Genomic DNA, 72089 nt, shown 5'->3' with positions numbered 1-72089 from the left:
TCAGTTTCCATGTAGTTGAGTGGTTTTGAGTGAGTTTCTTAATCCTGAGTTCTAGTTTGATTGCACTGTGGTCTGAGAGACAGTTTGTTATAATCTCTGTTCTTTTACATTTGCTGAGGAGAGCTTTACTTCCAAGTATGTGGTCAATTTTGGAATAGGTGTGGTGTGGTGCAGTGCTGAAAAAAATGTATATTCTGTTGATTTGGGGTGGAGAGTTCTGTAGATGTCTATTAGGTCTGCTTGGTGCAGAGCTGAGTTCAATTCCTGGATATCCTTGTTAACTTTCTGTCTCATTGATCTGTCTAATGTTGACAGTGGGGTGTTAAAGTCTCCCATTATTAATGTGTGGGAGTCTAAGTCTCTTTGTAGGTCACTCAGGACTTGCTTTATGAATGTGGGTGCTCCTGTATTGGGTGCATATATATTTTGGATAGTTAGCTCTTCTTGTTGAATTGATCCCTTTACCATTATGTATTGGCCTTCTTTGTCTCTTTTGATCTTTGTTGGTTTAAAATCTGTCTTATCAGAGACTAGGACTGCAACCCCTGCCTTTTTTTGTTTTCCATTTGCTTGGCAGATCTTCCTCCATCCTTTTATTTTGAGCCTATGTGTGTCTCTGCACATGAGATGGTTTTCCCGAATACAGCACACTGATGGGCCTTGACTCTTCATCCAATTTGCCAGTCTGTGTCTTTTAATTGGAGCATTTAGTCCATTTACATTTAAAGTTAATATGTTATGTGTGAATTTGATCCTGTCATTATGATGTTAGCTGGTTATTTTGCTCAATAGTTGATGCAGTTTCTTCCTAGCCTTGATGGTCTTTACAATTTGGCATGATTTTGCAGTGGCTGGTACCGGATATTCCTTTCCATGTTTAGTGCTTCCTTCAGGAGCTCTTTTAGGGCAGGCCTGGTGGTGACAAAATCTCTCAGCATTTCCTTGTCTGTAAAGTATTTTATTTCTCTTTCAGTTATGAGGCTTAGTTTGGCTGGATATGAAATTCTGGGTTGAAAATTCTTTTCTTTAAGAATGTTGAATATTGGCCCCCACCTCTCTTCTGGCTTGTAGAGTTTCTGCTGAGACATCCGCTGTTCGTCTGATGGGCTTCCCTTTGTGGGTAACCCAACCTTTCTCTCTGGCTGCCCTTAACATTTTTTCCTTCATTTCAACTTTGGTGAATCTGACAATTATATGTCTTGGAGTTGCTCCTCTCGAGGAGTATCTTTGTGGCGTTCTCTGTATTTCCTGAATATGAATGTTGGCCTGCCTTGCTAGATTGGGGAAGTTCTCCTGGATAATATCCTGCAGAGTGTTTTCCAACTTGGTTCCATTCTACCCGTCACTTTCAGGTACACCAATCAGACGTAGATTTGTCTTTTCACATAGTCCCATATTTCTTGGAGGCTTTGTTCATTTCTTTTTATTCTTTTTTCTCTAAACTTCCCTCCTCACTTCATTTCATTCATTTCATCTTCCATCACTGATACCCTTTCTTCCAGTTGATCCCATCAGCTCCTGAGGCTTCTGCATTCTTCACATAGTTCTTGAGCCTTGACTTTCATCTCCATCAGCTCCTTTAAGCACTTCTCTGTATTGGTTATTCTAGTTATGCATTCATCTAAATTTTTTTCAAAGTTTTCAACTTCTTTGCCTTTGGTTTGAATTTCCTCCTGTAGCTCAGAGTAGTTTGATCGTCTGAAGCCTTCTTCTCTCAATTCGTCAATGTCACTCTCTGTCCAGCTTTGTTCCGTTGGTGGTGAGGAACCACATTCCTTTGGAGGAGGAGAGGCGCTCTGCTTTTTAGATTTTCCAGTTTTTCTGCTCTGTTTTTTCCCCATCTTTGTGGTTTTTATCTACTTTTGGTCTTTGATGATGGTGATGTACAGATGGGTTTTTGGTGTGGATGTCCTTTCTGTTTGTTAGTTTTCTTTCTAACAGACAGGACCCTCAGCTGCAGGTCTGTTGGAGTTTGCTAGAGGTCCACTTCAGACCCTGTTTGCCTGGGTGTCAGCAGTGGTGGCTGCAGAACAGCGGATTTTTGTGAACCGCGAATGCTGCTGTCTGATCGTTTCTCTGGAAGTTTTGTCTCAGAGGAGTACCCGGCCGTGTGAGGTGTCAGTCTGCCCCTACTGGGGGGTGCCTCACAGTTAGGCTGCTCCGTGGTCAGGGGTCAGGGACCCACTTGAGGAGGCAGTCTGCCCGTTCTCAGATCTCCAGCTGTGTGCTGGGAGAAGCACTGCTCTCTTCAAAGCTATTTGTATAAATAAACCTGAGGCAAGAAAAAAAAACCCCAAATAAACACAAAGTTAATATTGAACATCCTAATTGATAAACTGGACAATTGATCAAATGTACAGTTCTTTGTAAAATTTGTGTATTCTTTGGCTCAAATAATTAGCAATTATTTTAGAGCCTACCTCGGCCTTTATTATTCAGGGATTTTATTTGTCATCACTCTTCAGCTGCTACTGCTGTGTTGTAATTGGAGTTACGGTTCTTTAGAAAAAGTTTTTGCTAGAATTTTTTGGTTATCTTTAACATATCTGTTATCTATACCTTTAATATATCTGTCACAATTACCCGGTATTGTGAAGGATTTCTGTATGTAGGCTCACCCAATAATGAGTCATTCATGCTTGAATTTAAAAGAAAGAGAAACGTGAAGATTCTGAGGTGCTGCTGTTTGGTGTGCAGATTTTTATGATGAAGTAATTGGGAAGTTGGGGGTTTAGAGCCAGTATAGATCTATCTGAAGTGATTCCTTCTTTGAAGAGTTCTTCACAGTACTATTTTCATTTCATAGAGCTTTCTTTTTGGCTCAGTATTTTTTTGCTGCATTTTCTAACAGTCTAAGAGTGACAGTGAACAATGCTATTTTTAAAAACTTACTTTGTATTTGGAAATAGTTTTACACTCATAGAAATGTTACAAGAATAAGACTAGTACAAAGAATACCTGATCATTTACCCGGACTCAACTATTGCTAACATTTTACTTCATGTGCTTTGAGTACTCTCACTGTCTTTCACTACCCTCCTATTATGTGCGTGTGTGTGTGTGTTTGTGTGTGTGTATTTGTCTGTGTGTGTACATACATACACACACATAATAATTTTTTCTTAACCATTTAAGAGTAAGTTACATCCTTCATGGTTCTTTTACCCTAAGTATTTCCATGTTATGTTTAAGAATAAAGATACTGTTTTTCATAAAAACAGTATAGCTGCTAACTTGAGGAAATTCACCATTAATGCAATACTCTTACATAACCTATCATCCACATTTCAAGTTTATCATTTGATCTAATAATGTCTTTCTAGCACTTTTCTCCTGGTACAGAATTCAGCTTAGGATCATTTATTGCATTGAGTTATCATGTTTTCTGTTAGGCTTTTTGTGTGTGTATGTGTAATCAGGTATGTTGTTATTTAAAAATATTTAATTGACAAGATACTGAATATATTCAAGGCATATGATGTGATTATTTCTTTTACATCTACATTGTGTAGTGATAACCAAAATCAAATTAATTAACACATCTATCACTACCTATGCTGCACATAGATCCCCAGAACTTGTTCATCTTATAGCAAAGTTTATATCCTTTGACCAACATGTCTCCATTTCTCTTACCTCCCAGCCTCTGGTAACCACTGTTCTACTTTCTACTTCTGAGTTCAATCTTTTTAGATTCCACACATAAGCGATATCATACAGTTTAAATCAAAACAGCCCTTGTCTTTTGTGACATTGACATTTTTGAATAATATAGTATTTTATAAAATAAAATGTTTCTCATTTTGGGCTTGTCTGAAGATTTCTTGTGATTGCATTCAGATTATGCATTCTTGGCTGGAAAACAGCATAAGTGATGTGGCATCATATTCAGGGCATTACATCCTGAGCTGAGGTGGGTGATGCCCATCAGCCTCATATTGGTGAGGTTAATTTTAAACCCAGTCAAAACATTGTCCAATTTTCTATTTTATAGACACCATTTTTTTCTTTGTAATTAACAAGCAACCTGGGAAGACACTTTAAGAACATCCAAATTTAATTTAAAAATTACCCTTAGATTTAGTGTCCATTGATGATGCTTGCCAGCACCAACTTTAATGTGATGTTTGCAAACTGATCATTTGCTACCTCCAAGCACTCCTTCTACATTTTCCAGTCTGCACTTGGCATTTTACGTAAGCAAGAACTCACTCCTCTTTCCCAGTTGTCTGTATATCCTTTTCTGTTTACTAGGTAAATGGGTTATGGATTTTAATTTTTTTCAAAGGTTTACAATTCATTACTATCCTTAATAATTTTGGTGCTCAAGTTATCACAAATATGACCAGTGGGAGCCACAGAGGGTTGACTCCCATGTCTTAGGACATGTGCCACCATTTTTTGACTACTTCCTTACATTTTGGAATAAGATATTCCAGGTTGTTCTCATAACCCACATTGACCAAGTTCTGGAGTCAGCCATTTCTCTGAGGAGCCCTGGTGTTTTTGTAGTGGAGAATGGTGTTAAAATCAAGATCTGGGTGCTAGGTGTGCTTATTGCTACTGGGGTGTCTTTGCTTCTAGTTTCTAGTGGACAAATTTAAATAATATATGCCTATATATACACATATACATACACACACCTAAATACATGCACATACATACATATATACACCAGCATGCATGTACACATATATAGGCATATACACATACATATGCAAATTTTAGAAGTCATAGATTTATACCAGTGCTGCTAATTTCAATTCCTCCCCTCAGGATTCTTTTTTGCTTTTTCTGATATTTTTATAGCCCTTCTTCACAGTGAGAACCTTGGCTCTCAAGCACATCAATATATTTATTCTCTTGTTCATTTCTATAATGCATCTCAGGTAGTTTCAGAATTGCTTACTCCACACTACTACAAAAAACAAACCTACAAAAATAGTTCAGAATTTGTGGTTCCTTCTTCTCCCATCCTATTCCTCCCAAGACTGAGAGTATATGGTAAAATACTGCAATCATAAATTACTTTTTAGTATTTTCTCTTAATCCCTTTAGGTGTGATTGTTATTCATTTGAAATATTAATCATCTCTTTCAGTTTGCTTTCAGTTTTAGGTTTTTTTACCCTTTCCCATTCTTGTTGATTTGTTTTTTTTTTTGACAGAGTCTCAATCTGTCTCCAGGCTGGAGTGCAGTGGCATGATGTCGGCTCACTGCAACCTCCAACTCCTGGGTTCAAGCGATTCTCCTGCCTCAGCCTCCTGAGTAGCTTGGACTATAGGCATGCCACCATGCCCAGCTAATTTTTGTATTTTTAGTAGAGATGCGGTTTTACCATGTTGGCCAGGATGGTTTCAATCTGTTGACCTTGTGATCCACCTGCTTTGGCCTCCCGAAGTGCTCGGATTACAGGCGTGAGCCACAATGCCTGGCCTGTTGATTTAAATTTTAAATATAAAAAATATTAACATTGTCCTGAAGGTCAAAACTATACAAAAAGGGCTTATCAGAGAAGTGTCTCTCTTTCCTGTATTCTTTTAACTTCATTCCTCTGCCTTTGTAGGTAACCAAGCTCTTTATAGTAGGCTAGATAATGGCCTCCCAAAAGACATCCATGTCCCAATCCCTTGAAAATGAATGTTACCTTATATGGCAAAAAGGTCTTCCAGTTGTGATTAACTTAAGGGTCTGCAGATAGGGAGATTACTGTAGATTATCCAGGAAATCTTAAGTGAAATCACTAGAGTTTTTATAAGACAGAGTCAAGAGGATAGTACACATACATGCAGAATATGAGAAGGCAATGTGGCAGAGGCAGAGACTGGAATGATGCAGCCACAAGCCAAGGAATACTAGCAGCCACCAGAAGTCAGAGGAGGCAAGGAACAAATTCTTCCCAAGAACCTCTGGAGGAAGTGCTAGTCCTTCCAGAACCTTGCTTTTTTGGCCCAGTGAAACTGATTTTAGATTTCTGGCCGCCAAATCTTAAGAGAATAAATGTGCATTGTTTTAAGCCAAAAAGTTGTGTTATTTTGTTACAGCAACCACAGAAAATGAATACAATTGTCTGCCGGCTTATCTTCACATCAAGAGGAGACTATAGGGGCTATCTTAATTCTGTTCTAGTCCCCGATTCTCAGCTCACTTCAGTAAGTACTGGTGGAATGTTCATTACATGTGAGGAATTGCTCAATGCTGGGCTCATAAATATATGTACAACATGGGCGTGTCTATTAAGTGTATAAAGTACCTGGTGGTATAAAGTACCTGGTGGTATGAAGGAGGATGTTAACTCTAGGTGGGGGCTGGGAAACTGTGGGAGGGGAATCCAGGGAGAAATCACAGAGGAAGCAGTTATCCTGCCAGGCATGATTTCTGCCTGCCTTCTGTAATGTTTAGGGGCTCAGCCCAGGTTTCTCTTCTTGTCCTGTCCCTAACGTGATATTGCTTTCCTTCCTGCCACTACACCTGGGATTTGATGCAGATTTTCCCCCTAAGCTACCAACCTGAAATCTTCTGGAATCTCATTCTTGCTGAGCTCCTCAGTGGTCATCCCCTCCTCTCTGTGTGACAGGCTCCTGAGCCCCTTAGATCCTGCCACCACTCTGAACTCAGGGAGTGTCTGCACCAGACTCATCTGAGCCTCAGGGTGAGGTTTCCTGTGAGGAATTCTTTCCTCTTATTGATACAGTGGTAGATAGTTTGTAGCCGCTCTGCTCCCAGACCTTGCCTTTTACCTTTGATAGCATTACATATTTTCTTACTCAAACTGATTAGTATGTCTTAAGAAAAGTTCGTGAGGTTTTTCATGTCTTCAAGAGAGTAAGCTTTCATGAACTTTTTGTTCTATACAGTATCTAGCATGATACTTTCCACAGAGTAACCCTTTGAAACAGTTTAGTACTTACTCAAGAAATAATTCCTTGCTGGAGAAGCACAGTTCATGATTAAGTGAAGTGATGGCTATATCCCCAGGTGGGCCCACGCCCCATCCCAGCTGTGTGGGGCAGAGCATGGTCCAGGCAGGATGAGGAAACATCTTTCAACTTGTAGGAAGGCAAGTTGCTGGGAATAAAGATTGAAAAACCAGTACTTTAGAGGTAAGAATCACTGGACTTTTTTTTTTTTTTTTAAGAAAAATAGCAATGTAGTGATGACTGATGGATATGCTGGTTTATTATTTATGATCTCTGTTTAAAAACTGATTTGCTTCTCTGGCTCTCCATTTCTTGGAGGGAGTCAAACCTATGATAGAAGAGTCTGTAGGTGGGAATTTCTGGCTTTTGAGCCAGAAATGGGTAACTACCTTCAAGAATCTGTGCCTAAAAAACAAAAGGAGAGCCAACTCAGGAAAGGTGCTGCCACCCACATGGTCACTTACATGAGCTCATACCTGAAACAAGAGCTTCTTTCTGTTTTCTCCAAAGGGCACACCTCAGAAAGAGCACTGGGAATGGCAAACTAAAAGGGGAGGAAGACATGAAAAGACCTGTATTTACTTGACATGGGAGAAAGAGTCCCGAATATTTTAAATATGATTAAAATTTTAAGTCCATAATTTTTCAGAGTGAAAGCCAATTTTCCAAACTCACGTTTTGTTTCTGGGTTCTGGGAGGGGATGGAATGCAGAGTGGGAAGAAGGTGCCCTCGGAAACTCATTCCTGTGTTTGTTGAGGCAGTAGTAATAAGCCCTCATCATCTTGTGGCTCTCAAACACATAAGCTTTATGCAACTTTTGTAATTTGGGAGAAAAGGAGTGAGGTAGCAACAGACTCAGGCCTTAGAAAATGGTCTAAATGCTGCTGTGCCCTCCCACGATATTTTCTTTCTCAGCAAATGCCAATTATTTTCTTCCAGATCTTCAGATAAAAAAACCTTGGAGTCATTCTTGACATTTCTCATACCCCATAGACAATCTATCTTTTTTTTTTTTTTTTTTTTTGAGACAGAGTCTCGCTCTGTCGCCCAGGCTGGAGTGCAGTGGCGCGATCTCGGCTCACTGCAAGCTCCGCCTCCCGGGTTCACGCCATTCTCCTGCCTCAGCCTCCCGCGTAGCTGGGACTACAGGCGCCCGCCACCACGCCCGGCTAATTTTTTGTATTTTTTAGTAGAGACGGGGTTTCACTGTGTTAGCCAGGATGGTCTCGATCTCCTGACCTCGTGATCCGCCCGCCTCGGCCTCCCAAAGTGCTGGGATTACAGGCGTGAGCCACCGCGCCCGGCCGACAATCTATCTTAAAAATATGTCTGGAATGTAATCACCACTCACTGATTTCACCACTATTACCCAGGGCCAGGCTGCCTTGATCTCTTGCCTGCGTTGTGCATTGTTAGCCTCTTTACTGGTCTCTCTGCTTCTAACCTTGCTCCTTTACAGTCTATTAAGACAGTAGCCAGAGGATGCTTGTAAAAGATAAGTCATCTCGTAACACTCCTCTGCTTGAAGCTCTGCGATGGCTTCCCATTTGACTCAGGGTAAAAGTTAATTTTCTTTAGTGGCCCCCAAGGCCTCCATGACCTGCCCCCCATTACCTAGTCCTACTTACCTCCTGCTGTTCCTTAAACCACCAAATATGTTGCTGCTTTAGAGGCTTTGCTGTTCCTTTTGTCTGTGACACTTGTCTCTTCCTTCAGGTACTTTTATTATACACTTCTCATGTCATGGCTGTATGGATTTGCATATCACCTTATCAATGAGGTACCTCTGGGCCACACTTTATCACCAAGTCCTTCCCTAGTGGCTCTCTTTCACTGCTTTATTTAACTCCAGAACACTTAGCATCTGGCACACTGCTTATTTGTTTTAATTGCCTGTTTCTCTTGTTAAATATAAGCTCCTTTATAACTCTTTGTTTGTTTTATTTATCATCATATCCCCAGTGCTTAAAAGAATGCATGGCATGTTTTCAGTACTCAGTTAAATAATTGAGTAAATAATTCCCCATGAAAATGATCAAGTTAGGGACCTGTAAGTCTAAATCCTAATAAGAAGAATTTATTCCTAAGGAATAAGGGAGAGAGAATTTCCTGTTAGTAAAAAATGTTCAATTAATAAAACCCTGCCATTAAATACCAAAGAATCTTTTTCTGCAGGTCTTTAAAAGAATGAATGATTATCTTTAAAGGTTCATGATTTACTATTTAGAAATTGTTCAAATATAACATTTTAATTCTAGAAATCTTAGTATGTTTTCTTCATAAATCTGGAATTCTTAGGTTATGATGAGTCCGGACCAGAGGATTGGGGATCGGGATCTCCATAATTAAATAAAGTGGATTCAAGTCTTTTTAAGTGGCAGTGACATTTTTGGTGATAAGTCTAGGAGGATCAAAGTTGATGACAAAACAGAGTGCACTAAAGGGGCTAAGGTGTACATCATCTCTGCAGCAGTTTAATGTTAAATCAAGGGCGAAGAGTACACCCATGGGGGCATGAGGGCTCTGTCCACATCAGTCAGTATGGCTAGAAAAGGAATCCTGGTTCTACTTATTTTTTGATATTTCCACTTTCTACGAGTTCCAGATCACAGATACCCGGATATAGGAGGTTAATCTGCATACAGTTTAGCAACCCTAAAATGTGTGCTTTAAAGAGTATTTTCTGTAGGTCCCACTGAAATGGTAGAGTTTAGAGTGACTATCTTACTCAAAGAACCCTCTATTTTTAAAATCTGAATTTCAGTGTGGAAATTTTCAAACATACAATTAGAATATTGTAATGAGCCACCATGAACTCACCATCCAGCTTCAACAATTACCACATGCTGCCATTCTCAAAACCCACTTAAGACTTCTACACTTTGCACTTAATATGACTTTGCATTTCTGTGTAAATAGTGGATGATTACATCCTTAATAAACAAAGACACCACAGCTGATTGAAAAGCCAACTGGCATAAAGAAATAATTACCTCACTTATTGTGACACACTGGCTTTCTTTATAAGGTTTTGCTAGTTATAAATAAATGACATATTAGGCATAGGTTCAGAGTCAAAGAGCTACAGCTTGGTGGCTTGTTTTGCTGAGTACAAGAAGAGAGGGTGGAAAATAAATACTTAGATGAAATGGATGTGGGAGAAGGAGAGACTAAGACACTTTAAAAAATCACTGCAGTTTTACATAAATGGATTATTTATGGTAACAAATGTATAAAATGTGGCCATTTCTAAGAGAAAAATGTGGGTTTATAAATGGGAACTAAAAGATTTACAGGATTTAAGAAGTTGTTCTGAACAGTTCTGGGTCAGAACATACTTTGTGTAACTCCCAACTGTGGGCTGAACAGCATGCATGTTTCCTTACACAGAGGGTTCTAGATGTGGGGCTGGTAGCATCAGAGAACATGAGTAAGTCAAAAGTCAAAGGTAGTGTGGTGGCCCCTAGAGAGCTGCTTTTGACGAACAGATCTTGGAGCAATTGGTTTTTGTGTTTGGTTTGCTCCACTTAGCATTTTTAAGGGGAAAAATCCACTTAGCATTTTTAAGGGGAAGTGTAGTAACTTGTGAAACATGTATAGAACTATTTGCTCTTAAATAAATCCAGGTGGTTGAATAGCTTTTCAGTATTTCCAGGCTTAGATAGTTAAAAAATAACTTTATTACTCTGTAACAATCAGCCAAGTTTTAATATGGGTTTATAGTATTATAAGTTGGCAATAAAAGCCAACCTATTTTCAGATAATGAGAAAGATACAATATTCATTTTATTAAGTCCTAATAGTTTGCACAGAACATGTATTATAAGATGTCATTTATATGATTAGGTAGTGATTTTTTTTTCTTTTTCCTTTTTTTTTTTTTCTTGAGACAGAGTTTGGCTCTATCACCCAAGCTAGAGTGCAGTGGCCCCATCACTGCTCACTGCAGCCTCAACTTCCTAGGCTCAAGTGATCCTCCCACCTCAGGGCCTCCATCCCCCCACCCCCAACCAGAGTGCCACAATGCCAGGCTAATATTTGTTTATTGTAGACACGGAATCTCTCTGTGTTGCCCAGGCTGGTATTGAACTTCCGGGCTCAAGCGATCCTCCTGACTTGGCCTCCCAAAATGCTGGGATTATAGGCATAAGCCACCATGCCCGGCTCCAATTATTATTTTTTTTTACTTGTAAAAAGTTCAAGGCCGAAGGGGAAAACATTTATCATAAAATATTCACATCTATTTGTAATATTTTTAGTAGAGAAGAAAATATGCACTAAAACATAATTCATCTGTTATAATGGGAGCATATGAAGCTGTGGTGAATATGGGAAATATATTAACAAAGGCTGAAATGTTAATCATTTCAAACAGTATAAGTTATATCTCAGTAAGATTTTTAAGCTATGAAACTGTATAAGGAACTTATTTATTGCAAGAAATATCACAGAATTATATTGGGAAAGGTTCTAATGGAACAAAAGTCCACCAAAAAGATCTCACTATTAAAATTATGGGCTGTAAGTAATTCTGAATTAATTCCTTTGTTGGGGTGGTAGGGTGGGAGTAGCACAGGATAATTTTCTTTTTTAAATTGGTAGAATAAAATAATAATAAGAGAAAGGAGGGCAGAAGGAGACATTTCTGGCAACAAATGTGGCCTTAGCACTTTGAAGGAAATGCATTTTTTTGAGCACTTGTTTAGTATCTTGGCCTGGGATAGGTGAACTTTTCTTTTAAAATCTGTTTTGCATTCATGTTATTAAAAAAACATAAGTGCTGATTCATCTAGAAGATATTTTTAACCATATTGGCACGCACTTTCTCACGTTGACATATATAGCATATTTTCTGGAAATGTGAACAAAGCACATTTTCTGCTGCATACAATAATACAATGCAGTGCAGTGTAATTCATGTCCCTGAGATAGTGTGAGGTACCAAAGGCAAACAAGCCACAATGTATGCATCTGGGGAGAATTTTATTACATAAAGGGGGCTCTTTATGTCCAGGAAAGTGATAGTGAGGGATAATACTTTTTCTGGTCCAATCATGTCTTACCAGTCATTGTCTGCTTCTACAGATGCCATGATATTCTTTACCCTGCAGTACTTCAGAGATTTTCCAGTAGGGAACCGAAGTTTAGTAATGATATAGTTTGCCTTTTTGTTCCCACCCAGATCTCACCTTGAATTGTAATAATCTCCATGCGTCAAGAGTGGGACCAGGTGGAGGTGATTGAATCATGGGGGTGGATTCCGCCATGCTTAAGTTCCCATGAGACTGAGTTAGTGCTCACAAGAGCCGATGGCATTACAAACGGCTTCCCCCTTCACTCAGTACTCATCCTTGCTCCTGCTGCCCTGTGAAGAGGTGCCTACCTCCATGATTGTAAGTTTCCTGAGGCCTCATCAATTATGCAGGACTGTGAGTCAATTAAATGTCTTTTCTTTATAAATTACCCAGTCTCAGGTATTTCTTTATAGCAGCATGAGAATGGACTAATACAGTAAATTGGTATAGCAGAGAGTGGGATGCTGCTACTCAGGTATCCAAAAATATGGAAGCGACTTTGGAACTGGGTAACAGGCAAAGGTTGGAAGAGTTTAGAGGGCTCAGAAGAGACAGGAAGATGTGGGAAAGTTTGGAATTTCCTAGAGACTTGATGAATGGTTTTGACCAAAATGCTGATTGATAGTGATATGGACCATGAAGTGCAGGATGAGGTGGTCTCAGATGGAGATGAGAAACTTGTTGGGAACTGGAAAAAAGGTGACTTTTGTTATGCTTTAGCAAAGAGACTGGTGGCATTTTTCCCCTGCCCTAAAGATCTATGAAACTTTGAACTTGAAAGAGACGATTTAGGGTATCTGATGGGAGAAATTTCTAAGCAGCAAAGCTTTTCAGATGTGGCTTGGGTCCTCTTAAAAGCATTCAATTTTATGCATTGACAAAGAGACTATGTGGAATTGGAAGTTGTGTTTAAAAGGGAAGCAGAGCATAAAAATTTGGAAAATTTGCACCCTGATGATGTGATAGTAAAGAAAAACCCATTTTGTGAGGAGAAATTCAAGCCAGCTGCAGAAATTTGCATAAGTAACAAGGAGCCAAATGTTAATTGCCAAGGCAGTGGGGAAAATGTCTCTGGGGCATGTCAGAGGTCTTCATGGCAGCCCCTACCATCACTGGCCCAGAGGTGTAGGAGGAAGAAATGGTTTCCTGGGCTGGGCCCAGCACCTTGCTGCTTTGTGCAGTCTCAGGACTTGGTGCCCTGCATCCCAGCCGTGGCTAAAAGGGGCCAGCCTACAGCTCAGACCATTGCTTCAGAGGGTGTGAGCCCCAAGCCTTGGTGGCTTACATATCGTGTTGGGCTTGTGGGTGTACAGAAGCCAAAAACTGAGCTTTAGGAACCTCCACCTAGATGTCAGAGGATGTATGGAAATGCATGGATGTCCAGGCAGAAATTTAATGCAGGGGTGGAGCCTTCATGGCAAACATCTGATAGGGCAGAGTGCAGGGAAATGTGAGGTTTGAGTCCCCACACAGAGTCCCTGCTGGGGCACTGCCTAGTGGAGCTTTGAGGAAAGGACCACTGTCCTCCAGGTCCCAGAATGGTAGATTCACTAACAGCATGCACCATGTGCCTGGAGAAGCCACAGACACTCAGCACCAGCCTGTGAAAGCACCTGCGAGGGAGACTGTACCCTGCAAAGCCACAGAGGTAGAGCTGCTCAAGACCATGGGAAGCCACCTCTTGCATCAGTGTTACCTGGATGTGAGACATGGAGTCAAGGGATATCATTTTGGAACTCTAAGATTTAATGACTGCCCTGTTGGATTTCCTACTTGCATGGGGCCTGTAGCCCCTTTGTTTTGGCCAATTTCTCCCATTTGGAATGGGTGTATTTACCCAATACCTGTACCCCCATTGTATCTAGGAAGTAACTAACTTGCTTTTGATTTTACAGGCTCATAGTGGAAGGAACTTGCCTTGTCTTAGATGAGACTTTGGACTTGGACTTTTGGGTTAATGCTGGAATGAGTTAAGACTTTGGGGGACTGTTGAGAAGGAATGACTGTGTTTTGAAATATGAGGACATGAGATTTGGGAGTGACCAGGGGTGGAATGATATGGTTTAGCTCTGTGTTCCCACCTAAATCTCACCTTGAATTGTAATAATCCCTGTGTGTCAAGGGTGGGACCAGGTGGAGATAATTGGATCATGGGAGCAGTTACCCCCATGCTATTCTCGTGATAGTAAGTTAGTTCTCATGAGATCTGATAGTTTTATAAGCGGCTTCCCCCTTCTTTTGGCACTCATTCTCTCTCCTGCTGCCCTTTGAAGAGGTGCCTTCTGCCATGATTGTAAGTTTCCTGAGGCCTCCCCAGCCATTAGAAACTGTGAATCAGTGAAGCCTCTTTTCTCTATAAACTACCCAGTCTTTGATATTTCTTAATAGCAGTATGAGAATGGAATAATACAAGTAATGAGGCTTATAATCCTTCCAGCAACACAGTTTTTTGACATGGGGAGTCTAGACTTACAGAAAGCTTGTAGTTGTGTGGTATTGTAGAAAACTTACTGGGCTGGAGTGAGCACATTTGGATTCTAGCACCTTCTCTGCAATTTATTGTGAGATCTTGGGTATAATTTGATTACATAAGATCTAAGGATTTAAAAAATTTTGTTTAGTTTATATGACATTTGAGACCACTCTCCAACAGAATTTTTCCTACTATGTTCTTCTTTGTTCCTTACCCCATACCCCTCACTTTTTGTCATGCCATCTGAATCTCACTACTTAGAGCCTTAATGAGAAGTTTTTGAGGGCTTAATAGCCTTTTGGCTGGGGACCTAGGATGTCCAATTCTGCTGTCTGAATCCCTCTTTTTCCTATGAATTTCTCAAAGGAAAATTATAAAAGGAAGCTACTTTAAAAAATTATCAATTATCAAAGATGCTTATTTCCCAAACCCTTATGTAGTGTTTTTAGGTTTCCTGGACAGGTTACATCACTTAAATCTGAGTCTTTTTCTTCACTTAAACCCAAATCTCAAGTCTAGGTCCAACTATGTACTTGAATATGAAACAATGAAAGTACCTAAGTGCTCCTGAGAAAAGGAGAAAAGAATGAAAGCAAAGTGGATTGGGTTTTCTATTTGGGGAGTTTGGCATTAACTCAGTTTAAATAGGCAGGGTGGCTTTTGAACACATAATGACCTGCTCACTAGTAAACACAGTCCAATCAGTGTTCCAAAATTTGACCCCATTGGATTAGAGTTCTTTCCTCTTGGAGAAGTTGAATGTGGTTCAGATAGCCTTGCATACTTTATCACAAATCCTACTGAAGTCCTGTGAAGGGTCATCAAGTAGAATTACACTGAAGTATAATCAGTAGTCTGTATGGTCAAGTAAGCTCCTACCAGACTGACCGTCCCACAGAAAACAACTGTAAACTCTGGAAAAAATACAAAGATCAACTACATGAAGGCACTGGAGATGAAACGAAGACAGATTTTGGAGGGAAGTTAGCATACGAGCAAAGTTAATGATACAATGAGAGTTTCCTGTATTTTATGAATTTTAGATTGGGGGCAGACTCCAGCCAGTGCTGTATGAGATGAATGAAACTCTTATAGAAAACTTGCAGTCCTGTTGCCCAGAAGATGAGTTTCAGGACAACCAAAGCCATTTGAAAGTGAGAGTAGAATTGCAGAAAGGAGAGAAGCAGAGAAAGGAAACACAAATTCTGTGTATAAACTCTACCCAAATCTCTGGCTAACCCCTGAATTACACATGTGCATGGTAAACTGCAGACAGCTCATTTAAGGATTAAAAAATTGAGCTAAGGTTGAGCTCCTTCTTAAGTGACAGAAATTACAGTTTTCATTCAGCCAAGTTAATTGAACTTCTAAAAAAAAAACACTCATCATAGGACTATAACAGAATTAGAACCTCTACAATTTAATACTCATGTCAGGCTGCAATTCAAAAGTTCTTGACAAAGACCAAAAAAAAAAAAAAAAAACTGTGACCCATTCTCAAAAGATGATAATCAATGGAAACTGACTCTGATATTGAAAATAACAAACAAGGATTTTAAAGTGGCTATTATAACCATCCTCAATGACATAATGGAACATATGCTTGAAATGTTTGAAGAAATAGAGATTTTCAGCAGAGAAAAGTTTTAAGAAAGAAAGAAATAAAAATTCCAAAACTGAAATATACACTTTCAGAATAAAAAATTACTTGGATAGGCTTAATAGTGAAATGGAGATGACATAAAAGTTAGTTAATTCAAAGATAAATCAGCAGACAGACCAGTGTTGTGTGTACCTGCTGGCTTACAGAATGTATTAGGAGTTTACATTTCTAAGTCATGACTCAAAAATCTTTGTGGAACAAATATTAGCTCCACTGCTTTAACTTTTTTTTTTTTTTTGAGACGGTTTCACTCTGTCACCAAGGCTGGAATGCAGTGGTGCAATCTTGGCTCACTCTAACCTCCGCCTCCCAGGTTTAAGTCACTGCTTTAAGAGAATGTGCCTTGTAATTCATTTGTAAAGATAACAATAGTGATCAAAAGAAACTTAGTGTGGCCATTATATGCTAGTTAACAAATATGGCAACTGGAAGTTGGTTTCTACATCTCTTTATTGTAAAATAATTTGAATTCTTTTTGGATTTTAATAATTAACTGCTTTAATTGTCCTGAGATATTAATAAAATCAAAGTATTTTTCAAAATTAAAATTTTATATAATACTTAATTTTTAGTTCTTAGAGCTTTTTATGGTAATGGTAATGAATACCCAGGTAATAATAATAGCTTAACTTTATTGAGCACTTTTGTACCTGGCACTGTACTTAGAATTTATATCATATACTCCTCAAAACAATCTTGAGATAGCTCGTAAATGGCTATGTCAAGATACAAACCCAGGCTCTTTGTAGCCAAAGGCCATGTACTTTATTTCACACTGCCTCTCAAGGTTTTATTCACTTGGTAATCAGGGCAATAACTAGACTCCGTATCATTCAATGCACATGAATTAATGTAGTGTGTTCTTAGTTGTAAATGATTCTAACATTTGCCAGTTATTTAAACTTAATCTATTCAAGTACCTTGCCCAAACTAAACATTTAATGAGGTGTGGCTGATGACTATAAAGAGTATTTGTTTTCATAATGTTTATATATTAAGTGTGAACTCTGCTTAGGATAAACAGTGATTCTTTTTTACTCTTTTAAATTTATTTTTAAAAATTATTTTTAATGGACACATAATTGTATATGTTTATGGGGTACAGAGTGATAGTTTAATAAATGTATACAATGTGTAATGATCAAATCAGGTTAATTGGCATATCCATAACCTCAAACTTTATCATTTCATGTTGGGAACATTCAGAATCCTCTCTTCTAGCTATTTGGAGTTATACAATAAATTATTGTTAACTATAGTCACCCCACAGTGCTACAGAACACTAGAACTTGTTCTTTTTGTCTAGTTGTAACTTTGTGTTTGTTAACCCACCTCTCCCTATACCCCTTTCCCCCTTACCATTCCCAGCCTCTAGTAACCACTATTCTACTCTCTTCTTCTATGAGATCAACTTTACATATGAGTAAGAACATGCAGCATTTATCTTTTTGTGTCTGCTTATTTCACTTAACATAATCCTCGAGGCTTATCCGTGTTGCTCTAAATGATGCTGAGAATGGCAGCATTCTGTTGTTTTTAAATGGCCGAATAGCATTCCATTGTGTGTATACACATTAAAAAATATCCACTCATCTGTTGACAGATACTTAGGTTGGTTCCATATTTTGGATATTGTGAATAGTGCTGCAATAAATATGGAAGTTCAGTTATTTCTTTAACATAGTCATTTTCTTTCCTTTGGATATAAAACCAGTAGTGAGATTGCTGGTTCATATGGTAGTTCTATTTTTAGCTTTTTGGGGAACCTTCATACTTAGAGATTCTTGAACACTTTATCATCAGTAAGTCACCCACAACAGTTCTTCATCTGGTTTAATGGCTACAAAATACATTAATTGTGATAATTATTCCAAAGTGTATTTTCAAAATACAATTAATAAGGATTTTATGTTGTATTAAATAAATCTAAATTAAACATAGGTAATGAGGCCCTTACATGCTCTTTTGAAAAGAACTCTCAGGCTTCTTTGGTTTATTCATTTAAAAGTATCTTTGTTTTCTTTTAAAGTAACCCATGGAATGTCTTAAAATGTTAAATATTCTTAAAAATGTAATAAATACCTACTACTGTATCCTGCCCTTTTCTTATCATTTCTCAGCCCACTTTCTAAAATGTAATCCCCTTAACTCTTGACTATTTTCCCTGGTATTTATCTCTATTTTTCTGAATATGAATGGATATTCTGCTATATTTTAATTTATTAAAAACATTGTCTATTACATTTATCTCATCAGTACAGAAGGGCTATTTGTATGTGACTGTGTGGAGAGACAGAATACATTTCTAAAAGGACTGATCATACATACTGAATTTGGCAAGGTGTGGAGGAATTGGAACTCTCACACAGCACTGGTGGGCATGTAAAATGGTACAACGGTGATCCCACCATTCCATGCCTAGGTATTTACTCAAGACAAGTGAGAGTGCATGTCTATACAAAGACTTGTACATGAGGTAAGAGAATGTGGAGGACATGTCAATAGGTGCAGCAAACCACCATGGCACACGCACACCTATGTAACAAACCTACATGTTCTACACGTGTATCCCAGAACTTAAAGTTAAAAAAAAAAAAAAACAGTTGCACATGAATGCTCCTGGCAGCTTTATGTGAAATAGTCCCAAACTGGAACCAATCTGCAAGTCTGTCAGTTGGTGAATAGAAACAAACTACTATGGCTACACGAAGAAATTGTACCTAGCAATAAAAAGCAATGCACTATTGAAACACCCTACAACATGGCTGACTCTCAAAACATTTTTATTGAGTGAGCAGACTCAGATAACAAAGAGAACATAGTTTAGCATTCCATTTATGTAGAATTCTAGGAAATGTAAACTAATTTATGGTGACAGAAAGCAGATCATTATATTATGCAGCCATAAAAAAGAACAAAATCATGTCCTTTGGAACAACATAGATGCAGCTGGAGGCCATTATCCTAGGCGAATTAATACAGAAACAGAAAACCAAATACTACCGGTTCTCACTTATAAGTGGGAGCCAAACATTGGATACTCATGGACATAATTATGGCAACAATAAACACCAGGACTACTAGACAAGCGAGGGAAGGCAGGGGGCCAGGGTCGAAGAACTAAGTGTTGGGTACTATGCTCAGTATGACAGGATCATCCATACCCCAAACATCAGCATCACACAATATACCCAGGTAACAAACCTGCACGTCCATCCCTTCAATCTGAAATAAAAGTTGAAATTATATAAAACATTGGTTGCCTGGGGATTAGGAGGAGGAGAGAGAGGGAAGAATTATGAAGGCACATGAGAAAATTTTGGGGGGTGAAGGATATGTTCACTACCTTAATTGTGGTGATGGTCTTGTAGGTGCAAACATATGTCAAATCTTAACAAATTATACACTTTACATATGTGCAATTTATTTTATGCCAATTATACCTTAATAAAGCTACTAAGAATAATTCCAAAAGCCACAAGTCTATCCCTAAGATAGCATGCAGCCTGAAAATTGTGCACTAGCTGTGTCCATCTGTAATTAGTAATTTTCACTTTTCCTGAACTTTCTCATCTCCTTCTTAGTCATTATCACACTTTCTGTAATGGCCATTAATTGTTCCATAAATGACTTGCATTCCTATCTCTAGATCCAGCTCAAAATCTCTCTGTCTGGAAATTCATCTCCACCCTGGTTTCTGATTCTCATCATTAGTAAGTTTTTTAAACCTAAGTCCATCCTCCTCTACGAAGCTTAGTCATACCACTCCCATAATTAATCTCTTTCTTCTTTGTGCTCACATGCCATCTATTATCGTAGTTAGGGTAGTCTGCCTAGTATTAGTGCCATTTATGTGCATATGTAAATTTCTCTACCCTCTCATGACATGAATTCCAGAGGGAGAGACTGTTTCTCATTACTCTTCATAGTTTCAACCAGTATTTGTACATGGAAACACTATATACACATTTGTTGAATTAAATTTCTATTTTTAATGCACTTTTCATAGTATCTATCTACTGCATTCTCCAAGGAACTTTTACCCTTTTAATACTGTGTCTTGTAAAATTTAAAGTAAAAAGCAAATTTTAAAATGTTGGGATATAATTCTTTTAGATTAGTTTTTTGATTTCACTTTCTGCTGTCTCCATTAAAAACAAAACAAAACAAAATGAAAACTAATCCCTGAATATGTGGGAAAGATTTCCACTTTTCCTGAACCGTAGCAGACTATGCTAACTACCATAATACTTTTCAAGTAAATTATTTCTTCAATCATCCTTTTGGGCAGTAGAAAGCCCCATAGCCCCAGACAATGCTTCTGTTTGCTGTAGTTGTATTTTCCAAAATTTTGTTCTCACATCAGATATTCTCAGTGTTAGCTCTCTTAAAATCAAGAGTTTATTAGGCTGTCCTTTCAACATTTTGGGGCAAGCTATTTCCTTTCAAATTCAGCTTTACCCCTGACCCTTGGGCTAGTTTTGCTATTCAAGAAAGATAATGGACTACAGGGAATAATAGGTGCCTCACATATTGTGGGAGCTGAGTAAATGTTTGTATCAGAAAGAATGAATAAGTGGTTTTTATGGGCAGAAAGCCATTACCATCTAGAAAAATTTAACTCACTGCCCATAATGTCAAGGTGAGAGAATCAAATAAAAATCAAGTCAAATAATGTTCTGGGGTATGTTTTTAGTTAGAATCCAGAATCAGAATCTATCTTCATGGATTCTAGCAGAATTTGCCATCTTACTCAGTTATTGTATCAGAAATGTGCCAATTTTCTGAGTTTTTTTTGGTTAGTTTTGAGAAGAGAATTAGAACAGAAATGAAAATGAATTTTTAGCCTCTTCTCTGCTAAGCTCCAGATATATACTATATCCAACTTCCTACTCACATATCCACTTCCATGTCTAAGAGACATCTCAGACTTTATATGTTCAAAACTGAACTCCTAATCTATCTGCCTCAATTGTGTGTTGCACCCACAATTTTCCCATCTCAGTTGATGGCAACTTCATCTTCGAGTTTCTCAGGCCTTGGAGTTATCCATGACTTGTCGTTTTATCTCACCCTCACGCCATCTCACCCTATTCATGTTACTGCCCATACTCAGGCTGTTGTGATATCTTGCCTGGATTATGGTTCTTGTCCCAAAAGGTCTTTCTGCTTGTCTTCCCAGCCCTCTATAATTTACTTTCATCACTGCAGAGAGTATGATCCTTTAAAAATGTAAGTTACATCAGAATACTTGTCTGCCAAAAATCCTCCAATGTCCCCCCATCTCACTCAGAGTAAAAGCCAAAGTCTTCCCCATGGCCCACAGGCTCTTCAGGTCTCACCTGCCCTCAGTTCTCCCCCGACCTCTTTGCCTATGACTTGCCTCAGTCTCTCTGTTCCAGCCACACTGGCCTCTTCACTTTTTCCTGAGAGAGTCAGGTCTGCATTGTCTCATTCATTCTCATTGCTAGAGGTAGACTGGAGCAGACTGAATGTGTTCCTGAGTCCCTAGGCCAGGACTATCATATAAGAATTACTAAAAGTGCCAGCAACATTTCTTCCATATCATGCAGTGGGGTCTATAACATACAGAAAATAAAAGTACACTTTCTGTGTTGAAATTCTATTATTTAATAATGTTGCAAATGTTTGGACACTATATAAAACATTTGAGAAACAACTTAGAAAAGGAAAGTCAAATACCACATGTTCTCACTTATAAGTGAGAGCAAATAATGTGCACCCATGGACATAGATTGTGAAATAATAGACACTGGAGACTCAAAAGGATGGGTAGATGGGAGGGGGTGAGGGATGAGACATTATTTAGTGGTTACAGTGTACATTATTTCACTGATGGTTACACTAAAAGCCTAGACTTCACCTCTATGCAATATACCATGTTAAAAAAAGCTGTACTTGTACTCTTCAATTTACACCAAAAATTGATATTTTTAATGCTAGATTTTAATAATCATTTTTGGTGAATTACCAAATGATCTCAGGGTAGCCAGTATTTGTTCTATATTTCTCAAGGTTTTATTAGTCACACCCCAGAAAAAATGTCCATGAATATATTCATTTAGAAAATACTCAATTTAGTTTAAATCTGTCAATTTGTTGCAAATTGTCTTAGAGTCCTAAAGGCCCTGATATGTGCAGGCAATTTTCAAAAGACTATAGATGACAAAATTTATTATACTTGCTTGATCAGATAGTCCCCATCCTTTAAAAAAGTAATTGGCAATGTAGTAATAGTGTTGAAAAGAGACTTTTTTTTTCTCATTATGAATGCTGTCTCCCTTTAAAAAAAGGACAGAAATATACTTCCAAGAAAAAATTTAAATAATTTTATAACCTTAGGGTGTTTATAATTGACATATATGTCATATCATACCATTTGTTTTTAAAGACTAATACTCTGAAGGAAATCTATATTGTAAAATAAGATTCAATAATCTCAATATTAATATAAGTAATAATAGTCCTGTATGTATGTGGTGGTTAGTAAGAAGGAATAGTATGCCCAAAATGTATGGGTAAACTGATGGGAAATTTTAAAGGGCTAGTATTTCTTGGGCCTCAGTTTGGGGAATAATTTATTAGGTAATTAATTTAAGATACTCAGGCCCTCCATTTCTTATTTGAAAGCAACTTTTTTGATGAGAAGGGATGATAGCAAAAAATCTAATGATTGACAGAGTCATTAATTAAATTTGATTAGCACTGACCAATCAGGATGGATACCACTCTTGTAGCATGTTCCCCTCATATTAACGCTGCTGTTCATCACTGATATTTCTGGAAAAAGAAATCTATGCCTGTGGTTTATTGATGTCTTACTTCAAAAACAAGTAAAAAGAAAATAAGCAAAAGGACTTCCAAACAATAGAAATTAATAGTGACTATGCTGTGAAGTGCAACATTGTAATGTAAACATCTTTTATGGTGTACTTAGTATTTAAGCACATGTGATACATGAGCATTTTGTTTTTCACATATGTAAATTAGGTGTGGTCATTTGATATGCAAAAGAATTGGCTTATCAAAGAATTCTAACAGTGTTCTTTTACACAATAACTGTCCCTAGTAGAGTCAACATATATGTCAATTTTTAAAAACCTGATTTCCACACCTTTTGTAACTAATCATCTGTGTAAATTGAAGAAAAGCCTTATCCAAAGACCTGAATTGTGAAGTAAGGAAAACAAAAGCATTAGATTAGTATAGCCATTAAGGAAAACAGTATCGAGATTCCTCACAAAACTAAAAATAGAACTACCATATGATCCAGCAATTCCACTAATGGGTATATATGCAAAAGATGTGCAATCAGTATGTCAAAGAGATATCTGCACTGCCATGTTTATTGCAGCTTTGTTTACAAAAGCCAAGATATGAAATCAATCTAAATGTCCATCAGTGGATGAATGGATTAAGAAAATGTGGCATATACACAATGAATACCATATTCAGCCATTAAAAAATGAAATTCTGTCATTTGTGACAAGATGGCTGTATCTAAATGACATTATATTAAGTGAAATAAGCCAGGCACAGAAAGATAAACACTGCATGATCTCATTCATGAGTGGAATCTAAAAAAGTCAATCTCATAGAAGTAGAGAGTACAGTAGTGGGTTATGAGAGGCTGGTGGTGAGGAGGGGGGTTAGTCCAAGTATACATAATTACAGGTAGATAGGAGGAATACATTCAAGAGATCTATTGTACAGCAGGGTAACCAAAGTTAATGATGATAAATTGTATTCTTGAAAAAGGAAAAGAGAGTGAATGTTGAATGTTCTCACCGCAAAAACGGTAACTGTGCGAGGTAATGTATTTGTTAATTAGCAAGAGTTAAGCATTCCAGGATGCATATATACCTTGAAACATCATGTCGTACATGATAAATACATACAGTATTATTTGTCAAATTAAAAATCAACAAGAAGAGCATTAGGGAGTGTTACAAAACTTACTGGGAAGAAAAACCTTTGGATGAGAGGCCAGTTTGCCAGGATGTTGTAGTTTGTGGACTATGGAAAATTGGACTGCTTTGGCTTCATAAAGCTTCAGAGGCAATAGTTCTGAGATTTTTGTGCAGCGTCTCTGGGGACCCCACTGTGAAAATGGCAGAACAATATGGGAGCTGGGAAGTTCAGGTAATCACAATGGGAAATAACAGAACCCAGCAGCTGGTAAAGGCTTTTAGATATTAAAGTAACGTATTCATTTGTCAACCAAAGCAGAATGGGAAATGAGAGAAGTTCCTTATTTACTGGCAGTCACTGAGTAACAGGTTGTACATTTCCAGCCACTCTGAGGAAGATGAGCCTGGCCAACACCAATGCGAGTACCTGCCAGATGGTAAGTAGCCACCAGGGAAAAGAAGAATGCAACTGAACAACCATCTCCCCATTTGTTGCAAAATACCTTTTCTACACTCAATCCCATTTGACAAAGCAAAGAGCAAGGGAGATGTGAGAAAGTACTACTGATGACAGTTCCTATAGCACTAACCTTTACTCTGGTCCTAAAATAGAAAAAATGAAAATAATTTCTTCAAATGTGATTTTCATAACTATGCATTTGTCAGAATTTCTTCAAACATGATTTTTATAACTATGCATTTGTCATTTTGTAGCTAAAAACAAAACATAGAAATTCAATTAATAACCTACCCTTTAATTTTGGATTTTTATGATCGAAAGAGCACCCACGAAAGCATGTCTAATCATAATGTGGTTTTTCTCTCGATTGGTGTTTGAAGGAGAGTCTAGGCTGAGAGGTATTTATTGCAAGAGGTGAATGTAGGTGAAAAATAAGTTCAAGTGTATTCACAATTAATATTAAGATCCAAAACTTTTTCTTGACTTATCAAAATGTAAATAATGCCAAGAAGCACACTGCATATGAATATTTACATAGAAGAAGATTTGGTTAAGAACAGTGATCAACCATAACATAAATGATGATAGTAAGAAAGTAAGTGCTAGGCAAATGAATTAGTTGCAAATGGACAAAGAATGGGAACTACATTTGTACCCTCCTTCAATGAGAAAGATCACTATTCCTCAATGAGATTTTTTTTGCTTTAATTTTTGAGGGCTCAGATGTTCCTTCATTTCATTCTCTCAATGAATCAATAGTAGCATTTCTACTTTTCCTGCTTAAAGCTTTTGTTTTCTTTTTGAGCTGGATTCACAGTATTCTCTTACGACATATATCTTTTGTCCAGCCTGCTACAGTCTCTCTGAGTTCTACTTTTTCTTATCTCTGGGGACTTTGTTTCAGAATCTGCTGGACTTTCTCATGTCCCTCATTTTTTCAAAGTTGTTTTTGTCTCACCATTTGAGTAGACATACTGGATCCTTCTATTTAGACAGATGCCCAGTCTGAAATTCAGAGTGATCAAGAATCTCATATTGTATTTAGTAAAAGACTTCATAGTGCAGAATTGGATGAAAAACAGGACAAGCTAATATACAATTACAAGCCAGGGAACTTTTTAATGACACTTTCATGACATTGTCTATGTTCACGTAACAAATGAAAGTAGTATTTATTTGAAGGTGATGGTGTGTTGGTAAATATTTAACAAGCAGCCTTAAAGTGGGGTGGGAGACTGAAAGTACACAGGGCAGGGACTAGTGTGAGGAACCTGAGTGTGAGTGCCTCCTGAATTTTGTGCCTTAGGTGCCTTGCTTGTCTTACTCTACTCCAGGTCCTGATGTGCATATCTCCCTGCATAAATTTATTATACATTTAACTGATATAAAGAATGTATAGCACACAATTTAATAAATTTACATAAATTACAAAATTTAAAGTTTCAGTCAAGCAAGATGAATAAGCTCTAGAGATCTACTGTACAACATTGTCCCTAAAGTCAACACCAATGTATGGTACACTCAATTTATTAAGAGGGTAGATTTTGTGTCAAATGTTCTTATCACAATAAAACAAAATTTAAGTTAATTTTTAAAAGAAGGGAAATAGGGCCGAGAAGGTCAGTTAGAGGCAACTGTGATTGGCAGCTCCCACCAAGTAGAATGAAAACGGTGAATGAATCCTACATCTTCAACTGAGGCATCCAGGTTCCCTCACTGGGACAGACTAGGCAGTTGGCATGACCCATGGAGAGCAAGGAAAAGCAGGGTGGAGCAACGGCCCATCCAGGAGCCACACGGGGCAAGGGGCCCTTCCACCCCAGCCAATTGAGGCGGTGAGTAATTGTGCTACCCCACCCGGGAAACCACACACTTTTTCCGTGGATCTGTGCAATATGTGGATCAAGAGATCCCCTCATAAGTCCCTGTCACCAGGGCCTTGGGTCCCAATTACAGAGCTGTGTAGACTCTTGGTGGCTGCTCCGGTTGTGACCAGCGGCAGCAGGCTGGAGACTGCCTAAGATGATGGAGTTCTGAGAGGAATGGGGACTGCCATCACTGTTGCTTCGGTCAGCCATTGTCCCCTGCCCCCTGAGACTGGGTGATTTGGATCAGTAGGAATTCCCCACAGCGCAGCACAGCAGCTGTGCAGATTGTGGCCAGACTGCTTCTTTAGGTGGGACCTGGATCCATCCCTCCTCACCACGTGGGACCTCCATGTAGGAATTTCAGCACTCCAGCCAGGGGTTTAGGGACAGAACTCTGATCTCCCTGGGATGGAGCTCCTGGGAAGAGGGGTGGCTGCGGTCTCCGCAGTTCAATGGACTTAGTCTTTCCTGCCTGCTGGCTTTGAAGAGTCCGGGCAGCCAAGATGAGGGCCAAGATGAGGGGTATTCCCCCCAGTGCAGCGCACCTGCTCCACCAGGGGGCAGCCATACTGATTTTTTAAGTGGATCACTGATCCTGTGCCTCCTCACTGGGTAAGACCTTACAACAGGGTATGCCAGACACCTTATACAGGAGCATTTTGGTGGGAATCAGGTCAGTGCCCCTCTGGGATGGAGCTCCCAGAGGAAGGAGCAGGCAGCTATTTTTGCTGTTCTTCAGGCTCCACTGGTGACACCTACAGGTTGGGGGGTGGGACCCAGGGGAATAGGGTCTGGAGTGGACCCCAGCAAACTGCAGCAGCCCTACAGAAGAGGGGCCTGACTGTTAACAGAAAAAGAAACAAACAAACAGAAAGCAACAACAACAACATCAACAAAAAAGAGCCTACAAAAACTGCATCCAAAGGTCAGCAGTGTCAAAGATCAAAGGTAGATAAATCCACAAAGATGAGAAAGATTCAATGCAAAAACACTGAAAACTCAATCAGCCAGACTGCCTTTTCTCCTCCAAATGATAGCAACACATCTGCAGCAAGGGCACAGAACTGGGTTGAGGCTGAGATGGATGAACTGATCACAGAAGAAGGCTTCAGAAGGTGGGTAATAATGAACTTGGCTGATCTAAAGGGGTATGTTCTAATGCAATACAGAGAAGCTAATAACCATGACAAAACATTACAGAAGGTGTTAACCAGAATAACCAGTTTAGAGAGGAACATAAATGACCTGGTGGAGCTGAAAAACACAACATGAGAACTTCAAAATGCCATCACAAGTATCAATATACTAAGTGGAGAAAAGAATTTCAGAGCTTGAAGACTATCTTGCTGAAATAAGACAGGCAGACAAGATTAGAGAAAAAAGAATGAAAAAGAAAGAAAAAAACTCCAAAAGCTATGGGATCATGTAAAAAGACCAAACCTATGACTGATTGAGGTACCTGAAAGAGATGGGGAGAATGAAACCAGGTTGGAAAACATACTTCAGGATATCTTCCAGGAGGACTTCCCCAACCTAGCAAGACAGGCCAACATTCAAATTCAGGAAATCCAGAGAAACTCAGTAAGATACTTCATGAGAAGATCAACCCAAGACACATAATCATCAGATTCTCCGAGGTAAAAATGAAATAAAAAAATGTTAAGTGCAGCCAGAGAGAAAGGCCAGGTCATCTATTAGGTTGGTGCAAAAGAAACTGCATTTTTTCCCATTTAAAAGTAGTGACATTTTAAAATTTGCCATTTTAAAGTAATGACATTACTTTTAAATAGCAAAAACTGCAGTTATTTTGCACTGACCTAATACAAAGGGAAGCCCATCAGACTAACAGTGGACCCCTCAGTGGTAACCCTACAAGCCAGAAGAGAATGGGGACCAATATTCAGCAATCTTAAAGAAAAGAATTTATAACCGAGAATTTTGTATCTGGCCAAACTAAACTTCATAAGTGAAAGAGAAATAAAATCCTTTTCAGACAAGCAAATGCTGAGGGAATTCATTACCAACAGGTCTGTCTTGCAAGAGCTCCTGAAGGAAGTATTAAATACTGAAAGGAAAAACTATTACCAGCCACTACAAAAACATACTGAAGTACAAAGACCACTGACACTATGAAGCAACTACAATAACGTGTCTACAAAATAACAAGCTAGTATTATGATGATGGGATCAAATTTACACTTAACAATATTAACCTTAATTGTAAAAAGGATAAATGCCCCAATTAAAAGACACAGAATGGCAAGCTGGATAGAGTCAAGACCCAATGGTGTGCTGTGTTCAAGAGATCCATCTCACGTGCAAAGACACAAAGGGATGGAGGAAAATTTACCAAGCAAATGGAAAGCAGAAAACACAGGGGGTAGCAATCCTAGTTTCTGACAAAACAGATTTTAAACCAACAAAGATCAAAAAAGACAAAGAAGGGAATTACATAATGGTAAAGTGTAAAATTCAACAAGAAGAGCTAACTATCCTAAACATACATGCACCCAATACAGGAGCACCCAGATTCATAAAGCAAGTTCTTAGAGATCTATAAAGAGGCTAGCCTCCCACACAATAAAAGTGAGAGACTTTAACACCCCACTGTCAATATTAGACCAATCATCAAGACATAAAATTATCAAAGATATTGAGGACCTGAACTCAGCTCTGGATCAAATGAACTTGATAGATATCTACAGAACTCTCCACCCAAAAACAACAGAATATACATTCTTCTTGGTGCCACATGGGACTTACTCCAAAATCAATCACACGGTTGAAAGTAAAACAATCCTGAGCAAATGCAAAAAGAATTGAAATCATAACAGTCTCTCAGACTACAGTGCAATCCAATTAGAACTCAAGATTAAGAAACTCACTCAAAATCACACAACTACATGGAAATTGAACAACCTGCTCCTGAATGACTCCTGGATAAGTAATGAAATTAAGGCAGAAAACAAGAAGTTTTTTTGAAACTAATGAGAACAAATGATGTACCAGAATCTCTGGGATGCAACTAAAGCAGTGTTAAGTGGGAAATTTATAGCACTAAAATGCCCACATCAAAAAGCAAGAAAGATCTCAAATCAACATCCTAACATCACAACTAAAAGAACTTAGATGGCCAAGAGCAAACAAACCCCAAAGCTAGCAGAAGGCAAGAAATAACCAAGATTAGAGTGGAACTGAAGAAGACAGAGACATGAAAAGCCCTGCAAAAAAAAAAAAAAAAAAAAATCAATGAATCCAGAAGCTGTTTTTTTTGAAAAAATTAATAAATAGACCTCTAGCTAGACTGACAAAGAAAAAAAGAGAGAAAAATCAAATAGACATAATAAAAAATTATAAAGGGGATAACATCACTGGCCCCACAAAAATACAAACAACCATCAGAGAATATTATAAACACTTCTATGCAAATAAACAGAAAATCTAGAAGAAATGGATAAATTCCTGGACACAGGAATAGCCTACCAAACAAAAAAAAGCCCAGGACAAGATGGATTTACAGCTGAATTCTGCCAGAGGTACAAAGTGGAGCTGGTGCCATTTCACTGAAACTATTCCAAACAGTTGGAAAGGAGGGACTTCTCCCTAATTAATTTGGTGAGGCCAGTGTCATCCTCTTACCAAAACCTGGTAGAGATACAACAGCAACAACAAAAAACTTCAGGCCAATATCCCTGATGAACACTGATGCAAAAATCCTCAATAAAATACTGGCAAACTGATTCCAGCAGCACATCAAAAAACTTATCCACCATGATCAAGTTGGCTTCAGCCCTGGGATGCAAGGCTGGTTCAACATACACAAATCAATAAATGTAATTCATCACATAATCAGAACTAAAGACAAAAACCACATGATTATCTCAATAGATGAAGAAAAGGCCTTCAATAAAATTCAACATCCCTTGATGTTAAAAACTGTTGATAAACAGTTTTAGGTATTAAAGGAGCATATCTCAAAAAAAAAAATAAGAGTTTTATATGACAAACCCACAGCCAACATCATACTGAGTGGGCAAAAGCTGGAAGCATTCCTCTTGAATACAGGCACCAGGATGACCTCTCTCTTCATTCTTATTCGACATAGTACTGGAAGTTCTGGCTAGGGCAATCAGAAAAGAGAAAGAAATAAAAAGTATTCAAATAGGAAGAGAGGAAGTCAAATTGTCTTTGTTTGCGGATGACATGATCCTATATCTAGAAAACACCATCGTCTCAGCCCAAAAGCTTCTTAAGCTGATAAACAACTTCAGCAAAGTCTCAGAATACAAAATCAACGTGCAAAAATTCCAAGCATCCCTACTCACCAACAACAGACAAGCAGAGAGCCAAATCATGAACGAAATCCCATTCACAATTGCTACAAAGAGAATAAAATATCTAAGAATACAGCTAACAAGGAAAGTGAAAGACCTCTTCAAGGAGAACTACGAACCACCGCTCAAAAGAACCAGAGAAGACACAAACAAATAGAAAAACATTCCATGCTCACTGATAAAAAGAATCAATATTGTGAAAATGACCATACTTCCCAAAGTAATTTATAGAACCAATGCTATTCCCACTAAACTACCATTGACATTCTTCACAGAATTACATGAAACAATTTTAAAATTCATATGAAATCAAAAAAGAGCTCATATAGCCATGACAATCCTAAGCAAAAAGAATAAAGCCAAAGGCATCATGCTACCCAACTTCAAACTATACTGTATACAGTAAGAAAAACAGCATGGTCCTGGTACAAAAACAGACACATAAACCAATGGAACAGAATAGAGAACTCAGAAATAAGACCATATATCTACAACCATCTGATTTTGAGAAACCTGACAAAAACAAGCAATGGGGAAAGGATTTGCTATGTAATAAATGGTGCTGGGAGAACTGGCTAGCCATATGCAGAAAATCGAACCTGGGCCCCTTCATTATAGCTTATAGAAAAGTTAATTCAAGATGGATTAAAGACTTCAATGTAAAGCCCTAAACAATAAAAACCCTAGAAGAAAATCTAAGCAGTACCGTTCAGGACATAGGCATGGACAAAAATTTCATGATGAAAATGTTAAAAACAATTGTAACAAAAGTGAAAATTGACAAATATGACCTAATTAAACTAAAGAGTTTCTGCATGGCAAAAGAAACTATCATCAGAGAGAACAGACAACCTAGAGAAAGGGAGAAAATTTTTGCAATCTATCCATCTGACAAATGTCTAATATCCAGTGTTTACAAGGAAATTAAACAAAGTTACAAGAAAAAAACCAAACAATCCCATTAAAATGAGTAAAGGACATGAATAGCCACTTCTCAAAAGAAGCCATTTATGTGGCAACAAACATATGAAAGAAAGCTCAACATCACTGATCACTCGAAAAATACATATCAAAACCACAATGAAATACCATCTCATGCCAGTCAGAATGGCAATTATTAAAAAGTCAAGAAACAACAGATGCTGCAAGGCTATGAAGAAATAGGAACACTTTTACACTGTTGGGGGGAATGTAAATTAGCTCACCCATTGTGGAAGACAGTGTGGCAATTCATCAAAGACCTAGAGGCAGAAATACCATTTGATCCAGCAATTTCATTACTGGGCATATCTTAAAAATATATAAATCATTTTATTACAAAGATACATGCAAGCATATGTTCACTGCAGCACGATTCACAATAGCGAAGACATGGAATCAACCCAAATGCCCATCAATGATAGACTGTATAAAGAAAATGTGGTACATGAACACCATGGAATACTATGCAGCCATAAAAAGGAACGAGATCATATCCTTTGCAGCAACATGGTTGGAGCAGGAAGTCATTGTCCTCAGCAAACTAACACAGGAACAGAAAACCAAACACTGCCTGTTCTCACTTATAAGTGGGAGATGAACAATGAGAACATATGAACACAGGGAGAAAAACAGCACATGCTAGAGCCTGTTGGGGAGGCTGGGAGAGGGAGAGCACCAGGAAAAATAATGAATACATGCTGGGCTTAATACTTAGGTGATGGGTTGATAGATGCAGGAAACCACCATGGCACAAGTTTAACTATGCAACAAACCTGCCCATTCTGCACATATACACTGTAACTTAAAATAAAATTAAAAAACATTTTCAAAAAAAAATTTAAAGAAGAATGATACTTTCCACAAAGTCCTTATAGGCTCCAAAGACAATAAAAATTGAAGACAGAGCGGTGTGGGTGAACGTGGTGTCATTTTGGGGTGGATCCTTTTAACTATTTCTGGCCAGTGAGTTCTGACTGACAATGACCTATGTCAATTCTATAATGAGCAACCAGTAGGTCTGAGATGATGGATACTTTGTCAGCCTGGGTTTTCGAGTGCTATAGATGAACAGTACACTTCTGACCTACTGTAGACATGTAGTATGAAAAAGAAAGGTACCTTTGTTAAACACGGATATTTTGGGTGTTGTTTATTACCAAAGTATATTCTAGCCTATCTTTATAAAAGGGCTAACATTAAATTTTAGTGCAAAATATGAAAGTAGCATAAATATAAAGATGATCACAGGCAAATGGTGTATTTTAAAATTTCTTGTTACAGTGGCAATTCTGTCAATCAGTTCCACTCAAATGGTCAAGGATCCACCATAACTGTAAACAAGCAAATGGTTAAAATTAGCCTTAAGGATGGGGGTGCATAGGGTATGGTGAGTTTCTAGAAGAAATATTCAGTAGTTGGAGCAAATCTTATCTTAGTCTGACTCTCCTGCAAGCTGATAAAATTGTATAGGCAGAAGAGCTTTAGAGAATTGGAGCAAATGGTTGAGGACCAAGAAGCTCTGAGGAAATTGAAAATCCCTTCTCTGTCAGCACCACCGTTCTTTATAAAGCTCCTTATGGGTATGAAGCCAGGTGATGCTATCAGTGTGCCAAGACAGAGGCAAACACATACTCATTTTTTTTCCAACATGTATCTCATCACATTCAACTTATTTATAATTGTGGACAGCAGCCTATGTAGGGATGATAATCAGGGCCTCCTTCTACATGAACTCCCACTAAATCCCCAATATTCCCTTATTTATAGGCAACCACATAAATTATTGGCAAACGGGAGCAATTAAGAGTGAAAGAAGGTGCGATAATTATGCTGGTAAAACAGGTGTCAACCAGGAGGTATACAGTCATCCTGTTAATAACTCCTGGGCCTTTAAGTATAATACTGCCATTAAAAGACAGTTTTGATAATTTATCTAACAATTGTTCACTTTGTATTTGTTTCCAAATGTGTTAGTATAGAGTTGTTCATAGGATTTTTATCATGTCATTTATATTTACTATTTTCAAAAAGATTCCAAACAGCGTTTCTTTGTACCATGTCTTTTCTTTCTTGACCAGTCTTGCCAGAGCTTTTTCTATTTAAATGCTTTTCAAAGAATCACTTTTGACTTTATTAATCTTTTCTATTATATTATTGTTTTTATTATATTATTTTCTCATTTGTATTTTTTTCTCCTTCTTAGAATTACCTTTGTTGTGTTTTGATTTTTGTCTTTTTTTTTTGAGTTGAAGACTTAAAATTTTCAACCTCTCTTCTTTGTAATATAAGAATTTAAAGCTATGTATAGTTCTTTAGGCACATTCCATAAGTTTAAAATGTCATCCTTTCCTCCCCAGGTTCTGCCTACAAAGAATAATTCTGTTATTGATATTTTTGTTTGTTCTTTTGGTATACATATGTACTCATTTCTGTTGGGTATATACGTACATTTGGAATTACTGAATTCTAGGATGAACATAAGTTCAGCTTTAGTACCATTTCCCCAAATAAGTTACATCAATTTATACCTTCACCAGTAGTATATGATAGTTTCATGTTTTGTCAGCTCTTGGTACTACCAAATATTTTCACTTTAGCATGTGAAGCTTGTGTACTGGTACCTGATTAGTACCAGTATTTTGATTTATATTTTTCTGATGACTAATGAACACTAGCACTCTCATATGCATTTATTACTTTTGGATAATGTTTTCTGTGAAGGGTGTATTATTTTTATTTTTACTGTTTTTATATTTACTGAATTGTTTGTTTTTATTTTTATTGATTTATAGGAGTTTCTAAAACATGTAATGATTTTTAAATATAAGAATTGGAAATATCTTCTCTTATGCTGTAATTTGCTTTTTATTCCACTAATAATGTGTTTTAATGATGCTGCCAATGACACAAACATAATTTATTGATATTAATGTAATCAATGAATTAATCTTTTTGTTTAAACTCAGTGATTCTTGTGTTTAAGAAATCTTTATCAACCCAAGTCAGATAGGTCATATAGGTCCATAATATAGGATATCAACCCAATATCTTATATTAACATCTAGAAACTTTATTGCTTTAACATTTAAGTATATAATCCATCTGTAATTAATTTTTTTGTGTATAGTATGAGGAAGTACTGCATAACCATTTTTTTCATGTGGTTAATCAATTGATCCAGTGCTATTTATTGGAAAAGTCTTCCTTCTTAACCATTGCAATGCACTGGCAATGTTGTTACCAAGTGACCATATATGTATAGATTTGTTTCTTGAGTCTGTTTTGTAATATTTCTTTACTTATCTATTCATACACAAATGTCACTTGGCTGTAATTGCTGTCATTTTGTTATAAATATTGATATCTGATAGTATAAGTCTTCCAACATTTCTCAAGATACTTTGGTTATTCTTGGTCATTTGGAATTGTATCTTATTTTAGAATCAACTTGTCAAATTTCTAAAACAAAAAAAACCCCACAAAATCTGCTTGGATTCTGATTTACATTTTACTATTACTATAGATCCATTTGGAGGAATTAATTTTTTGCAACTGTGAATCTTCCAGTTCATGAACATGACATATCACTCCTTTTATTTAGGTATTTAATTTTGTTTAGTAATATATTTTTAGTTTCCTATGTAGATATCTTACACATTCTTAATTAGATTTAAACCTAGGTATTTACTTTTTGGCTACTTGTAAAAAATATATTAAAAAAAATCTCATTTCCAAACATTCGTTCTAAACATTCAGGCATGCAATTGATTTTTATATATTTATCTAAAGATATTGCTAAATTTTGTTTATCCATAGATTCCTTTGAATTTTCACTATAAGCATAATGTCATGTGTGAGTAATAACAGTTTTATTTCTTCTTTTATAATCCTTATTATTTCATTTTTTTCTGACCTCATTGCACTGGCTAGGACTTCCAGTACAATACTGAAAAGAAGTGGTGATAATAGACATTATCTCATGCTAAATCTCAGGAGATGAGCTTTTAACATTTTAACATTTATTGAAGGGGATTTTGTTGACTTTGGTTTGTTTATTTTTTAGGCTTCTATTTCTCTTGGCTAATAGTTTTTTTTTTTAAATGAGTGAGTTTTTGTCAAATGCTTTTCCTGCATCTAATTTGATGATTATATGATTTTTCTCTTTTATTCTGTTAATTCGAATAATTTTTTATTAATTTCTCTTTGAGCCTATAACATAAATTATGTTGATTTTTAAATACTTTATTGAAGAATAATTTACACATGATAAAATGCACTCATTTTAAATGTACATTTTAATAAATTATGCAAAATTTATACACTTGTATAATCCACAAAACAATTAAGATACAAATGTAGAACATTTTCCAAACTTATCTTCCCTGTCAATTTCCCTTGGCCTTAGCCCCAAACAGTCACTGATCTAGTTTTTGTCACCACAGAGTAGATTTATCTTTTCTAGAGTTTCATATAATGGAGTTATATAGTTTGTATTCTTTTGTGTCTGGCATCTTTTGCTCAGCATAATGTTTTTGAGAGTCATCCGTGTTGCCTATTACAACAGTTCATTTTCTTCTTGTTGTGGGATAATTGTCCATTATATAAACGTATCACAATTTGTTTATTCATTCGCCTGTTGATGACAAGTTTTGAGCAATTGTGAACGATAGATAGAAAAGATTTAGAGAAATTATGGCTTTCAAAGCAACAGTACCCCAACCTTCCTATGCTAATAGAAATAATAATAATATAAAATGGGTACATATATATAATAGAAGTAATTACTCTAGAATTATTTCTTAAATTTAACTTTTATTTTAAGTTCAGGGGTACATGTTCAGGTTTGTTACATAGGTAAGCTTGTGTCATGGGGGTTTGTTGTACAGATTGTTTTGTCACCCAGGTATTAAGCCTAGCATCCCTTAGTTATTTTTCCTGATGGTCTTCCTTCTCCCACCATCCATGCTCTGAAAGGCCTCAGGGTATGTTCTTCTCTTCTATGTGTCCATGTATTCCCATTATTTCGCTCCCACTTATGAGTCAGAACATGCGGTATTTGGTTTTCTGTTCCTGTGTTAGTTTGCTAAGGATAGTGGCCTCCAGCTCTGTCCGTGTTCTTGCAAAGGACATGATCTAGATTGGTTACCACCGGAATATAAATTCCATGAAAACAGTCTGTCCTGTTTACGAATATATCTTAACTACCTATTATAACATAGTTCATGCCCATTAAATATTGAATGAATTAATGAAATACCGTTGAAGATTTTTTAATTTGTTTTCTCATCTCAGATTTATACTCTGTCTCAAAGTTAAATTAGTACGTTGTATTTTATAGTTTTAAAAGACAAAGTATAAAAGGGAGAGTGTTTAGATTTGGCTGTATAATGAAAACTAGCCACCCTACCCTAAACATTTTATTTCTTATTTTGTGGGTTTAAAAAAATCATGAGTGGGTTTAAATTATGAGGACCAGGGATGAGAACTTTAATTTCAATATTTCTAGGTTAAAACTTTATATTATTAATAAAATTTCTGAATATCATCGATTTACTGAAAGCAATATTATTCTTTATTGTTGTCAGTACAACTTTTCTAGAGTTGGAACATGGGAATAAACTCCCATGATATTTATTTTCCTAGGCATTCCATCTTCTACTATTATGCATTTTGTCAAGTTGAGCATATATCAGAAGTCTCTGCTTACAGCAAACATACTCAGAGTTTCCAAAGATATAAAGGTAAAAATCAGGAACAGAAATAGAAAGAAGAGACAGAGTCTAATCAATTTATTTTTAAGCCATTATGTAACGTATTTATAACTCCTAGGTTCTGGGTATATGAAGTTACAGTTTTAAACATATATGCCTATATGAGATACAATAATTTTCCTCAGGTGATATAAATTGATCAGAAATGTGGTGTAACATACATTTCATGATATGGGCATAAATGTGCAAGTGTCGTGTGTTGTGGCCTTAGGAAAATGGCTAAATAGTATTTCTTTTATTAGATTGGATTCAATTAAATGAACAAATTTCATTGACATTTTTAATTAAAATTTTTATTTTGAGATAATTATAAATCCACATGTGGTTGAAAGAAATAGTAAAGAGATATGCTGCATACTAAATTTTCCTCAATAGTAACATCTTACAAAAACATAGCACCATATCTCCACCCGGATATTGACATTGATACATTAAAGATGTAACATAGTTCCATAACAATCAGATTCTTGATATCACCTTTTTATAGCCACATCTGCTTCCCTCCTTAATGCTGGCAACCAGAAATTTGTTCTCCATTTCTCTAATTGTGTTACTTTTACTAAATAAATAAATAAATAAAAGTATCTCTACTTATAGATGAAATTTTTTTTCTATAGAAAATCTCGGGGTGGAGCCAAGATGGCTAAATAGGAACAGCTCCAGTCTACAGCTTCCAGGGTGAGCGACACAGAAGATGGTTGATTTCTGCATTACCAACTGAGGTACCAGATTCATCTCACTGGGGAGTGTCAGAAAGTGGGTGCAGGACAGTGGGTGCAGCGCACTGAGTGTGAGCCAAAGCAGGGCGAGGCATCACCTCACCTGGGAAGCACAAGCGGTCAGGGAATTCCCTTTCCTAGTCAAAGACAGGGGTGACAGATGGCACCTGGAAAATTGGGTCACTCCCACCCTAATACTGTGCTTTCCAAAGGTTTTAGCAAACTGCACACCAGGAGATTATATCCTGTGCCTAGCTCAGAGGGTCCTACACCCATGGAGCCTTGTTCATTGCTAGCACAGCAGTCTGAGATCAAACTGCATGGTGGCAGCAAGGCTGGGGGAGGGGTGCCCGCCATTGCCGAGGCTTGAGTAGGTAAAAAAAGAAGCCTGGAGGCTCAAACTGGGTGGAGCCCACCGCAGCTCAAAGAGGCCCGCCTGCCACCTCTGGGGGCAGGGCATAGCCAAACAAAAGGCAGCAGAATCCTCTGCAGACTTAAATGTCCCTGTCTGACAGCTTTGAAGAGAGTAGTGGTTCTCCCAGCACATAGCTGGAGATCTGAGAATGGACAGACTGTCTCCTCAAGTGTATCCCTGACCCCCGAGTACCCTAACTGGGAGGCACCCCCAAGTAGGGGCAGACTGACACCTCACACGGCAGGGTACTCCACTGAGACAAAACTTCCAGGGGAATAATCAGGCAGCAACATTTGCTGCTCACCAATATCCGCTGTTCTGCAGCCTCCACTGCTGATACCCAGGCAAACAGGGTCTGGAGTGGACCTCCAGCAAACTTCAACAGATCTGCAGCTGAGGGTCCTGATTGTTAGAAGCAAAACTATCAAAGAGGAAGGACAGCCACACCAAAACCCCATCTGTACGTCAACATCATCAAAGACCAAAGGTAGATAAAACCACAAAGACGGGAAAAAACAGAGCAGAAAAACTGGAAACTCTAAAAATCAGGGCACCTCTCCTCCTCCAAAGGAATGCAGCTCTTCACCAGCAATGGAACAAAGCTGGATGGAGAATGACTTTGATGAGTTGAGGGAAGAAGGCTTCAGACAATCAAACTACTCTGAGCTAAAGAAGGAAGTTCGAACCCATGGCAAAGAAGTTAAAAACCTTGAAAAAAAATTAGACTAATGGCTAACTAGAATAACCAATGCAGAGAAGTCCTTAAAGGACCTGATGGAGCTGAAAACCAAGGCAAAAGAACTATGTGATGAATGCACAAGCCTCAATAGCTGATATGATCAACTGGAAGAAAGGGTATCAGTGATGGAAGATCAAATGAATGAAATGAAGTGAGAAGAAAAGTTTAGAGAAAAAAGAATAAAAAGAAACAAAATCTCCAAGAAATATGGGACTACGTGAAAAGACCAAATCTACATCTGATTGGTGTAACTGAAAGTGACAGGGAGAATGGAACCAAGTTGGAAAACACTCTGTAGGATATTATCCAGGAGAACTTCCCCAATCTAGCAAGGCAGGCCAACATTCAAATTCAGGAAATAAAGAGAACGCCACAAAGATACTCCTCGAGAAGAGCAACTCCAAGACACATAATTGTCAGATTCACCAAAGTTGAAATGAAGGAAAAAATGTTAAGGGCAGCCAGAGGGAAAGGTTGGGTTGCCCACAAAGGGAAGCCCATCAGACTAACTGCTGGTCTCTCAGCAGAAACTCTACAAGCCAGAAGAGAGTGAGGGCCAATATTCAACATTCTTAAAGAAAAGAATTTTCAACCCAGAATTTCATATCCAGCCAAACTAAGCTTCATAAGTGAAGGAGAAATAAAATCCTTTACAGACAAGGAAATGCTGAGAGATTTTGTCACCACCAGGCCTGCCCTAAAAGAGCTCCTGAAGGAAGCACTAAACATGGAAAGGAACAACTGGTACCAGCCACTGCAAAAACATGCCAAATTGTAAAGACCGTCAAGGCTAGGAAGAAACTGCATCAACTAATGAGCAAAATAACCAGCTAACATCATAATGACAGGATCAAATTCACACATAATATTAACCTTAAATGAAAATGGGCTAAATGCTCCAATTAAAAGATGCAGACTGGCAAATTGGATAAAGAGTCAAGATCCATCAGTGTGCTGTATTCAGGAAACCCATCTCACGTGCAGAGACACACATAGGCTCAAAATAAAGGGATGGAGGAAGATCTGTCAAGCAAATGGAAAACAAAAAAAGGCAGGAGTTGCAATCCTAGTCTCTGATAAGACAGATTTTAAACCAACAAAGATCAAAAGAGACAAAAAAGGCCATTACACAATGGTAAAGGGATCAATTCAACAAGAAGAGCTAACTATCCTAAACATATATGCACCCAATACAGGAGCACCCAGATTCATAAAGCAAGTCCTTAGAGACATACAAAGAGACTTATACTCCCCCACAATAATAATGGGAGAGTTTAACACCCCACTGTCAACATTAGACAGATCAACAAGACAGAAAGTTAGCAAGGATATCCAGGAATTGAACTCAGCTCTGCACCAAGCGGACCTAATAGACATCTAGAGAACTCTCCACCCCAAATCAACAGAATTTACATTCTTCTCAGCACCACACTGCACTTATTCGAAAATTGACCACATAGTTGGGAGTAAAGCACTCCCCAGGAAATGTAAAAGAACAGAAATTATAACAAACTGTCTCTCAGATCACAGTGCAATCAAACTAGAACTCAGGATTAAGAAACTCACTCAAAACCGCTCAACTACATGGAAACTGAACAACCTGCTCCTGAATGACTACTGGGTACATAATGAAATGAAGGCAGAAATAAACATGTTCTTTGAAACCAACGAGAACAAAGACACAACATACCAGAATCTCTGGGACACATTCAAAGCAGTGTGTGGAGGGAAATTTATAGCACTAAATGCCCACAAGAGAAAGCAGGCAAGATCTAAAATTGACACCCTAACATCACAATTAAAAGAACTAGAGAAGCAAGAGCAAACACATTCAAAAGCTAGCAGAAGGCAATAAATAACTAAGATCAGAGCAGAACTGAAGGAAATAGAGACACAAAAAACCGTTCAAAAAATCAGTGAATCCGGAAGGTGTTTTTTTGAAAAGATCAACAAAATTGATAGACTGCTAGCAAGACAAATAAAGAAGAAAAGAGAGAAGAATCAAATAGATGCAATAAAAAATGATAAAGGGGATATCACCACTGATCCCACAGAAATACAAACTACCATCAGAGAATACTGCAAACACCTCTATGCAAATAAACTAGAAAGTCTAGAAGAAATGGATAAATTCCTCGAAACATACACCCTCCCAAGACTAAACCAGGAAGAAGTTGAATCTCTGAATAGACCAATAACAGGCTCTGAAATTGAGGCAATAATTAATCACTTACCAACCAAGAAAAGTCCAGGACCAGATGGATTCACAGCTGAATTCTACCAGAGGTACAAGGAGGAGCTGGTACCATTTCTTCTGAAACTATTCCAATCAATAGAAAAAGAGGGAATCCTCCCTAACTCATTTTATGAGGCCAGCATCATCCTGATACCAAAGCCTGGCAGAGACACAAAAAAAGATAATTTTAGACCAATATCCCTGATGAACATTGATGCAAAAATCCTCAATGAGATACTGGCAAACCGAATCCAGCAGCACATCAAAAAGCTTATCCACCATGATCAAGTGGGCTTCATCCCTGGAATGCAAGGCTGGTTTAACATATGCAAATCAATAAATGTAATCCAGCATATAAACAGAACCAATGACAAAAACCGTATGATTATCTCAGTAGATGCAGAAAAGGCCTTTGACAAAATTCAACAATGCTTCATGCTAAAAACTCTCAATAAATGAGGTATTGATGGGACATATCTCAAAATAATAAGAGCTATCTATGACAAACCCACAGCCAATATCATACTGAATTGGCAAAAACTGGAAACATTCCCTTTGAAAACTGGCACAAGACAGGGATGCCCTCTCTCACTACTCCTGTTCAACATAGTGTTGGAAGTTCTGGCCAGGGCAATCAGGCAGGAGAAGGAAATAAAGGGTATTCAATTAGGAAAAGAAGTCAAATTGTCCTTGTTTGCAGATGACATGATTGTATATCTAGAAAACCCCTTCATCTCAGCCCAAAATCTCCTTAAGCTGATAAGCAACTTCAGCAAAGTCTCAGGATACAAAATCAATGTACAAAAATCACAAGCATTCTTATACACCAATAACAAACAGAGAGCCAAATCATGAGTGAACTCCCATTCACAATTGCTTCAAAGAGAATAAAATACCTAGGAATCCAACTTACAAGGGATGTGAAGGAGCTCTTCAAGGAGAACTACAAACCATTGCTCAGTGAAATAAAAGAGGAGACAAACAAATGGAAGAACATTCCATGCTCATGGGTAGGAAGAATCAATATCGTGAAAATGGCCATACTGCCCAAGGTAATTTATAGATTCAATGCCATCCCCATCAAGCTACCAATGACTTTCTTCACAGAATTGGAAAAAACTACTTTAAACTTCATATGGAACCAAAAAAGGGCCCACATCACCAAGTCAATCCTAAGCCAAAAGAACAAAGCTGGAGGCATCATGCTACCTGACTTCAAACTATACTACAAGGCTACAGTAACTAAAACAGTATGGTACTGGTACCAAAACAGAGATATAGACCAATGGAACAGAGCAGAGCCCTCAGAAATAATGCTGCATATCTACCACCATCTGATCTTTGACAAACCTGAGAAAAACAAGCAACGGGGAAAGGATTCCCTATTTAATAAATGGTGCTGGGTAAACTGGCTAGTCATATGTAGAAAGCTGAAATTGGATTCTTTCCTTACACCTTATAAAAAATTAATTCAAGATGGATTAAAGACTTAAACGTTATACCTAAAACCATAAAAACCTAGAAGAAAACACAGGCAGTGCCTTTCAGGACATAGGCATGGGCAAGGACTTCATGTCTAAAACACCAAAAGCAATGGCAACAAAAGCCAAAATTGACAAATGGGATCTAATTAAACTAAACAGCTTCTGCACAGTGAAAGAATCTACCACCAGAGTGAACAGGCAACCTACAGAATGGGAGAAAATTTTTGCAATCTGGTCATCTGACAAAGGGCTAATATCCAGAATCTACAATGAACCCAAACAAATTTACACGAAATAAACAAACAATCCCATCAAAAAGTGGGTGAAGGATATGAACAGACATTTCTCAAAAGAAGACATTTATGCAGCCAAATACACATGAAAAAATGCTCATCATCACTGGCCATTAGAGAAATGCAAATCAAAACCACAATGAAATACCATCTCACACCAGTTCGAATGGTGATCATTAAAAAGTCAGGAAACAACAGGTGCTGGAGAGGATGTGGAAAATGGGAACACTTTTACACTGTTGGTGGGACTGTAAACTAGTTTAACCATTGTGGAAGTCAGTGTGGTGATTCCTCAAGGATCTAGAACTAGAAATACTATTTGACCTAGCCATCCCATTACTGGGTATATACCCAAAGGACTATAAATCATGCTGCTATAAAGACACATGCACATGTATTTTTATTGTGGCACTATTTACAATAGCAAAGACTTGGAACCAAGCCAAATGTCCAACAATGATAGACTGGATTAAGAAAATGTGGCACATATACACCATGGAATACTATGCAGCCATAAAATATGATGAGTTCATGTCCTTTGTAGGGACATGGATGAAGCTGGAAACCATCATTCTCAGCAAACTATCACAAGGACAAAAAACCAAACACCACATGTTCTCACTCATAGGTGGGAATTGAACAATGAGACCACATGGACACAGGAAGGGGAACATCACACACTGTGGCCTGTCATGAGGTTGGGGGAGGGGGGAGGGATAGCATTAGGAGACATACCTAATGTTAAAGGATGAGTTAATGGGTGCAGCACACCAACATGGCACATGTATACATATGTAACTAACCTGCACATTGTGTACATGTACCCTAAAACTTAAAGTATAATTAAAAAAAAAAGAACATGTAAAGGGGGGAAAAAAAAGAAAGAAAACCTCAAGGAATCTAGACAAAACCTCCTAGAATTAATAGGTTCAGCAAGGCTGTAGGATAGAGATCAATATGCAAATATTAATAGCATTTCTATATACTAGTAATGAAAATCTAGGCACTGATATTGAAAATACAATACCATTAATATTTGCTCCAAAAAACTAAGAAAGAAAATAAACAGGTATGTTTCTGTTATGGGAATCAATGGGCTAAAGTGTTATAGAGCATCCTGCTCTGGGGTGGTTGGGGGAGGGAGCAAGGCCCAGAATATTTCAGGCATTCTTTTCCTATCTCAAAATGTTGCATTCTCTGTGCATTCTACAGTTATTCTGAGAACCATGGGCAAGAAAAGGAAGGCTGGGTTAGCCAAGGCCATCTGAGGACTGTCCTGTAGCTTTCATAGTTTTTGGTAAGAAATCTATTTGACGTTCAAATTGCCCTTTTTGTATAGTTAAGGTGTTGTTTTCCTCTGGTTACTTTCAATATTTTTTTTGTCTTCAGTTTTGAGCAGTTTAATTATGATAGTTTTTGAAAGTGATTTATTTGAGTTTAACCTATTGATATTTCCTCAGCTTCTTGAATTTGTAGGTCTGTATATGTTGTCAAATTTTCGAAAATTTAGCAATTATTTTTTCCAATATTTTTTGTAGTTCCCTCCTCTTCTCTTGTTATGGGTCTCTAGAATCACAAATATTATATCTTTTGTTATATGCCTAAAGCTATCTTAGATGCCTAAAGCTATGTTCCTTTTTTCAGTCTATTTTTTCTCTGTAGTTCGAATTGAGTAATTCTGTTTTTCTAATTTCTAATTCATTAATATTCTTCTCTCTACTCTTCAAAGGGCATCTGCCACTGAGCCAATCTGCTGCATTCACTGCATTTTAAATTTTAGTTATTGTACTTTAAATGCTAAGATTTCCATTTGACTCTTCTTGGTGTCTTCTTTCTTTACTAAGACTTTCTGTATCCTTGTGTAAGCTTTCTATTTTTAAAAACATTGTTTCAATTGTGTTTATAATTGCTCCTTGAAGCACTTTTATCATGGCTGCTGTAAAGTCTTTGTCAGATAATTGTAACATCTCTTTATCACAATGTTGGCATCTATTGGTTGTCTTTTTAAATTTAATTTGAAGTCTTTTTTGTTCTGATATGACGACTGAGTTTTTTTTTATTGAAACCTGTACTGTTGGGGAATTATGTTTTAAGAGTCTAGATCTTAATTAAACCTCTTTTAGTTGTTTTATTGTATGGCTCTGACAGGGGAGCTGACATCAATCAGAAAGGTCAGTAGGATTTGCAGAGCAATGGTGTTTAAGCCCTCAGGGAAGATAGGAGGAGTTTCTCCCAAGAATTGACTGACCCCTACCTCAAGTCTGTAGAGGGAATGGGTTGATTGCCTCAGGTGGCAGGAGGTACAGCATATAAAGAATGTCTGCTGCCTCTTGCCACCCTCAGGTACTGTAGACAAGAGGTAGCACTGCTGTTGGAACATGAACAAGCAATAGCCAACACATGGGTCCACACACGTGGCTCAATCTCAGGGTTAGTAGTGGACTTTTTATGGACCAAAGACCTGAACTCATTCTCTGTCCAGTGTGAGTGAAAGTTACACAAATCCTTATGCCAGTATCATTCTATCTGCTTGCTTTCCCATTATCCTACAAAAGAAGAAGCATGCTGGCCAATGAGAGCAATCTCTTAACAGACTTCCCCACTGGAACCTAATGTGGGCCCAGTACAACACCACAGTCTCAAGTCCCAGAGCTCCTCAGGGCTTCTGCCTAACCCCATGTATAGGTTAGAGTCTTGGAAAAGAGAAAGAATGATGGAGCCCAGGTGGTTGCCAGTCCAGGGTTATATACCCTTTCTGGGGGGCATAATTGATCAGTCCCAGGCACTAGAGGAGACTTCAAACATTTTGAAGAAGGCACTCCAAAGAGTGGAGACCACCTGAGGTATTTGCCTACATCTATGGGTAGAACAGATCCTAGGTTTTAGTCCTACTTCACTCCTGACAAGCTGTATGCCTTTGGATAAGTCATTTAATATCTCTGGGTCTCCATTTCATCATCTGTAAAGTAAAGTGATTGACTCAATGATCAGTCATATAGTAAATTGAAAAATCTCAACCTTCTTGGTATGTAGTAATCAAATTGAGTCTCACTTGAATTAGTTAGTTTTGTCTTCAGCCCCTCACCCGTGGGCTGGGTGAAAGTGAGGGCAAGGTTGTCATGAGAACCTGTGGAATAAGCACTCTAGGTACTGGGTTCAGGAGATTCCTTCCCTCCACAGACAAGGCTGTACACAGACAGGGCTTACTTTGGGCATATTATGCCCAAAACCTTCTTGCTCAATTTTAAGGTCAAAGAGAAGTCCCCGGACTTACTTGGAATTCACCTGAAGTAAGAGAATAAAAACTTTAGCCTTAAATTATAAAGCCCCTAGAGAGAGAATGAAATTTAAGTATTCTGGTTTCCATAGGAAACATCATCCCTACGGTGAGGCGGATAATTTGGACTGCATTAGTCTGCTGCCTTAAGTTCATATAACACACTTTATTTGGACTCCAGGTTCAGAAGCAACTTTCTGATTAGGATTTGGTCTCCTCTATAGATCTGCCCTGAGGGCAGGCTCTGTGACAGCATATTTCTCATTGTAATTTAACAAATTGGCTTTCTAGTTCTATGCTTTGATCTCAGAGAACTTGGATAATGTGTGGCAGCCCCTGAGGGACAGTATTACATTAGGAATGCTGACAGATTCCCCTTACAAACCTATTAACCTAAAGCTCCATGCACTATGCCTGAATCATAGTAAATTCATCAAGTTTACATATACCAACAAATGCAGTCTCTCAGAACCAGCTTGCCAGCCTCGTCCAGCAAGCAGTTACCTTCTCTGCATTGCTAGAGGATCCAGCTGTTCTATTTTGGTGCTAATTTATATACTGGCCAGCTACATTTTGATGCTACTAACCTTAGCCCCCAAATGTGTAACTCTCGAGTAAGATATTTCCAAGAAGGATGTAAAAGAGTAAATATCAAAAGAGAAACATCAAACGTTTCTAACCCTTACAACTTTGTGATCCTAGACTCACAAGCACTAACATTGGAGAGGAGCCATTGCAAGACTCAGGTGGCTGAGAATCTGGTCTTTTTCATGAGCAGAAAGCATGGCCTATGAGCTCTGGCCTATGAATCTTGAGATCTATCTTTGCCATTTAGCTAATGATGCCATCTTGGAGAAATCACTTATCTTCTAGGTCTCATTTTCCTCACTTGTAAAATAAAGAGATGAAGGCAGATGGTCTTATCAGGTATTTATACCAGTAAGTTTCTATTAATCTCCATTAAACTCATTAACAGAAGGAAGAAAAAAGGAAATGCACATGCTTGTATTTCTAGGGTATTATTATTATTGGCATTCATACAGTCTTGGACAAAAGGAGCAGTTGCATTGTGTCTTTAAATTTTGTTTTTCTATATGCTTCTGCTGTATGACTTCTTTTTCCCAGTTATGTGGATAAGCTTTAGACAGTCTGAGAGTCTCTTTATTTTGGCTGGTAAGTTTTGAGTGTATGTATGCATGTTTTCTCTGAAGAGTGCTGGTAGTTTTTATCCCCCTTATCCACAGGGGATATGTTTCAAGACCCCCAGTGGATGCCTAAAACCGCAGATAGTACTGAACCCTACATATACCATATTTTTTCCTAGACATACATACTTATGATAAAGTTTAATTTACACATTAAGCACAATAAGAGATTAACAACTAATAAAATAAGACAATTATAACAATATGCCAGCATCATTACCCTTGTGCTTTGGAGCCATTATTAAGTAAAATAAGAGTGACTTGAACACAAGCACTGTGATATCACAGTAGTCGATCTAATAACTGAGATGGCTGTAATGTGACTAATGGGTAGGTAGCATGTGCAGAGTGGACATGCTAGACAAAGAGATAATTCATGTCCTAGGCAGAATGAGTCAGAACAGCACAAGATTTTATCATGCTATTCAGAATAGCATGCAATTTAAAACTTATAAATTGTTTATTTCCAGAATTTTCTATAAAATATTTTTGGACCATGGTTCACAACGGGTAAGTGAAATGAGACCATCGATAAGTGGGACTACTGTAATTTATCAAAGGGACCTGCAGACTTCAAAAGGCTTAAAGCCACTGATCTCAGTTCATTTGTGCTGTAATAACAACATAACACAGACTGGGTAATTTATAAAAAACAAATTTATTTTTCACAGTTCTAAAGGCTGACAAGTTCAAGGTCAAGGCACTGGCATTCTGTGTCTGGTGAGAGCCTTCTTGCTGCATCCTTTCATGGTAGAAAGTGGAAGGATAAAAAGAGCCTAGTTATTTCCCTGCAGCCCTTTCATGAGGCACTAATCCCATCCATGAGGGTAGAGCCCTTATGGACTAATCATCTTCTGAAGGCCCCACCTCTTAATACTTTTACATTAGAGATTAAGTTTCAACATAAATTTTGAAAAAGACACAAATATTCAAACCATAGCACCCTGCATATCCAAAGTTTATTAAAGGTATGATAGAAACTAATTCCCTGGATTGAATTGCATCGAATTGATGTTCCCATTAATTTTTAAATCTTTAGACACAAATAATTCCAATTAGGAGGCAGCAGTTTTATGCCTAATTGAATCATCTTCCCATCTAGGCATAGAAGAAAACAATTGTCATGATAAGTCTGATATAATTATATTATCATTAATAAGTGTTAAGCCATTATTAAGCTAATTTTTCATTTCACTAAAAGTCTGTATAAAGAAAGCCATCAAATAGAAACAGTCATTTCATGTGAGTTTATAATATTTGTTTTTGAATAGCGAGAAATAAAAGTAACAATGAAAGAATTTTCTTTGCAAAATATTACATTTCACAAAATAATTTCTAAGCAGATGAATTCAAATCAGCTGAGACATACAGAACAAAGGAACACAGATCTAAAGAAAAGAAATGATTACAAAATAATTAATCACCCAGTTATTCACTTCCCATAAAATATTTTGCTTCGTATGATGAAAATCTCTATTATTTGAAACAAACTTTAGCATAACAGATGACAAATTTTAAAACATCAATTTTATTTCAAGAGACATGAACTGTATCTGTAGTTAAGAAATGAAAGTTGATTGGGGATAATTCTGGATCAATGTAAGATTGTAACGTGTTGAATCTGAGTTTCAGAGAAGCATTGTCCATCAAGCATGAATTAATGGAACATTAAATTAGAACAATTAACTTTGTAGTCCATTATTATTTTGGGGCCAAGCATAAGGCCCTAGGATTCAGATTATTGAACTTGCTATTCATATCATATTCATATAAAGGAAGGACATTTCTTTACAGTAATTTTAGTCAAGCAACAGATCTTAATAGCACTAATTTCATCAATATAATAAAAAATGTCTAACATCTATTGTACTAATTGAAAAAACATATTTTTAATCAGAGTTTTAAAAATTAGATAAAATACTTGAAGTAGCTGCCTCTGGTATGTGACCTTTTCAATATATGTTAGCTGACCTCCCTTTGTTACCCAGTGTAATGCCTTCATGACTTAGCTGAATTTCTGCCCTGCCTTAACTCTGCTTCTCTGCTTATCTTTAAGAAACAGGAGGCCTGCCATCAGAAGATACCCCTCATAATTAAACCAGCTGAAGCTCATGGGGGAATCCAAGATGGCAGCTCATTTGACCTTTGAAGAACTCCAAAATTAATTATAATCTAATTTCCATGTTAAATGACACTCTCAGCAGTGTCATGACAGTTAACAATCACCATGACAATGATTGGAAGAAACCATAAAGGGACAAAAAGGAAGGTGGCACACCAGTTCTGAGAAGTTCTCCATTCATTCCAAGAAAAGATATGAATATTCCTCCCCTTGCTTTCAATGCCCAATTCTTTTATTAAATATGCCCTATATCTGTGGCTTCCAAGCTCTTACAAGTTGAATGGTTGATTTGTGAGCCACACTCCCACTTCTCAATTCTATGGTAATCAAATAAAAACCTGTACTGCTTGACACTCACTTTCAGTTTTGCTTATCAGCGTTGTGGCAAAGAACAGAAAAGAACCCATCGTTTGGGTGAACAGATTTGTCAGTAACATCCTCAGAGAATATGTCTAACTGGGGCAACTAAACACCTCTATGATGCAAGTTAAAACCAACTGATAAACACATAAATCACATTGTCTAAACTGAATATTTAAAAGCAAATTACAAAAAAAAAATGGTGGATAGGAGGCAGAGCTAATTTGCAGCTTCCACTCAGACACACAGAGGAGTATGTGGAGGCCCACATCATGAACCTTTGCTCCAAGAACTATGGAAGAACATACCAGGAAAGCCAAAAGAACACAGAGATCCTTTGAAGGGAAGCAGCTTGCTTTTCAGTGAGACAGCCAAAAAACTGAGTGCCTGAAGTGTGAGAGGGGAAACCTTTGCCTCCAAACACACATCCTCACTGGGGAAACTGAAGGCCCAGATCACGGGAGAAGGATCTGAGCTTATGTGGAACTGAGACAACTTTAGAGAGCTGACCAAAATATAGAGATAGAGGAAGCAGCAGGAAGAGCCCTGTGAGGCTCTTCCTCATCAGGAATCAGCACGATCTTCTGTCCTTAGGAAAGCCATTCCTAACTTTGTTTTGCAGGGGTCTGTGGGGAAGGCTGCCAGTGGAACCAGGGAAAGACCACAGGGAGAATAGAACTTACAGCTGAACTTGGTAACAATTTCCACCAAATGCTAAGTATCTTGGACGGAATCTGGGGGAGGAGTGAACAGAGAGTGCAGATATTGGCACAGACACCACAGCAGGTGGGGAGGCACAAACTCTGAAAGCCCTGCTTGCTTTCTCAGTGGTGAGGCTTGTAGCCTGGGGCAAGTTCTCAGCCCTGCTCATCTACTGCCTGGAAATAAATTTGGTGCTGTTGCGGGGACATGGTGGGAATGAGACTGGCCTTTCAGTCTACCTGGGGGCTGGGTGAGGCCTGTCACTGCTGGCTTTCCCCCACTTCCCTGGTGACCGGTATGATGCCTCTGATCTCAGTTCATTTGTGCTGTGATAACAAAATAACACAGACTGGATAACTTCTAAAGAACAGAAATAAATAACATAACTCCATCAGCCTGAGAATCACACCCCCATCTCCCACAGCAGCTGCAGCAAGCCTCACCCAAGGAGAATCTGAGCTCAGACATGCTTAACCCTGCCCAACCTGATAGTCTTTCTCTACCCACCTTGGTAACTAAAGACAAAGGACATATCTCTTGGGAGTTCTACATTCCTGCTCACTCCTTGAGAAACCCAAATACTTATCCAGGCAACCCTAGGATAAGCTTGTATCCTCCCTATACTACCACAGCTGATGTTCTTTTGAAAGTGCCACCTACTGGCTAGAGGCCAACCAACAAAAAACCAGTGCACTAAACAAAACTACAACCAAAGACCCTCACAGAGTCCACTCCCCTGCTACCTCCATCAGAGCAGGTGCTGATATTCATGGCTGAGAGACCTGAAGATGGATCATATCACAGGACTCTCTGAAGACACTCCCCAGTACCATCCTGGAGCCTGGTAACTCCACTGGGTGGCTAGACCCAGAAAAGAAATATCAATCACTGAAGTCTGTCTCTCAGGAAGCCCCATAACTAGGGGAAGGTGAAGAGCACTACATCAAAGGAGCACCCTATGGGATAAAAGAATCTGAACAACAGCCCTTGAGCCCCAAATCTTCCCTCTGACATAGTCTACCCAAATGAGAAGAAACCAGAAAAACAATTTTGGTAATATAGAGGTGAAGCCAGCTGGGCTTCTGGGTCGGGTGGAGACTTGGAGAACTTTTCTGTCTAGCTAAAGGATTGTAAACACACCAATCGGCACTCTGTGTCTAGCTAAAAGTTTGTAAACACACCAATCAGCACTCTGTAAAAATGCACCAATCAGCACTCTGTGTCTAGCTAAAGATTTGTAAATGCACCAATCAGCACTCTGTAAAATGGACCAATCAGCGCTCTGTAAAATGGACCAATCAGCAGGATGTGGGTGGGGCCTAATAAGGGAATAAAAGCTGGCCACCTGAGCCAGCAGCAGCAACCCTCTTGGGTCCCCTTCCATGCTGTGGAAGCTTTGTTCTTTTGCTCTTCACAATAAATCTTGCTGCTGCTCACTCTTTAGGTCCTCACTACCTTTATGAGCTGTAACACTCACTGTGAAGGTCTGCAGCTTCACTCCTGAAGTTAGTGAGATCACAAATCCACTGGGAGGAATGAACAACTCTGGATGCACTACCTATAAGAGCTGTAACACTCACTGCGAAGGTCTGTGGCTTCACTCCGGAAGTCAGTGAGACCACGAACCCACTAGGAGGAAGAAACTCTGGAGACATCTGAACATTTGAAGGAATGAACTCTGGACACACCATCTTTAAGAACTGTAATACTCACCGTGAGGGTCTGAGGCTTCATTCTTGAAATCAGTGAGACCAAGAACCCACCAGAAGGAACGAATTCTGGACACATTTTGGCAACCCAGATGGGACAATCACCAAGTGGTGAGTAGCATTGGACCCCTTTTGCTTGCTATTCTGTCCTATTTTTCCTTAGAATTTGGGGGCTAAATACCAGGAACCTGTTGGCCAGTGTAAAGTGACTAGTGTGGCTGTTGGGTGTCAGGCTTCCTGGGAAAGGGCTCTCTAACAACCCCCGACTTTACAGAGTTAGGAGTGTTGGTTTGCCTGGAACCAGCTTCCACTTTTCCTGCACTTCTGGGCTGAACCAAGCATTGACAGGAAAGTCATTCAGCTCTGGGGTCCCGACAACAAGTTGGTTGATCCTGCGGCCATGAGTGGAGCTCTCAAAATCAGGTTGCCCAAGTGAGACTCGCCCATCTATCCTATCTATCCTGACCCTTGCCTCCTGGGTTCTAATGCCTGTCAGACAAACTTCCTCTCGCCTCTCTTCTCCGAGGCTAGTCCTGCTTCTAAAAACCACTCCCTGTCTCTGGTGCTTTTCTAGTTTCTCCTGTAAGAATGATTTCTAATATAAACTTCAGGACTCTGTTACCTTCTTTAGTCACATGGGCTCACCAATCAGAAAGACATAATTTTTGCCCAAAGCCCCATTGGGGTGGGGGACTATTTGGAATTTTAGGATCCCTCCTCAGACAAGCAGGCCTAACAAAAGCTATTCCTGAAACTAGGATGTGGAGAGCCTCAGAAATGATATCCTCCACATAAGTGAGGACAAAAGGCATCGCTCTTCCAACTCTGGAGATCCCTTCCCTCCCTCAGAGTATGGCCCTCCACTTCATTTTTGGGGCATAACATCTTTATAGGACAGTGGTAAAGTCCCAGTGCTAACAGGACAATGCTTAGGACTCTAACAGGTTTTCGAGAATGCATTGATAAGGGCTACTAATCTGACATTCCTTGGTCCTCCTTGTGGTCTAGGAGCAAAACTAGTTTTTCTGCTGCTGCATTGATGAGCGCAACTATTCTGATCAGTAGGGTCCAGGGACCATTGTGGGTTCTTGGGCAAGAGGTGTTTCTGCTGCTGCATCAGTGAGCACAACTATTCTGATCAGCAGGGTCCAGGGACCATTACTGGTTCTTGGGCAGGGGGAGAAACAAACAAACCAAAACTGTGGGCAGTTTTATCTTTCAGATAGGAAACACTCAGGCATCAACAGACTCACCCTTGAAATGCATCCTAAGCCATTGCAACCAATTTGACCTGCAAACCCTGAAAAAGAGGCAGTTCATTTTTTTCCGCACTATGGCTTGGCCCCAATATTCTCTCTCTGATGGGGGAAAATGGCCACCTGAGGGAAGTATAAATTACAATACCATCCTGCAGCTTCACCTTTTCTGTAAGGGGGAAGGCAAATGGAGTGAAATACCTTAAGTCCAAGCTTTCCTTTCATTGAAGGAGAATCCACAACTATGCAAAACTTACAATTTACATCCCACAGGAGGACCTCTCAGCTTACCCCCATATCCTAGCCTCCCTATAGCTCTCCTTCCTATTAATGATAAGCCTCCTCTAATCTCCCTTGCCCAGAAGGAAACAAGCAAAGAAATCTCCAAAGGACCACAAACCCCCCCAGGCTATCGTTTATGTCCCCTTCAAGCTGTAGGGGGAGGGGAATTTGGCCCAACCCGGGTACATGTCCCCTTCTCCCTCTCTGATTTAAAGCAGATCAAGGCAGACCTGGGGAAGTTTTCAGATGATCCTGATAGGTACATGGATGTTCTACAGGGTCTAGGGAAAACCTTCAATCTCACTTGGAGAGATGTCATGCTATTGTTAGATCAAACCCTGACCTTTAATGAGAAGAATGTGGCTTTAGCTGCAGCCTGAGAGTTTGGAGATACCTGGTATCTTAGTCAAGTAAATGACAGAATGACAGCTGAAGAAAGGGCAAATTCCCTAATGATCAGCAAGCCATCCCCAGTGTGGATCCCCATTGGGACCTTGACTCAGATCATGGGGACTAGAGTTGTAAACATCTGTTGACCTGTGTTATAGAAGGACTAAGGAAAATTAGGAAAAGCCCATGAATTATTCAATGATGTCCACCATAACTCAGGGAAAGGAAGAAAATCCTTCTGCCTTCCTCGAGCAGCTATGGGAGGCCTTAAGAAAATATACTCTCCTGTCACCTGACTCACTAGAGGGTCAATTGATCCTAAAAGATACGTTTGTTACCCAATCAGCCACAGATATCAGGAGAAAACCCCAAAAGTGAGCCCTTGGCCCCGAACAAAATCTGGAGGCATTATTAAATGTGGCAACCTCAGTATTCTATAATAGGGACCAAGAGGAACAGGCCCAAAACGAAAAGCGAGATCAGAGAAAGGCTGCAGCCTTAGTCATGGCCCTCAGACAAACAAACCTGGGTGGTCCAGAGAGGACAGAAAATGGAGCAGGCCAATCACCCAGTAGGGCTTGTTATCAGTGTGGTTTACAAGGACACTTTATAAAAGATTGTCCAATGAGAAACAAGCTGCCCACTTGTCCATGTCTGCTATACCGAGGCAATCACTGGAAGGCACACTGCCCAGAGTTCAATGGTTCTCTGGGCCAGAAGCCCCCAATGAGATGATCCAACAACAGGACTGAGGGTGTCCAGGGCAAGCGCCAACTCGTGTCATCACCCTCACTGAGCCCTGGCTATGCTTAACCATTGAGGGCCAGGAAATTGACTTCCTCCTGGACACTGGTGCAGCCTTCTCAGTGTTAATCTCCTGTCCTGGACGACTGTCCTCAAGGTCCGTTACCATCTGAGGAATGCTGGGACAGCCTGTAACCAGGTATTTCTCCCACCTCCTCAGTTGTAATTGGGAGATTTTGCTCTTTTCACATGCCTTTCTTGTTATGCCTGAAAGTCCCACACCCTTATTAGGGAGGGATATATTAGCCAAAGGTGGAGCTATTATTTACACGAATATGGGGAACAAGTTACCCATTTGTTGTCCCCTACTTGAGGAGGGAATCAACACTGAAGTCTGGGCATTGGAAGGACAATTTGGAAGGGAAAAAACTGCCCAACCAGTCCAAATCAGGCTAAAAGATCCCACCACTTTTCCTTATCAAAGGCAATATCCCTTAAGGCCTGAAGCTCATAAAGGATTACGGGATATTGTTAAACATTTAAAAGCTCAAGGCTTAGTAAGGAAATGCAGCAGTCCCTGCAACACCCCAATTCTAGGAGTCCAAAACTGAATGGTCAGTGGAGACTAGTGCAAGATCTTAGACTCATTGATGAGGCAGTAATTCCTCTATATCTAGTTGTACCCAACCCCTATATTCTGCTCTCTCAAATACCAGAGGAAGCGGAATGGTTCACTGTTCTGGGCCTCAAGGATGCCTTCTTCTATATTCCCCTGCACTCTGACTCCCAGTTTCTCTTTGCCTTTGAGGATCCCACAGACCACATGTCCCAACTTACATGGATGGTCTTGCCCCAAGGGTTTAGGGATAGCCCTCATCTGTTTGGTCAGGCACTGGCCTAAGATCTAGACCACTTCTCAAGTCCAGGTACTCTGGTCCTTCAGTATGTGGATGATTTACTTTTGGCTACCAGTTTGGAAGCCTCATGTCAGCAGGCTACTCTGGATCTCTTGAACTTTCTAGCTAATCAAGAGTACAAGGTGTCTAAGTTGAAGGCCCAGCTTTGCCTACAGGAGGTCAAATATCTAGGCCTAATCTTAGCCAGAGGGACCAGGGCCCTCAGCAAGGAATGAATACAGCCTATCCTGGCTTATCCTCACCCTAAGACATTAAAACAGTTGTGGGCATTCCTTGGAATCACCGGCTTTTGCCGACTATGGATCCCTGGATACAGCGAGATAGGCAGGCCCCTCTATACTCTAATCAAGGAGACCCAGAGGGCAAATACTCATCTAGTAGAATGGGAACCAGGGGTGGAAACAGCCTTCAAAACCTTAAAGCAGGCCCTAGTACAGCCTCCAGCTTTAAGCCTCCCAACAGGACAAAACTTCTCTTTATGCATTACAGAGAGCAGGGATAGCTCTTGGAGTCCTTACCCAGACTCGTGGGACAACCCCACAACCAGTGGCATACCTAAGTAAGGAAAATGATGTAGTAGCAAAAGGCTGGCCTCACTGTTTAAGGGTAGTTTTGGTTGTGGCCTTCTTAGTGTCAGAGGCTATCAAAATAATACAAGGAAAAGATCTCACTGTCTGGACTACTCATGATGTAAATGGCATATTAGGTGCCAAAGGAAGTTTATGGCTATCAGACAACCATCTACTTAGATACCAGGCACTACTCCTTGAGAGACTGTTGCTTCAAATACATAGATGCATGGCCCTCCACCCTGCCACTTTTCTTTCAGAGGATGGGGAATCAATCGAGCATGACTGCTAACAAATTACAGTCCAGACTTATGCTGCCTGAGATGATCTTTTAGAAGTCCCCTTAGCTAATCCAGACCTTAACTTATATACCAATGGAAGTTCATTTGTGGAGAATTGGATATGAAGGGCAGGTTATGCTATAGTTAGTGATGTAACTGTACTTGAAAGTAAGCCTCTTCCCCCAGGGACCAGCACCCAGTTAGCAGAACTAGGGGCACTTACCCGAGCCTTAGAACTGTGAAAGGGAAAAAGAATAAATGGGAAAGGGAAAAAGAATAAATGTTTATACAGATAGCAAGTAGGCTTATCTAATCCTACATGCCATGCTGCAACATGGAAAGAAAGGGAGTTCCTAATCTTTGGGGTAACCCCCATTAGATACCACAGGAAATTACGGAGTTATTGCACACAGTGCAAAAACCCAAGGAGGTGGCAGTCTTACACTGACAAAGCCATCAGAAAGGTGAAGGAGAAAACGCAGAAGGAAATTGTCAGGCAGATGCTGAGGCCAAAATTGCTGCCAGGCAGAATCTCCCATTAGAAATACCTGCAGAAGGACTGTTGGTATGGAACAACCCCCTCCAAGAGATTAAGCCCCAGTATTCCCTGACTGAAACAGAATAGGGAGTTTCACAGGGACATTGTTTTTTCCCCTTGGGGTGGTTAAGGACAGAAGAAGGAAAGGTACTTATACCCAAAACCAGCCAGTGGAAAATACTTAAAACCCTCCATCAAACTTTTCATATGGGTATTGAAAACACTCATCATATGGGCAAATCCCTATTTACAGGGCCAAATCTCCTCCAGACCATCTGACAGGTAGTCAAAGCCTGTGAGGTGTGCCAAAGGAATAATCGCTTGGTCCATCATAAGGCCCCTTTGGGGGAACAAAGAATAGGTCACTATCCTGGAGAGGACTGGCAGTTAGACTTCACCCATATGCCTAAGTCAAAGGGATTTCAATACTTGTTGGTCTTTGTTTGTACCTTTGCAAATTGGATAGAAGCTTTCCCCTGCAAGACAGAGAAGGCTCAGGAACTGACTAAGTCCTAATTCATGAAATAATTTCTAGATTTGGGCTTTCCCAAAGCTTACAGAGTGACAATGGTCCAGCTTTTAAAGCCACAATAACTCAGGGAATTTGCAGGGCATTAGGGATACAATATGATCTTCACTGTGCCTGGAGGCCACAATCCTCAGAGAATGTCAAGAAGGCAAATGAAACACTCAAGAGACACCTAAGGAAACTAACAGAAGAAACTCATCTCCTATGGCCTACTCTCTTGCCCATGGCCTTATTAAGAATCTGAAATTCTCCTCACAAAATAGGGCCCAGTCCATATGAAATGCTGTACGAACGACCTTTTCTCACAAATGACCTCCTACTTGATCAGGAAATGGCCAACTTGGTCAAAGATATAACTTCTTCAGCAAAATATCAACAAAACCTTAAAAACCTACCTGAAGGATGTTGTAGAGAAAAGGGAACAGAGTTGTTTCAACCAGGAGATCTAGTGCTGGTCAAATCTCTCCCTTCTACCTCCCCATCTATGGACTCTTTGTGGGAAGGACCATACTGTAATCCTCTCTTCTCCCACTGCAGTTAAGGTGGCAGGAGTGGAATCTTGGATTTACCACATCCGAGATAAATTTTGGACACCCCCTGAGGAGCCTGTGGGACTGTCAGCTCAGGAGTCCCAAGATCAGCCAGACCAGCCTCAATACACCTACGACCTGTTGGAGGACTTGCATCTCCTATTTCAGAAGGAAACATCCCAGACTAAAAAGGCTCCTACCACTGATCCTGAAGAAAAACTCCTTCCTCCTTAAAAAAGATAAGTGAAAACCTATATAATCTTTATTTTTAACACCTCTCCTTGCCCCTTTAATGGAATTCTTTTACTATTTCATCATATTATTAAGTAGCATACTAACCATACTCTTTGCGATAGGACTATATACTGTAGCTCCTGCTGGGAAGAAAATCCAAATCATATCAACCTTCTTTCTATCTTCCTTCCTTCTGACAGCAATTTACTTCTACCTTTAACTCAGACTGGATAAGATGATCTCATCTTCCAGAGCACCCTCTTTACCTTCCTATTTACTCTTTGCCTATCTATCCCTGCTGCTTCCTTGGATATCTCATACAATCACCCCTCCCCTTCCACTAGGTCCTAATTACCTCTACAAGACTCTCAACTTAACCCACTCTCTGTTAAACCAGTCCAATCCTTCCCTGGCAAATTACTGTTGGCTTTGTATCTCTCTATCAACTTCTGCTTACGTTGCCACTCCCATTCCTGCCAAAAAATTGGGTTTTTATCAACTTAACCTACCACCCTCATTATGAAGGAAAAGACCCTTTCTGACTTCTAAATATGCAATCATTAGCTGACTTCCCCATCTCTGATAGGACCAAGAATACCCTAACAGGACGTGCAATCCAACTTTTATGTTCTTACATTTCCAACCTCACCTATTACACAAGCAATGAAAAGCCCATACACGGCCCTATAACTATGAATACCATCCTAATTTTCCAAGCCCCTTTATGCATCCAACACAACCTATTATCAGGCCTGCCCCTGGGGCATCTACTACCCCATCAGTGTAATTACACCCTACAACTTCAAGCCCCAACTGATCATAGTAACTTCCGAGTCACCCAAACAATTCCATTCAGATGGCTTGTCTGCTTCTCAGGGCCCCCCAAAATCATCAACTCCTCCCTGCTTAACAAACAGTCCAGGTTTTGTAATGGCAAACATACTCCCTGTATGACCATTCACCCCTGGACCTCCTACAGAAGCACCCCCACCACTAGTGAATGCCTTCTCATCCCCTCTTTCAATCACACTCTCAAATGGTTCCTAGTAGGTACAAAATGGTTTTTTCTCCAATAGGAAAATAGAACATAGGGAGCCACTCCCTATGTTTGCTCCCAACACCCCTTTCCAGCCATTCACTGGAGCTACCTTGGCAAGTACTCTAGGAGTATGGGAAAATGAAAACAACAAACTCACACATCTTTTTAACAAAAACAACCAGTTCTGTCTACCCAGCTAAGTATATTCTTCTTTTGTGGATCATCGACGTATATCTGCCTCCCCACTAACTGGACAGGCCCTGCACCTTTGTCTTTCTAAGTCCCAACATTAACATTCCCCCAGGAAATCAGACCCTATCAGTACCCCTCAAAGCTCAAGTCTGTCAGTGCAGGGCCATACAACGAATAACCCTACTTATAGGGTTAAGAATGGCTACTGCTACAGGAACTGGAATAGCCAGTTTATCTACTTCATTATCCTACTACCACACACACTCAAAAGGATTTCTCAGACAGTTTGCAAGAAATAACGAAATCTATCCTTACTCTACAATCCCAAATAGACTCTTTGGCAGCAGTGACTCTCCAAAACCACTTAGGCCTAGACCTCCTCACTGCTGAGAAAGGAGGACTCTGCACCTTCTTAGGGGAAAGTGTTGTTTTTACACTAACCAGTCAGGAACAGTACGAGATGCTGCCTGGCATTTACAGGAAAAGGCTTCTGAAATCAGACAATGACTTTCAAACTCTTATACCAACCTCTAGAGTTGGGCAACATGGCTTCTTCCCTTTCTAGGTCCTGTAGCAGCCATCTTGTTATTACTCGCCTTCAAGCCATTTTTAACCTCCTTGTCAAATTTGTTTCCTCTAGGATCGAGGCCATCAAGCTACAGATGGTCTTACAAATGGAAACCCAAATGAGCTCAACCAACAACTTCTACTGAGGACCCCTGGACTAACCAGCTGGCCCTTTCACTGGCCTCAAGAGTTCCCCTTTGGAGGACACTACAACTGCAGGGCCCTTTCTTTGCCTCTATCCAGCAGGAAGTAGCTAGAGTGGTCATTGCCCAATTCCCGACAGCATTTGGGGTGTCATGTTTAGAGGGGAGATTAAGAGATGAAGCTGGCTGGGCTTCTGGGTGAGGTGGGGACTTGGAGAACATTTCTGTCTAGCTAAAGGATTGTATACACACCAATCAGTGCTCTGTGTCTAGCTAAAGGTTTGTAAATGCACCAATCAGCATGCTGTAAAAACGCACCAATCAGCACTCTGTGTCTAGCTAAAGGTTTGTAAACGCACCAATCAGCACTCTGTAAAAATTGACCAATCAGCACTTTGTAAAATGGACCAATCAGCAGGATGTGGGTGGGGCCAAATAAGGGAATAAAAGCTGGCCACCCAAGCCAGCAGCGGCAACCCACTTGGGTCCACTTCCAAGCTGTGGAAGGTTTGTTCTCTTGCTCTTCGCAATAAATTTTGCTGCTGCTCACTCTTTGGGTCCACACTACCTTTATGAGCTGTAACACTCACCACAAAGGTCTGCAGCTTCACTCCTGAAGTCAGCAAGACCACGAACCCACCGAGAGGAAGAAACAACTCCAGACACGCCAACTTTAAGAGCTGTAACACTCACTGCAAAGGTCTGTGGCTCCACTCCTGAAGTCAGTGAGACCATGAACCCACTGGGAGGAACAAACAACTCTGGATATGCCATCCTTAAGAGCTGTAACACTCACTGCAAAGGTCTGCAGCTTCACCCCTGAAGTCAGCAAGACCATGAACCCATGAGAAGAAAGAAACTCTGGACACATCTGAACATCTGAAGGAATAAACTCTGGACACACCATCTTTAAGAGCTGTAACACTCACTGCAAGGGTCTGCGGCTTCATTCTTGAAGTCAGTGAAACCAAGAACCCACCAGAAAGAACCAATTCCAGACACAATATGACAAAACATGATTCTTTACCACTCCCCCCAAATCACAGTAGCTCACCAGTAATAGGTCCAAACCAAGAAGAAATCTCTGAATTGCCAGAAAAATGATGCAAAAGGTTGATTATTAAGTTACTCAAGGAGGCACCAGAGAAAGACGAATAACAACTTAAAGAAATTTTAAAAAAAAAAGATACAGGATACAGATGGAAAAATCTCCAGAGAAATAGAAATAGATAGCATAAATAAAAAAAAGTCACAACTTCTAAAAATGAAGGACACACTTAGAGAAATGCAAAATACACTGGAAAGTCTTAGCAATAGAATCAAACAAGTAGAAGAAATAACTTCAGAGCTAGAAGACAAGCTTTAGAATTAACCCTATCTGACAAAGAGAAACAATTAAAAAATCAAAAAAAAATTTGCAAAGCCTCAAAAAAGTTTGGGATTGTGTTAAACAACAAAACCTAAGAATAATTGGTATTCTGGAGGAATAAGAGAAATCTAAAAGTTTGGAAAACATATTTGAGGGAATAATTGAGAAAAACTTCCCTGGCCTTGCTAGAGATCTAGACCTTCAAATACAAGAAGCTCAAAGAACACCTGGGAAATTCATTGCAAAAAAGATCTTTGCCTAGGCACATATTCATCAGATTATCTAAAATCAAGATGAACGAAAGAATCTTAAGAGCTGTGAGGCAAAAGCAACAGGCAACCTATAAAAGAAAACCTATCAGATTAATAGCAGATTTATCAGCAGAAACCCTACAAGCTAGAAGGGATTGGGGTCCTATTTTTAGCCTCCTTAAACAAAACCATTATTAGCCAAGAATTTTGTATCCAGTGAAACTAGCATCATAAAGGAAGGAAAGGTACAGCCTTTTTCAGACAAACAAATGCTGAGAGAATTTGCCACTACCAAGGTAGCACTACAAGAACTGATAAAAGGAGCTCTAAGTCTTGAAATAAATGCTTAAAATACACAAAAATAGAACCTCCTTAAAGCATAAATTTCACAGGAACTATAAAACAATGATACAATAAAAAAACCCACCAAGGTATTGAGGCAACAAATAGCATGATGAATAGAATAGTACCTCACAGCTCAATACTAACGTTGAATGTAAATGGCCTGAATGCTGCACTTAAAATATACAGGATGGCAGAATAAGAAATTGTGTCCAGAATTGGTTTCTTCCAGTGGGTTCTTGGTCTTGCTGACTTCAAGAATGAAGCTGCAGATGCTCACAGTGAGTGTTACAGTTCTTAAAGAGGGAGTGTCCAGAGTTTGTTCCTTCAGATGTTCAGATGTGTCCAGAGTTTCTTCCTTCTGTTGGGTTTGTGGTCTTGCTGACTTCAGGAGTGAAGCTGCAGGCTTTCGCAGTGAGTGTTACAGCTCTTAAAGGTGGTGCGTCCAGAGTTGTTTGTTCCTCCTGGTGGGTGTGTGGTCTCGCTGACTTCAGGAGTGAAGCCGCAGACCTTTGCAGTGAGTGTTACAGCTCTTAAAGTTGGCGTGTCTGGAGTTGTTTCTTCCTCTTGGTGGGTTTGTGGTCTTGCTGACTTCAGGAGTGAAGCTGCAGACCTTCACGGTGAGTGTTACAGCTCATAAAGGCAGTGTGGACCCAAAGAGTGAGCAGCAGCAAGATTTATTGCGAAGAGCAAGAGAACAAACCTTCCACAGCTTGGAAGGGGACCCAAGTGGGTTACCACTGCTGGCTTGGGTGGCCAGCTTTTATTCCCTTATTTGGCCCCACCCCTATCCTCCTGATTGGTCCATTTTACAAAGTGCTGATTGGTCCATTTTTACAGAGTGCTGATTGGTGCGTTTACAAACCTTTAGCTAGACAGAGCACTGATTAGTGCGTTTTTACAGAGTGCTGATTGGTGTGTTTACAAACCTTTAGCTAGACACAAGGCACTGATTGGTGTGTTTACAATCCTTTAGCTAGACAGAAACGTTCTCCAAGTCCCCACCTGACCTGGAAGACCAGCAGGCTTCACCTCTTAATCACCAACCAAGTACCTGCCACCTTCAAGAGACTCACGTAACACATAAGGATGCACATAAACTTAAGGTAAAGGGGTGGAAAAAGATATTCCATGCAACAGGACACAAAGGCAAGAAGGAGTAGCTATTCTTCTATCAGACAAAACAAACTTTAGAGCAACAGCAGTTAAAAGAGACAAAGAGGGACATGATATAATGATAAAAGAACTAGTCCAACAGGAAAATATCACCATCCTAAATATATAGGCACCTAACACTGAAGCTTCCAAATTTATAAAACAATTACTAATAGACCTAAGAAATCAGATAGATAGCAACACAATAATAGTGGGGGACTTCAATACTCCACTGACAGTACTAGATGGGTCATCAAGACAGAAAGTCCACAAAGAAATAATGGACTTAAACTACACTGTAGAAAAAATGGACTTAAAATATATTTACAGAACATTCTACCCAACAACTGCAGTATGTACACACGGAACATTCTCCATGATAGACCATATGATAAGCCACAAAACAAGGCTCAATAAATTTAAGATATTTGAAATCATATCAAGTACTCTCTCAGACCACAGTGGAATAAAATTGGAAATCAACTCCAAAAGGAATCACAAAATCATGCAAATACATAGAAATTAAATAAGCTGCTCCCAAATGATCATTGGGTCAATAATGAAATCAAGATGGAAATTAAAAAGTTCTTTGAACTGAATGATAATAATGATGCAACCTATCAAAATCTCTGGGATACAGCAAAATGGTGCTAAGAGAAAAGCTCATAGCATTGAATGCCTACATCAAAGGTCAGAAAGAACACAAATAGACAATCTAAGGTCATGCCTCAAGGAACTAGAGAAATAAGAACAAACCAAACCCAAACTCCGCAGAAGAAAAAGAAATAACAAAGATCAGAGCAGAACTAAATGAAAGTGAAACAAAAAAATACAAATGATAAATGAAACAAAAAGTTGGTTCTTTGAAAAGATATATAAAATTCATAGACCATTAGCAAGATTAACCAAGAAAAGAATAGAGAGGATCCAAATAAGTTCAATTGGAAATGAAACAGAAGATATTACTGTTTCATTACTGACACCACAGAAACACCAAAGATTATTCAAGACTATTATGAACACCTTTACACACACAAACTAGAAAACCTAGAGGCGATTCATAAATTCCTGGAAATGTACAACCCTCCTAGATTAAACCAGGAAGAAATAGAAACTCTGAACAGACCAATAAAAAGCAGCAAGATTGAAATGGTAGTAAAAAAAATGCCAGGAAAAAAGTCCAGGACCAGGTGGATTCACAGCTTAATTCTATCAGACATTTGAAGAAGAATTTGTACCAATCCTGTTGACACTATTCTAAAAGATAGAGACAGAGGGAATCCTTTCTAAATCATTCTACAAAGCCAGTATCACCCTAATACCTAAACCAGGAAAGGACATAACAAAAAAGAAAACTATAGACCAAAATCCATGATGAACATATATGTAAAAATCCTCAACAAAATACTAGCTAACTGACTCCAACAGCATATCAAAAAGGTAATCCACCATGATCAAGTGGGTTTCATACCAGGGATGCAGGGACAGTTTAACAGTAAGTCGAATACACCAAATTAACAGAATTAAAAACAAAAATCAGATGATCATCTCAATAGACACAGAAAAAGTATTTGACAAAATCTAGCATCCTTTATGATTAAAACCCTCAGCCAAACTGGCATAGAAGAGACATGCTTTATGGTAATAAAAGCCGTATATGACAAACCCACAGCTAATATTATACTGAATGGGGGAAGTTGAAAACATTCCCCATGAGAGCTGGAACAAGACAAGAATGCCCACTTTCACCACTTCTATTCAACATAGTACTGGAAGTCCTAAACAGAGCAATCAGGCAAGAGAGAGAAATAAAGGACATCCAAATTGGTAAAGAGGAAATCAAACTGTTGCTGTTTACTGATGATATGATTGCATACCTAAAAAACCTTAAAGACTCATCCAAAAAAGCTCCTAGAACTGATATATGAATTCAATAAAGTTTCAGGATACAAAATTAATGTACACAAATCAGTAGCACTACTATACACCAACAGCGACCAAGCTGAGAATCAAGTCAAGAACTCAACCTTTTTTACAATAGCTGCAGAAAACAAAATTCTTAGGAATATACCTAACAAAGAGGTGAAAGACCTCTTCAATAAAGTTTTAGGATACAAAATTAATGTACACAAATCGATAGCACTGCTATACACCAACAGCGACCAAGCTGAGAATCAAATAAATACTCAACCTCTTTTACAATACCTGCAGAAAAAAAAAATACTTAGGAATATACATAAGCAAGGAGGTGAAAGACCTCTACAAGGAAAACTATAAAACACTGCTGAAAGAAATCATAGTCCATGCAAACAAATGGAAACACAACCCAAGCTCATGGATGGATAGAATCAATATTGTGAAAATGACCATGCTGCCTAAAGGAATCTACAAATTCAATGCAATTTCCATCAAAATATCACCATCATTCTTCATAGAACTAGAAAAAATAACTCTAAAATTCATATGGAACCAATAAAAAGCCCACATAGCCAAAGCAAGGTTAAGCAAAAAGAACAAATCTGGAGGCATCACATTACCTGACTTCAAACTATACCATAAGGCCACAGTAACCAAACAGCATGGTGGTGGTATAAAAATTGGAATATAGGCCAATGGAACAGAACGGAGAACCCAGAAATAAAGCCAAATATTTACAGCCAACTGATCTTTGACAAAGCATACAAAAACATAAAGTGGGGAAAGGACACCCTATTCAACAAATGGTGCTGTGATAATCAGCAAGCCACAGGTAGAAGAATAAAACTGGATCCTTATTTCTCACCTTAGAAAATCAACTCAAGATGGATCAAAGACTTAAATCTAAGACCTGAAACAATAAAAGTTCTATAAGATAACATTAGAAAAACCTTTCTGAAATTGGCTTAGGCAAAGACTTCATGACCAAGAATCCAAAAGCAAATGAAACAAAAACAAAGATAAATAGATAGGACTTAATTAAACTAAAAAGCTTTTGCACAGAAAAAAAAAATCAGCGGAGTAAACAGAGAACTCCAAGAGTGGAACAAAATCTTCACAAACTATGCATCCAACAAAGGACTAATATCCAGAATCTACGAGGAACTCAGTTTTCTCTTCAAACAAATCAGCAAGAAAAAAGCAAAAAATCACATCAAAAAGTGGGCCAAGGGCATGAATAGACAATTCTCTAGAGAAGATACACAAATGGCCAACAAACATATGAAAAAATGCTCAACATCAATTATCAGGAAAATGCAAATCAAAACCACAATGTGATACCACCTTACTCCTGCAAGAATGGCCATAATCAAAAAATAAAAAATAAGAGCTGTTGGAGTGAATGTGGTCAAAGGGGAACACTTTTATACTGCTGGCGGGAATGTAAACTAGTACAACCCCTATGGAAAACAATATGGAGATTCCTTAAAGGATTAAAAGTAGATCTACCATTTGGTCCAGCAATTTCACTACTGGGGATCTCCCCAGAGGAAAAGAAGTCATTATGTGAAAAAGATTCTCTTGCACAAGCCTGTTTATAGCAGCACAATTTGGAATTACAGAAATATGGAAGCAGCCCAAATGCCAATCAGTCAATGAGTGGATAAAAAAATTGTGGAATATATACCATAGAATACTACTCAGCCATAAAAAGGAATGAAATAATGGCATTTGCAGAAACCTGGATGGAATTGGAGATGATTATTCTAAGTGAAGTAACTCAGGAATGGAAAACCAAACATTGTATGTTCTCATTCATAAATGGGAGCTAAGCTATGAGGATGTAAAGGCATAAGAATGACACAATGGGCTTTGGGGACTTGGGGGAAAGGGTAGGAAGGGGATGAGAGATAAAAGACAAAACATAGGGTACAGTGTACCCTGCTTGGGTGATGGGTGCACCAAAATCTTAGAAAGTACTACTAAAGAACTTATTCATGTAACCAACCACCACCTGTTCCCCAAAAACCTATGCAATAAAAAATAAATAGTAAAATAAAAAGCAAATTACAAACAGTATAAATTTCTATTCCTAACTATTTTTGTGTGCTTCTCTAAAAAATAAGATTGTCATTTTACATGGCCAAAATAACAGCATTACATTGAATAAAATTAATGTTTTTTATAAGTACTCATACCCATTCCATATTCATATTTTTCCAATTTTTCTTTCTTAATTTCTCTTGAAGCTGATTTGTTAAAATCCAGATCAATCCAGTGTTGCATTTTATATCTCGTTTTCATGTATCTTATATTTCTTTCAATGTTTACTAGTATGTTTTGTGCTTTCACTCTTTTCATGCCATTTATCTGGTAGAATCTCTTTTTTCTAGTATTTTCTTGAGGTAATTGACAAATAAAATTGTATGTATTTAAGTTGTACCATGTGATTATTATATATACCTACGCACTGTGAAATGATTAATACAATTAAGTTAATTAACATATCCATTGTCTCACATATTATCTTTGTGTATGTGTGTGTGTGTGCTGAGGACACTTAAGATCTACTCTCAGAAAATTTCAAGTATACAGTATAGTATTATTAACTATAGTCACCACATTGTACATTAAATCTCCAGAACTTATTCATCTTATAACTGGAAGTTCATACTCTTTGACCAACATCTCTCCATTTCCTTCACACCTCAACCTCTAGCAAACACCATTATACTCTCTGTTGCCATGCATTTGACGCTTTAAGATTCCAAGTGAGATCATATGGTGTTTATCTTTTGCCGTCTGTCACTTAACCATAATACCTTCCAGATTAATCCATGTCATCACAAAGGCAAGATTTCTTTCTTTTTTTGTGGCTGAATTATATTGTTTTATATATGAATGAAATGAATACACACACATTCTATCTAAAAGAAATCACATTTCTTTACCCATTCATCTGTCAACAGACCCTTAGGTTGTTTCCATATCTTGGCTGTTGTGAATAATGCTACCTTGAACATAGGAGTGCAGTTTTCTCTTCAAGATACTGATTTTAGTTTTTGTTTTTGAATGAAATATCAACTTTTGGACTCGTGTGATTGCTTTATCAATAATGTCACTTAGGTTGTTCTCATTTCCCCTGTCAGAGGTCAAGTCTATAGACATTTTAAGGTTAAAGTTAAACATTTTGAGAAAAAATACATTTTAGGTGATTTCTACCTTTTTTTCACTTTTGAGTATCATTATGAAGTCATGGGTTATAAAGTGAATTAATTGCATTTTACTCTTCCCAGTATGATGCTCAAATTGTTACAACTTTGGCTTGTTTCTGAGTCCTTTTGACGTTACCTCATTAATATGTTTGTTTTTTATTTTTTATTATACTTTAAGTGTTAGGGCACGTGTGCACAACGTGCAGGTTTCTTACATATGTATACATGTGCCATGTTGGTGTGCTGCACCCATTAACTCTTCATTTAACATTAGGTATATCTCCTAATGCTATCCCTCCCCCCTCCCCCCACTCCACAACAGGCTCCGGTGTGTGATGTTCCCCTTCCTGTGTCCATGTGTTCTCATTGTTCAATTCCCACCTATGAGTGAGAACATGCGGTGTTTGGTTTTTTGTCCTTGCGATAGTTTGCTGAGAATGATGGTTTCCAGCTTCATCCACATCCCTACAAATGACATGAACTAATCATTTTTTATGGCTGCATAGTACTCCATGGTGTATATGTGCCACATTTTCTTAATCCAGTCCATAATTGTTGGACATTTAATTTTTTAAAGTCCTTTGCTTTCTGGAACAAAAAGTTATTCCAGACTCATCTTGTGCCCTGATACTCCATACAGAGTATCATTGAATTATCCAGAGAGCCCACTTTTTTTTTTTAGTGGAAACTAGTATTAGAAACCAAAATTAAAGTGTTATGAGTATATAGCATGTTGAGTTCCATGGGTATCATTGCTGTATTTCAGCCAATAAATATATACAGTATTTTCCAAAAAGCTTGAGTTCGTAGAGACATTTCTAATTTAGTACTAGTATTTCAGCATTTCTATATCACTTCTTTGTATCTATCATTACACTTCCTTTTCTCTTATGCTTGAGACTTGCATGTGAATAATATTAATATAATTATTCATTATTTTATCCAATACACCTTTAAAATAACAATATTAATATTTCCAGTAACACTTGAAGTGGTCAACAAAGTTTAAACATTTATTTTCATTCTTAGAATGCATTATTCTGCTAACTATGAATAAAATACTATATTTAGAGGTACTTGGCATAATTTGTTACTGAGTGAGGTTGTATAAGTACTTGTGTAATGTTGCCATTGATTCAATTATTTCATTTTGTTTTCAATTTGAGATGGTGGCACGACACTTCAAAGTTCATAGAAGTGAATGCATTTTAACTGTTACAAACCTTTTCTTGGTGAAGCTATTGATTTTGGTTGGGAGCAGCATTGCCAATCTACTTTGAGAAATTTAAAATGTAATTTTTAAAGCTTATTGTAAGTTTTGTTTCTCTGAAATCTCACTTATGGTCATATGAGTTTCTGGCCTATCAAAAAAGGACTCTAAGCTCAGTTATAAGTGAAGATCTCATAAATACTAATTTTGCCAAGTACACCAATTCTGCCTTTTATTCTCCAATATCTAGTCTATCAAAAATTTTACATTTTCATGAGTCAATTACATTTTTAAAATTAACCTTTTAATTTTCAGAATATTATAGATTCATATGCAGTTGTAAGAAAAAACTATAGACAGATCTTGTGTATTCTTTACTCATTTTCCCTTAATCGTAACATCTCACAAGACTATAGTACAATTATTACAACCAGGATGTTGACGTTGAAACTGATGAGACACAGAACATTTCTATTAAAGCAAGAATCCCTCATACTGCTATTTTATAGTCATACCCACTTCCCTCTCATCCCCCATCACCACCCATGCCCATGCGGGGTACTAATCTGTTCTTCATTTCTAAATTTTGTCATTTCACAAATATTATGTACACAGTACACAACATTTTGGTCTTGGGGATTGGCTTTTTCATTCAGTATGTGTCTCAGGAGATTGTCTCCAGATTGATGTCTGTATCAGCTGTTTAACCCTGTTTATTGCTGAGGGGTACTCCATTATATGGAGTACCATGGTTTGTTTAACCATTCACTTGTTAAAAGACATCTGGTTTCTTTCCAGTTTGGGACTATTACAAATAAAGCTGCTATAATGATCATGTGCAGGCTTTTGCATGAGCCATAAGTCTTTGTTTCTTTAGGATGAATGTGCAGAAGGGCAAAGCTGGGTGATATGTTCATTACATGTTTAGCTTTTAAGGAACTATCAAACTATTTTCTAGAGTGGCGGTACCATTTTACATTCCCACCAACAAGGTGTGTGTTGTCTATCTGTGTTGTCACTTTAAAAATTTGTTAGCATTTTTGACAGATGTGTAGTGATTCTGACTGTGAATTAGTTTGTCTCTAATTATATTTTTTGTATACTTGTGTGTATCTTCTTCAGTAAAATGTCTCTTTATGTCTTTTGCCCATTTTCTAATTGGATTTTTTGTTTTTTGTTTGTTTTACCATTTATGTTGAAAACTCTTTGTATATTCTAGGTACTAGTCTTTTGTCAGATTACGTTTTGCAAGTATTTTTGCTCATATTCTAACTTGTCTTTTTATCCTTTTAACATTTCATTAGCGAGCAAAGATGCTTAATTTCACTAAAGTCCTATTTATCCATCGTTTTCTTTTATGGATCATGCTTTTGATGTTTAAAAGCTCTTAGCCTAGCCCTACATCTTTAAAATTTTCTATGTTTTTAAATAAAAGTTGTATGCTTTTATGTTTCCATCTTAGTCTCCATGATCTATTTGTATTAATTTTTGTATACAGTTCAGATTCTTTTTTTCCTTGCTCTTGGATGTCCAATTGCCAGCACTATTTGTTGAAAAGGCTGTCTTTTCTCCACTGAATTGCTTTTGTACCTTTGTCAAAAATCACTTAATCATTTGGGCATATTGGTGTGAGTCTATCTTCTGAGTTCTCTATTCTGTTTATTAGTTTCATTTTATTTGCC

The 72089-nt window shown here is 38.5% G+C and overlaps 1 long non-coding RNA gene across 1 annotated transcript; it reads left to right on the top strand.

The window, feature by feature from the left end:
• The first annotated feature begins 38093 nt into the window (after positions 1-38093).
• LOC129534356 (uncharacterized) lies at positions 38094-63590 on the top strand. Its single transcript, XR_008680921.2, has 4 exons — positions 38094-38198; positions 44575-44659; positions 49901-52848; positions 58781-63590. It is a non-coding gene; the product is annotated as an uncharacterized lncRNA (long non-coding RNA).
• The last annotated feature ends 8499 nt before the right edge of the window (positions 63591-72089 follow it).

The sequence above is a fragment of the Gorilla gorilla genome, chromosome 5, assembly GCF_029281585.2.
Source record: "Gorilla gorilla gorilla isolate KB3781 chromosome 5, NHGRI_mGorGor1-v2.1_pri, whole genome shotgun sequence".
In the NCBI taxonomy this organism is placed as follows: domain Eukaryota; kingdom Metazoa; phylum Chordata; class Mammalia; order Primates; family Hominidae; genus Gorilla; species Gorilla gorilla.
This window is presented reverse-complemented; position numbering and strand designations above follow the sequence as displayed.